Source organism: Dermacentor silvarum, chromosome 1, assembly GCF_013339745.2.
Source record: "Dermacentor silvarum isolate Dsil-2018 chromosome 1, BIME_Dsil_1.4, whole genome shotgun sequence".
NCBI lineage: Eukaryota > Metazoa > Arthropoda > Arachnida > Ixodida > Ixodidae > Dermacentor > Dermacentor silvarum.
In genome coordinates, this window is record NC_051154.1 from 343,569,715 (window position 1) to 343,641,803 (window position 72,089).

The 72,089-nt window shown below is 48.7% G+C and overlaps 1 protein-coding gene across 1 annotated transcript; it reads left to right on the forward strand.

Moving 5' to 3' along the window:
• The first annotated feature begins 17,626 nt into the window (after window positions 1-17,626).
• Window positions 17,627-48,829, forward strand: LOC119444368 (centrosomal protein of 135 kDa-like). The gene is made up of 2 exons (XM_049662498.1): window positions 17,627-19,099; window positions 48,599-48,829. The coding sequence occupies exons 1-2, from the start codon at window positions 17,627-17,629 to the stop codon at window positions 48,827-48,829; spliced, it is 1,704 nt and encodes a 567-aa protein (XP_049518455.1).
• The last annotated feature ends 23,260 nt before the right edge of the window (window positions 48,830-72,089 follow it).

The following is a 72,089-nucleotide window of genomic DNA, read 5'->3' on the forward strand; positions in this document are numbered from 1 at the left end:
GGACAAGTTGACACGCCAGTCTCAGGAAGGTCTGCTGGGTTTATTGGATGACGTGACAAGCAATCAGCGACCTCATGGAGTCGGCCGTCTTATACACCACTGTGCAAGAGTACTCCGATCCCACCGATCGAGACATCCAGCTGGATCTTTTAAGGACGAAAGCCAGCATAGGGCGTGGTGATAACCGTGAAAGGCCGTCCATACAGGTAGGGGCGAAATTTATCCACTGCCCAAACGAGGGCGAGGCATTCACGTTCGGTGATTGAGTAATTGAGTTCGGCTGGTGACATAAGACAGCTAGCGTAGGCAATGACACGGTCGCATCCGTGCTGTTGTGCCAAAACAGCCCCGATACCATGGCCGCTGGCATCGGTACGAACTTCCGTTGGAGCGGACAGGTCAAAGTGGCCAAAAATCGATGTCGACGTAAGTCACGTCGTCAGTCCTGTCATCATTGTATGCTACGAGACACTGCAGTAGCGATATATAAGGCGCCCATACAAATAGATACCGACGCATCCACATCCAAACGGCCGGATAGGGCAAGGTAAAGGTTGCAGACCGGCTTACAAGAGGCAGGGTGAAGATTTCCGGCGCTGGAAATCGGGACAAGAGCAAACAAACTTGTGAACGTAGCTGTACATCCTGCACCAGTAATACCGCTGTTGAAGGAGCTGGTAAGTCTTGAAAACTCCGAAGTGCGCACACTGTGGATCAGCATGGAAAGCTACGCATACTTCGGAACGCAGACTCCGGGGTACCACTAACAACCACTGGCGCCCGTTGGGGTTGTATTTGCGTTGGTGAAGCAGGTTGTCGCGAACGGCAACATGATGTGCTTGGCGAGGCAACATGCAATTGCTTGGTTGCTCCGATAAACCAGAAAGCAAGTCTATAAGGGAGGCAATCCAATGGTCCTTGTGCTGCTCAGAAGTGATGGTGTTAAGGTCGAGCAAAGAAACAATAATCTCGCATAGTGAGGAGCAGGCATTGTCAGGCAAGAGACAGCGCCAGAGGGCATCGGCGTCAGAATGCTGGCGTTCATTGCGGTAGCATTTTCATCACATAGCATTTTCATCATGGGAGCTCTACCAAACCAGTCACCAGTCATCATGATACAAAAGTGTTATATTTATACCGAGAAATACGCGTTTTAGAAGCACAATTTTTTCAGCGGGAACATTTCTGTAGTTGCAGAGGCAATCGGCTGTCGCGCTTCGGTCATCTGGGCAGGGCCTCTCCTGCCTTCCTAAGTTGTACCCCCCCCCCCCCCCCCGACTATAGAACTCGACACCAAATGCAGTCACCACATATGACTGTAGAACAACACATGACAGAATGATGAGCAGTGGAATTCATCCTGCTAGTGTACGAAGTAGTGTAGCTGCGTTCAGTATTTCATGCTGGTATACTGAACACAAAACTGAGTTGTTTTCATGGCATAATCATCATTACCACTGTAATAAGTGATGTCAAAGGCTAAATAAAAACCTGCTGCCTCAGGTACTGTCATTGGTCTAAAATATGCATTCTCACATGCAGGGGATTATTGGTACTCCATAAATTGGTTTACATGCAGGTATATGAAATGTTGTAACTGCACCAAGTGATAAAAATTTAAATAAGATTAGCTGAACACTGCACAGAACACCTTACATGGGGTCTAGCTGGTATTACATGTCTTGATAGGAGAAGTTGTGCTGTTTTATTTACACACACATGCATGTAAACGCAAGGTACGTACACAATTTGTGTTTACATGTTACTGTGTGCGTGAAATGAACAGCACACCTTATAACCCCTGAAGGAGCGATATCATCTCTTCTGCTGTTCAACATGGTGATGTATCGCCTCGTGCGCAATCTGGATCAGATGCTCCGATCTAGGTTACACGCTCTATGCGGACGATATATATATATATATATATATATATATATATATATATATATCGCTGTGGGCGAGCAGAGGTTCCCTAGGGGATAAAGAATATACGCTCCAAACCGTGGTATAGCGGTGGAGAAGTTTCCCAAAGGGTGGGCTAAAGTGCGCGCCCACAAAATCTGAAGTCATCCGGATACATGCGAAAGGTTACAAATCCATAGGGTCGATAAACATTGTGGTTGAGGGCCAAACTGTCCAAGAGGTACCCACGACGCGAGTCCTGGGTTTGTGGCTTCAGAGCGATGGGAGAGTAGCACGGACGCTCAAAACCCTCAAATCTGCAACCCACAACATAGCCCACATGATACGTCGAGTGACGTATAGAAAGGCGGGAATGCGAGAAATTGATACCCTAAGGCTCGTACAGGCCCTAGTGATTAGTCGAATCACATATGGCTTGCCATACGAAATCCTGAAAAGGGAAGACGAAAGGCAAGCCAACACAATAATTCAAACAGCTTTCAAGGCGGCTCTGGGCCTGCCTAAATGTACCTCCACGGAGTGCATGCTAGCCCTTGGCAGTAAACAATACTTTCGACGAACTGAGGCAGACCACTCTGATGTGACAGAGGGAGCGCCTCAGCTTCACAAAAACAGGTAGGGCAATATTGGCTCGACTCAATAGCCCAGCATACCCCATTTATCTCACCAAACAGGCCGTACCTCTCCCTCCTTCAATGAGATCCAAATTACAGTAGCTCCCATTCCCATGAACATGCATCTGGAGTACAACAAGGAAAGGTGCAAAGCATGCACACAACATATTCAATCGATGTGCTCCAACAACACTACATACAATACGTACTACACGAACGCAGCTGCATATGCAGAGGCGACAGGGCAGCACTACCAAAGCAGGTACGCCTTGGCAGTCGTGAACGTGATCTGCCAGCAGCTATTAACCGTGTCGAACACAGCAGGCTCCCCCGCCTCGGCCGAAATGTTAGCAGTGGCGATCGCCCTCGCTCACACGGAGCATTTGGAAAGGGACTCTGTCGTAGTCAGGGACTGCTGGGAGACATGTCGCATGTTGCTCAAGGGGCACATGACAGCGGCTAGCCTCGTGATAATCCCTAAATCGCTCAACTACCGCCATCGCCTACTCTGGTGCCTGGGACACACGGGGGTACAGGCTAACACGTTAGCTCAAGGGTCTACTAACCGAGGGATGTCGTCCTCTTCTAACCCCAACCCCTCACACTATCCCTCACAAATTCCCATGAATTTAAATGCCAAAGATATCATTGCTCATCAGCGCAGAGTCTGCAGAATATACCCGCCTCCTCACCCACAACTTAGCATGGAAGAGGCCACCAATTGGCACAAAATACAGACCGGAGTATTCTCCCATCTAAATATGCTAAACGCATGTATCCCACTCGCTATCGGGCCAAGTGCCCTTGGTGCGGTGGCATACCTACCCTAATACATGTAACCTGAGAGTACGCTAAGCACCCTCATAGGCCAACTAACACTATCACAATGGAGCAGTGGGAGGCACAGCTCGTCCGTTCCGACTTGGCAGGACAAAAGTCCTTAATTAGCCAGGTCAGGCAGGCAGCAGAGGCCAGTGGGGCCCTGGACTCAGGGGCTCCAACTACCACTTCTTAAAATGTTTTCCTGTCAAGTAAAGTTTCTATATATATATATATATATATATATACACACAATCAAGACATCAATACATGTCATTTTTTTCCACCGGACTATTTCCTACTAACTGTGGAATTATTTCTTTTTCTAACATGCAGCAACTTTCTTTCTTCTTTCTTTATTGATTGCATGCTTAAGTTAAGCTCATGTTGCTAATCTAAGCTGGGCTTGGGTATCATTTCCAGAATATGATTAAATAAGGAAGTGTCCATGTGTATGAGCCTGAAATTGATGGTTTTAAATATCTTATCTGGCTGGGATTCATGTAAAAAGAAATATGCAGGCCACTGACTAAAACAGTGTGGCTAATATAATATGGGGAGAAGACATGCAGGCAAAGTCACATTCTTGCCAGTAGTTTGTCCTCATTAACTGGCTTCGATCACGTAACTAATGCCGACATAATTGTGAAAATTTTTGTTCAGAATATTCTCATGACAGCCAATAGGCACCTTATATTTTGTTATAACAGCTGAATTCTCACGTGCAATGCACTGTGGCCATGAACAACCTAAAGAATGACAATAAGCGAGGCACCTCTTTCCATTATCTGGCAGCGCAGCTGAAAACAGTTCAGTTAATGAGTGGAATCATGGCCTGTACAAAATAAAGATCAGTGAGATGGCCACTTATAGCATCCAACATCCTACACCCACGAATAATAGGTAGCAGTGTGCTTACAGCTACATAAAATTGCACCAGAAAAAACACCAATAGACATACATTGCAGGCGCAAGTCAGTTTAAGGCACATTAGTTGGCAGTGACTGTTGGCAGAATCATCAAGAGGATAGAACCTACAGCACTTCCCAGGCAGATTATGCTGGAACTAGTAATGAATTTTGTTCGCATTACACTGAAGGCCCATGCCAAAAGGGACGACACGAACTACAGAAAGAACTAGAGTGGATCTACAAAGTAACAGCGAACTTTACTTTAGATTTTACTGCCTGCATTAGTACCGGGACTACGGCTGAGAAAGAACTGTCGGCAAAATTTCTTTCATGCGATTCTGCTGGCTGCTAGCAGAATATATTATATATCACCACACCTTTGCTCAGACCTACTTGTTTATTTTTAGATGTATGTTGCTTTTTGTCAGGAAACGTAAATTTGTACATAATCAGAAGGAAGCATGCGCTTCTTAACTATAATATATTCATCTACCATGCCACTGGTTTCTTCACAAAGGGACTCTGTGCTTGGGTACCAGCAAAAGCCAGACAGTTTAGGATCTAGTGTATGCAACACACTTGTATCCCCCAAATATAAAGCTACTTACTTCGTGCAATGTATAAATTCCTGCTATTGACACTACTGTCCACATAATAAAAAAATCAAGGCTGCCCGAAATTTGCATTCATGGCATTAGTGCCCAGGCGTGTCCACATTTCAGGACAGTGCAGTATGTCTTGACGTATGTAACTATTATGATGTTCCCTAAATTACCCTCACCGATAGAAGCATCTTCAAAAGTGCAGTAAGAACTTTTGAAACAAACGACACATGTACGAAGCTGAAAGAGCGGTGTGATAGGGCTTCTCTATCAGGGTACTACACAAGAAAATGCGATCGGAAACACATATGCACAGTCTACTTCTGAGTATGAAACGCGCACTTAAAACGGGCACTTTTACGCCTAGTACAGCTGCGACACATGAATATCCCGATTGGTATCTTGCGAACACTCCGTAACAGCAACAACACAGCTCGAACGTGGCGGTCACCACGGCGCATCGCAGGTGGCAATACGGCTCACGCAGTATAGCACACGAGAAATGACAGCGATACCGAAGCAACAAATCTTATCGCTACTGATCTTGTCATCACTTCTAAAGGTTGTAAAGGACTGGCGTTCACCACTTCGCGGCAACAAACTGCATACACAGAACACATACAAGTCGCGTACGCTGGGTACGCCGATCGGACACTTTTAACTTCGCCACCGCCCTGAACATGTGTCGTATACTCAGAATACACGGGTACGTGATGGCCTTCTCGTTTGCAATGCACACGCGAAGCACGGCACAAGAAATCACGAAGTCAACGGCTTGAAATATTTCTTCCGACGCTTGCGCAAACACAACACACTTCCTCCGCTCCGTCTGTTTCTGTCGGCGATCGCCCGCACTGATGAGGCCTAGGAGGGTACACCGGCTTGCTGCCTTCGATGACTATCTCCGTGGGTGCTGGATAACTAGTAAAAATCACAAGAACGAGAAAAAATCGACTGTTTCTGCCGCGGCTGTTGCCTAGGCCTCGCGTCACCGCTTCGCTTCGAGCAAGCGCCATGTTTGCCGTGATGATGTCCTCCGCCGTCCGCCTCGTACCAGCCAATGAGAGACGAGCAGGCATGCGGATGGAAAAGTGCGTCCGCCCGTCCAGACGATCGGACAGGCTTCCGCCCCAGTCCGCATGCATGCGGAGCGGGCGTGCGGATTGAGCGCGTATGGGCCATTAGCGGCTATGGTGTTGGGCTGCTGAGCACGATCGAGGTCGCGGGATCGAATCTCGGCCATGGCGGCCGCATTTCGATGGGGGCGAAATGCGAAAACACCCCGTGCACTTAGATTTAGATGCACGTTAAAGAACCCCAGGTGGTTTAAATTTTCCGGAATCCCCCACTACTGCGTGCGTCCTAATCAGATCGTGGTTCTGGCCCGTAAAACCCCAAAATTTAATTTAGTTAATCCTGTAGACTGCAGGAAGCGACTACGAGAAAGTAATATACACGTTACAAAAAAGAGCTAGAAGGGCTATCTATGACCTACCTCTTAAATAAACACCGAGTCGTTTCCACGTGCGCGCATTTAAGCATATTTAACATTTACGAACTGAGGTTTTTTCTTGCATATCGAAAAACGATGCGTGGTAGCCACCCAACACCACCACCGTGCACAACACTATTACAACATGCGTCGCTAGAAAAAAGAACAATTATTTACGCGACTCGGTACCCGGAACAAACTATGCAACAAGAAAATATCCTATACGCTCTTCCAAGACAAAAGTCTTTAATTAGCCAGGTCAGGCAGGCGGCAGAGGCCAGTGGGGTCCTGGACGGAGACGCTCCGATCACCCCTCCTTAATATCTTGGCCATTCCAATAAAGTTTCTATTATACGCTCTTCCAATGTTACTCAACAAAATGCTGAGCACAAACGCTCGACCGGCAGTTCAGAACTTCATTGACGCTTTCTCGATATCATGAAGAAAGTATATATCCGTGTTCACATCTATTGCTTTATTTTATTCGTTTACCGCTCGTCCACTTCCTGCACTCATGCCCATTTGACTTTGGATGAACTTTGATTTTAATGTAGGCTGCCACATTGCAATAGCAATAATAAGAAGATAGAGACCTGTGTTGTACTTTTCTGATTCTGTTCAACGGCAAGGCGCAGCAGTTTCACTAATGTTTTTTTACGACTGCACGAGTATGTACGACACATGGAAGCGCTGCAGTGCGATACATGGTGGGTGCCTCGATGCCAGCGCCGCCGTTCAGGGTGGTGCCATCCTTTGACCGCCCCCGCGCCGCCGCTTTCTCGCTGCGACGCCATCTTGACTCACAGCGAGCGGTTGCGAGTGCTTGGTGCCGGTGCTTAGTTCGATACACAGTGCGCGCGGATGCTTCGCTGACGCTTCTACTTGCTGGACAGCGTTCAGCCGCATGAATGACAAGCTTGTCAAGTGCATCGAGTCGACATGACGGGCTGTTGTGTTCCCAAGTGCACCGGATCGATGCGTAAAGGGCTTCGTTGTTTACACTTCCCCCGGGACCCAGAGCGAAGGAAGAGATGGGAAGCCCAAGTAAAGAGGTATCACTGAAAGGCAACGGATAGCTCCTACATTTGCGAGGTAAGTGTCTAGAAAGTTTAGACTATCGCATCGTGTTTTTCATTTAAACAAGAAAGTATTCTCTGATCCTCGCTCACTTATCTACGCTCGCTCACGAACTAAGCACTGCACCGATGCTGAGTAGCCTATGGTTTGCGAGCGCGCGTCGCATAGGCTTTTGCCGTTTTGATCGGCGCAGTCTATGCGAGTAGTACCCTTATTTGAAGAACTGATGAAAATGCTTCGCCGCGAAATAGCCTTACATTAGCTACAAATCGTCATGTAAACCTCCTATTTTACTTTTTCACGGGAAGCACACCTCGTGTGTCTCTTGTTTCTTTTTTTCCCTCAGTTTCTTTTTTCGCTACTGGTTATTTGGGACTAAAGAACGCAGTGTTTCTTCTGGGGAGAGCGGCTGTTGTGTACGTGGCAAGCGAAGCATTGTGATTTTCTCTATTCTCAGCAGATATCTTGCGGATCTCAGGTTGTTACGTTATATAGCTGATTTTTAGACGAATATATTTGTAGCGTGGTGCTCGTAAGCCGATGGTCATTCGTGCTCATTCCCGATCGTAGTGGGTACTGTGACGGTCTTTAAATGCCTGTGCACGGTATGCCCAGGTGTAGTAGAGTTATGGGGCATCATGGGACCAAAATGTTTCCGTGCTTTCTGGCATGGTGTCTGTTGTAGCCTGTGCATTTCTTCGAAACGTGTGAAGCGAGGTAATACAGCATTAATTCCGCGAAAATTTATTTTTAAGCACTGTAATGGGTTCTCTGTATTTACAAGGCAACTTTTCATATCAATAATCACTTTTGTTGTTTTACTTGTACTTAGAAACACTTTGAAGAGGACCAGTACGAGGGAAATCGACAGGATGGGCGCCGTCTGTTAAAGTCAACAGCCCTACATCATCATGGACTATATTTTCGAAGTGAAAAACATTGCTCAGGGTCCCGCCGGCACGCCTTTCATCTCTGCAGCAATTAAGGTTGCCAAGTACCGCTGAGCCAGCAATGATGCTGCGAGGGTCAACCAAGCAGCTGAAGGGGTAGGGGATAGGTTGGTAGACGTTGGGGGGGGGAAAGGTGGGGAGGAGGGCAGGACCACAGTATGTGAGAGCCATTGGGATGATCGCCGCACCTGTGAGATCACGGAGGTGGCTCTTCTGCGAATGCGCGAAGGAGATGTACACGTGTGGGAGAAAGAAGAGAACCCGTCGGGGCTTGTCGGTTGAGCACGCCGTGTGCGCGAGATAGACAGAGTTGTAAAGGCGGAAACGCGCGGCGGGCGAGTCGATAGGGCTGGACAGAAATGGCAGGAGGTCGGGAATCATGTGAGCTTGGCCCGGGGAAGTCGCGAGCCTGGCGAAGAGTGTCATAGGCGAGCTGGTTAGCCCGTTCGTTCGCCAACAGTCCCGCGTGGCCAGGTATACCCACATGATTTCAACTTGTGTACTAAGACTACTTTGTAGAATGTGTGCCAAGGGGGGTAGGAAGTTCCGCGCGTAATAACGAGTGACAGGTGGCCATGGAGTCTGTGAAAATGATAGGCAGGCGCGGGGTGTTGGAGGGAAGATAGCGGCAAGCAGCTACTATCGCATGTAGTTCAGCAAGTGCGGGATCTTTAACCGAAAGGACTTCTCTATGGAGAATAACATAGCTGCCCGAAAGAACCACTATGGCATAGCGCAGTGAGGGAACGCTAGCCTCCGTGTAGTAGAAATGACTGTTTGGAGGAGTGAGGATAAAATGCTGAAAATAGCTGATTCTGCCCCGCAGCGTTGTGCGTGTATACAAGGATTCATGTCGGGAGGTAATGGCGCGATGCGTAGAAGTGCCGCGCAGGATGACGAAAGTGCCGTAGAGTTGGTGGACATGGAGACACAGAAGCCGACATAGGCCAGGATGTGGCGTCCCTGAGTGGTGGTGCTCAGGCGAAGTTCCTAGTTGCGCCGGTAAGTCAGAATAATCTCTTCTGTTGTGTTGTGGACGCCCAGCTGATCTAGGCGGTCGTTGCTGGCACTGATTGGGAGGCCCAAAGCAATTTTTGTTGCTTTGCGTTCGAGTGCGTCAAGGCGATTAAGGTCCTGTTGGTGAAGATTTAAATAAGGGAGCTGGTAGCCATATAGAGAGATAGGAGTGCGTCACGAAGACGCAGAAGTTCAGATTCGAGTAGGCCCCTAACCCGGTTAGTGACGCGACGCATTAGGTGTAGAATTTGGTACCCTTGCTGGAGAATGTGCCGGATCGCGGAAGCATTACCAGGTATTTGGGACATCGCCAAACAGCACCTCTAGCGGCCACCTCTGAAAACGTGCGCGTTTTCTATGGGAGAGCGTCGTTTTTCCCAAATAACTAATCACAGAAGCCATCTTTAAAAATATTGCCGTAGAAATAGGCTCTAGGCGCTTAGCCCGACATCTCATGCAAGCGGTACCATTACTTACGGCAGAAAACTCGTTCCAAATGGCCAGCGAAGTTCCAAGTATGGGAGTCTATGGAAAAGGCCAAATTTTGGAGGCTTTTTTGGCCAGTAAAAATCAATTTGTGATGAACCTATTGCATCGATTAACGTATTCCCGGGGGCTTATCAACTTCAATGACTCAGCTTTCAGCTAATTGCAGCAGCAGCTCTTCAAATTGCAAAAAGTCGTTCCAAATTCGCAGTTTTCATAATAAGGTAGCAGAATGTGTTGTGGTACATATAGAGGGTGTTTCAGCGAACACTTTCAAAAATTCTTAAAGGTTGCCTGTGGCAGATAGCACAATTTTAGTTCATGAGCTGGTCTACTCGAAGAGGCAGACGTTACTTGCACAAGAAATTGAAATGCATAATCGAATAATTAACAGAAATTCACGAATTAAGTTGTTAACTAATTACCTGATGGCCCATATTGCAATTTACAAATTGTAGCCGTGGAGTTCGCAAGGCGGATCCACTTGGGACGAATTCTCGGGATGACACCAGTTTCGAGATATTAATTCCCGAACTTAGCGTAGAAATGCATTGGCATTCCAGTTAATTTTGTGCTTCAATGCAAAAAGCGACGCTTTGTTAAGAACCTAACTGGAACGCCAATGCATTTCTGCGCAAAGTTCAGGAAATAATATTTGGAAACTGGTGTCATCCCGAGAATTCGCTCCAAGTGGATCCGCCTTGCGAACTCCACGGCTACAATTTGTAAATTGCAATATGGGCCATCAGGTAATTAGTTAGTAACTTAATTAGTGAATATGTCGCTACTAAAACATTCTTATGACAGTGAAGGCAACAGAGCCAATATGTACATAAAAAAAGTACGACAATGTAGGCACAGCTGCTTGTGAATTGACTCCTAATAGTTCTACTCGCGTCTGCGTTAAATGTGTGTGCGTGTTTTCTTGTGTGTTTGTGTATATTTGTTATTTTGCCCTTTTTTGTATTTTAGATCTTAGTTTTCGCGCTCGCGTTTGTGTTCGTGTGTGTGAACATGTGAGTTCTTCGGTGCGTGTATGTATTTATTCCTATTTCTATCCTTTTATTTTTGCATTTGTTCTTGTAAGCATGCTGCAGCCACGTCTTTTTTTACAATTCCATTAACTCGTCTCATTCAAAGCACCAAGTCCTGTGAATAGCAGGGCTGGCCTCTTCGATGTCATTAAAGCCATTCTGTCTTGTCTACCTTGCCTCCTCAGTCTGTCACCTTGCTTTGTTTTCTCCTACTATTCTGACCTTGCTTCTTGTGCTGTTGCCGCAACGTGATTAACCAACTTGCACCAAAGAAAGTGCTATCAGCTGTGACAACAGAAACATTAACAGCTACAAAATGTTTAAAGCATCACGTGGCTTGCACAGTTACTTCGTCTCTTACCCCTGTTAATGTGTTTATGCATCAGTGCATACGGTAGATTGCCAGAAGTGCACATGAAAAGGTGCCATATTGTGAAACAGCACCTTGCTATGTTGTTGCATTCAGTCTTAATAAACAGATGGTTTTGCTGCCCGGAACATGTGGTGGTACACATATATAACATTGTGCAGTGGGGTATCATTTCCTGTCTTGACGCTTTCATCATTACAAATGCACTTTTCTAGTCAATGGAATGGAGTCCAGCAAAGCAGTGCTGTGAGAGCTTTTGCAACTTTCACCATTTATTACTTCACCAATGTCACTGTCTGAATCTGTCCGTCACTTTGCCTATGGCTTGTAATGAACAAAGTGACTCACTAAAACACGTTCAACTTTGCTGAGCATTTTTCCGGTACGTAAATATGACAAAAATGCTAGCAAGGTTAATCACGTTAATAATTGTGCTTGCATTCGCATTACTTGCTCGAGTCAGATTAATAAATTGAAAATTGGCTATGACAACACTTCAATTTTCAGTGCAGACTGCTAACGGAGCCATAAAGCGTGCTCCGACTACTGCTATTTCACTATGGGGCGCGTCAAACTCGACGGTGGTTGCCTGAATGACCATTTTGGGCCTTACTAGGCTAATGATGTTTTATATTCGTTCTCCTAATTGCATTACTTGTGTGAGCCAGATAACAAAATAAATAATGCAACCACATGAATGTGCTTTGACATTCAAGCTGCTGACAGTGGCTGTCAGTTTCGTGTTGTCTGCTGCTATTTCACCACCACTCGCTATGACATGACTGTGATTTCCAGTGCAGACTACTAACAGAATCATAAAGCGTGCTCTCACTAGTGCTATTTCACTATGGGGCGCGTCGAACTCGACGGTGGCTGCCAGAATGAGCATTTTGAACCCGCCAGCGATAATCAGGGTTAAGAATAGTGTTTCAATTCAGATACGCCAGCATTTAAATGTGTTTCTATGCCACTTCTTAAATCGAGCACAATGTGTGCAGGACGTTGCTTATCAGAATTCAGCTTCTATTATAAGGAATGTGCCCTAAATGGAACTGCTTATTTATTTGAGGTCAGCAGTTCCATTTATGGCATATTCCTTATAAATAATTATAAATTATAATTATTATAATTATAAATATAATTATAATTAATTATAAATGGAAGTGCTTATTTATTTGAGAGGTCGGTGATCGTAGCGATCTGCCTCAGCTCCGATCTCTCAGTGTATCCCTGTGATTTGCTCGTGATTTCTGCAATCAGAGACAAGAACACTGGGGACGTTTTCACTTAGGATGGGGGATAAAACCCCCTCCCAGCAATTGGGCCCTGGACGACCACATCATTGTGCCTCCGATGCGAGTGACCGCTTCGGCCCCAGCCGCATGGCGCACTGCAGACCGGAGGCCCTTGTGTTTTCATTGTGGTGAAGCCGATCACCTCTACAGGGCATGTCCTTACCGCCGAGCTGGGCTCCGTGCATTTTCACTGAATGGGCCGTGCCCACGAAATGGCGAACGCCCCCTAGAGATTGAAGCCTACCTCGCGGACGCCAGGACCTCGTTTGCCCCACGATTCCATGACACCCGGTCACCGTCAACCGCCCGAAACAGGTCTTCCAGCCTCCTCTTCACGCCGAGCGCAACAAGGCGTCGCTCACCCAGCCCTGCTTCCCGGGAAAACTGAGTCCAGCGATCTGCGGAGGTGAGGTCGCTGACGTAGCGAACGCTGAAGATCCTCCACTACGTCGACCGCGATATGACGCAATTGAGACACAGAGAAATCAGTGCAGTTCGGTGTCAGTATCTTGCGACGTACCAGTTACCATAAATGACCACGAAGTCACGGCGTTAATCGACACGGGTGCGGACACGTCTGTTATCAGCCAGAATCTCGCACGTATGCTGAACAAAATTTCGACGCAATGGGCCGGAACTCAGATTCGTACTGCAGGAGGGCACCTCTTAACCCCAATCGGCCGGTGCACGGCACGAGTCAACATTGGGGGCTTCACGTACATCGGCGACTTCGTCATTCTTCCTGAATGTTCAAAGGACCTTATACTCGGCATGGATTTCCTTCAGGCGAACGGCGCTATCATCGACCTGCAAGAGTCTACAGTCAGTTTCGCTACTACACAAGCCATAGCGCACAGTAATGACAACGACCGTGACATCGCGCTTCGCGTTGCCGGCGATCACGCCACGTTGCCACCCAAGAGCAGTGTGCTTACCCTTGTCCGATGCGACATGGAGGACGTCGCTGAAGGAATTGCTGAGGCAAACATCCCCCTGCTTCTTGAGCGCCACATTTGCATAGCCAGAGGGCTTCTTTAGGTGCAAAACAAATGTTCAGTCGTTTTGCTAACAAACTTTAGCAACGAGTATCGGCATGTACCGCGAGGAACGACAATCGCATTTCTTCGAGAAATCATTGATGTTACTGACATTGGCACATTGGAAATCGCAGTCGTCTCAGCAATCTGAGTTACCCAGCCTAAAATAACGGATTCACGTTAACGCTACTCTGCCAGACCATCAGAAAGACCGTCTACTGAGTCTCGTGAATGAGTATGCCGACTGTTTTTCAACGTCGTCCAAAGTACGGCGTACGTCCATCCCAAAGCCCAGCATTATTACGGATGAATCCGCACGTCCTGTTCGCCAGCATCCTTACAGAGTGTCTCCAGTGGAAAGGGAAGCGATCAAGCACCAAGTGAAAGAGATGCTCCAAGACGACGTGATCCAGCCGTCCACAAGCCCGTGGGCCTCCCCTGTAGTGTTAATCAGAAAGAAAGACAACACGTTAGGCTTCTGTGTAGATTACAGAAAGTTGAACCGTGTCACCAAGCGCGATGTTTATCCACTGCCACGCATCGACGACGCATTGGATCGTCTACAACATGCCAAGTTCTTTTCTTCGTTGGATCTTAAATCCGGATATTGGCAAATCGAAGTTGATGAATAGGATCGTGAAAAAACAGCGTTTGTGACACCTGACGGCCTTTATGAGTTCAAAGTTCTCCCCTTCGGTCTCTGTTCCGCACCTGCCACTTTTCAGCGGATGATGGATACCGTGCTTGCTGAACTCAAATGGCAAACCTGCCTCGTATACTTGGACGACGTCGTCGTGTTTTCGAGCACGTTTGACGAACATCTCGCACGACTCGAGAGCGTCCTCGCGGCGATCCGTACTGCCGACCTCACCATCAAGCCTGAAAAATGCTACTTTGGGTTCCAAGAGCTCAAATTTCTTGGCCATGTCGTTGGTCCTAAAGGCGTCCGACCAGACCCCGCCAAGTTAGCTGCCGTCGCCGAGTTTTCACCACCCACAGACAAGAAGGCTGTCCAACGCTTCCTTGGTTTGTGCGCCTATTGTAGACGCTTCGTCGAGGGATTCTCGAGAATTGCTGAGCCTCTGACACGTCTTACACGCGACGATGTGCCTTTGATTTGGGCGGTCGAGCAGCAGCAGTCGTTCAATGAATTGCCCCAGCGTTTGGAAGCTGCCCCAATACTTGCTCATTTTGATGAAGACGCAGACACAGAAATCCATCCTGACGCCAACAATGCGGGTCTCGGCGCAGTTCTTGTGCAGTGGCAAGATGGTGGTGAACGCACCATTGCTTATGCAAGCCGCAGTCTCATCAAGGCTGAGAAAAACTACTCAACCACTGAAAAAGAATGCTTAGCGGTTGTGTGGGCAATTAGTAAATTCCGACCCTACTTGTACGGTAGACCCTTTAAGGCTCTCAGCGAACACCACGCCCTGTGCTGGCTTGCCAACCTCAAGGATCCTTCAGGCAGACTAGCCCGTTAGAGCCTGCGCTTACAAGAGTACGACGTTACCGTTGTCTACCGATCTGGAAGGAAGCACAGTGACGCTGACTGTCACGCGCACCGCTCCCTACGACATCATCGGACCCTGACTATGACTTGCCATTTGTCGGCGTTGTCGACGCCGTAAAGATGGCTGAGCACCAGTGCGCTGACCCTCAGCTGCTGCCGCTGATCGAGCACCTTCAAGGAGTTGAAGGTGTTTTACCTCGCTCGCTCTTGCGCGGCTTATCATCGTACTGTTTGCGCAACAACGTCCTTTACAGGAAAAACTGCGGAAGCGGTCCAAATACGTACCTCCTTGTCGTGCCGTCGGCGCTGCGCCAAGACATTTTGCATGCCTGCCATGATGAGCCATGCGCGGGACACCTGGGATTCGCTAAGACATTAGCAAGGATACGACAGAAGTATTACTGGCCCCGGCTTTTTTCTTCTGTTCAACGCTACGTGAAGACCTGCCGTGATTTTCAGCGCCGCAAGAAACCGCCCTTTAACCCGGCTGGCTTTCTCCACCCTGTGGACCCTCCTCAAGCACCGTTGTTGAATTTCCCGCGTTCTTCCGACAAGAAAGAAGAGGACGATGATCTGACCAGGGAGCGCGTGAGCGCGTTCGAAGGAACTAGCCTGCGTTCTTGGACGTTCTGGGCTGAGGCGGACGCTAATAAACGCTTCTCTGCGTCAGGAGTTTTTGTCGGCTGTTCCGTGTGCCACGTACTCTAACATTTGGTGCCGAAACCCGGGAGGCAACAGCCGGGAGCTACCGTCACGGGACTTCGCTGGTGGCTACCGACTGGAACCACTGCCACGAACCACGGAGGTATACGGATCAGCGGACCGCCATGGATAAGCTCAAGTTGAAGCGAGCCACAAGGAGGGCCCAAAACACCAGGATCATTCAAGAGGCAAGTGCAGTGCTAGAAAACAATGCCGCGACATTGCGACAGATCGACTGTATTTACGAGCGGCTCAAGACCAATAACGATGAATTGAAGAAGATCAATGATGAATTAGAAAGCCACATAAGTGAAGAGGCATTCGAGGCGGATTACGCAACCGTAATTGAGTATGAGGACAACGCGACCCGCATCTTAGCCGAGCTCCAGAGCAAACGCCGCCAGCAGTCCGAAACCACTTCATTGTCATCGCCAGTCGGTGTTCGCGACATGCCGGTGGCCACAGGGCATTCTGAAAGGCCAGGAGTCAAGTTGCCGAAGCTGGTAATTAATGCTTTCGACGGTGATCTGAGCAAATGGAACGCGTTCTGGGAGCAATTCGACCAGATCATCAACCAGAATGGAACTCTTACAGCTACCGACAAATTCAACTACCTGAGGTTATTTTTGAAAGGAGACGCGGCGACAGCTATCGCGGGGCTGCCTACCACCGAAGCGTGTTACGTTGACGCCTTGGACATGCTAAAAAGACGTTTCGGTGACAAGAAGCGATTGGAGCAGGAGTATTTCTCAAGACTTCGAAGGCTCACTCCTGTGCGTTCTTCTAATGAAGTAACGAAACTTCGCAAGTTGTACGACCAGGTGCTCATTAACACGCGGGGACTGGAGGCGCTTGGCGTGAGCAAGTCGTCTTTCTCGTCGATGCTATGCGACATTCTGCTCAGGGCACTGCCACGTGACATTGTCGTAGCGTATCACAGATCTTGCGCTACACAAGCTGCAAGTTCCGCCAGTGACAACGTTCAGCAAGCCACGGAGCTAGAGCGTCTGCTGCAGTTCGTCTCCATTGAACTGGAAAGCCTTGAAAAGAGTGACTTTGGGGAGAAAAAAGTATACGACGAGGCGACTCATCCTAGAGACAATAAGAACCGCCAGTTTGACAGTGCGATCCCAACGTCATCAGTGCTTCATAACCAAGCTTCAAAACCACCTCCGGATACGGGCTGCATTTTCTGCAAGTCAACGCAGCATTTGACGGAGTCTTGCCGTACAGACCTATCGCTGTCAGAGAAGAAGAAACTTCTCGCGGCCGACATGCGGTGCTTTCGATGCACCATTAAAGGCCACCGTGCAAGGGATTGCAGACGGAGAATTGTGTGCTCCGGCTGCAGAGGTCGCCATGCGTCTAGTATTTGCGACCCACACAAACTAAACCGAAAGGCCCATGAAGACGTGAAAGGCAGCAGTACGACTGTATGCGCAGCTACAACTAAGAGCAACGAAAGAAGTGACGCTTTGACGTGCGTGCTCCTACAGACTTTCCGAGCATGGGCAGTGACAGATTATTCATGCCGTTACATCAGAGGCGTGTTCGACGGAGGAAGTGAACGTACGTTCGTAACAGAAGCTCTTTCAAGGCGGTTAAAGTTGAGGTGTCTTGGCTTTGATACCATAGCAATAAACGCTTTCGCCAGTGTGAACAGTTGCACACCGAAAAGATTTCGCATCGTCGAGCTTCACCTCCGAAGTCAGCATTCCGACGTTGAAGTTGCATTGAGAGCCCTCGAGATACCCCACATTTGCCGAGACATATCAGCCAACACGATGACTCCTTCGTTCATCACATCATTCAAAGGAACCGGCCACGATATTGCCGATGAACTGATCCACCCGTCCATTGAAAGAGAAAACGGAGTAAGTGTACTAATTGGCTCAAACCAGATGTGGGCGGTGATGACAGGTGAACTCTCCAGACCGGGAAACGAGGAAACACTCATCGCTATGAACTCCAAGTTCGGATGGATCTTTCAAGGGAGCACCGAGCACTTGTCAAAGCCAATCAACTCACGAGTCATGAATCTGCAAGCAAGCCAGCCTTCTGCAGAAGATGATCAGTTGTTAAGTCGGCTGGAGTTGCTCCAGAGGGAAGTCGACAAGCTGACAGCCACAGTGGAGAACCTGTCCAAGCAGCGTGATCACTTGCTTGTGGAGAGGGACAGCCAGGCTCGCCAGCTTGCCCTGCTCACTGAAAAACTCAAGGAAAAGGATAAAGATACACAGACTGCCCACTTCACATGCCGAGCTACAGAATCACAGATTGACAAGCTGCAAGACAACCTAAACAACAAGGAGAGTGATGTTTTAAGGCTCACATGTCGAGTGAGAGAGTTGGAAACAGAAGCTGCATCAGGAGCCGAGTCCCATTCCCACCTCCTGCAAGAAAACCAGAGGCTTCATGAGAACTTTACACTTGTGGCGAAAGAGCACAAGAACATGGCATCTGACTTGGAGAATGCTGTACAACAGAAGAAAGAATTTGAACTTCAAATCCAGGAGTATGTGATCAAAGTGGCCAAAATAGAAGAGCTCCTGCGTACAAGGGATCGAGAGAGGGAGGATATTTTGGACCAGTACCGGTCCCTTATCTCGGCCAACGCTGATCTGCTGATTCAGGCCGAGCAGAGCCAGAAAGAACAAGACAGCAGTGATGCCACACTCAATAGCCTGCGTCAGCAGCTTGCACGACACATGAGTGTGACGACAGAGGAGAAGCAGAAGCTGGCTTCACTGGGAGCAACTATGGCAGCCTTGCAAGAGTCCCTGCAGCACAGCGCTGCCGAGGGAAGTCGACTGAAGGAGGAACTTCAGAAGACCTCAGACATGCGTGCAAGGCTCGTCGAGCATGTGGAATCGCTTCAGGACCAGCTCGCCAAAGAACAAACTGTTAACAATCAGATTTCTGGGTACTTGAGGCGCCTAAAGGACGATCTTTCTCTGGCACGTACCGAAACAGCTACGGCTCGCTCTGATGCAACCAGTATGGAGCGCGTGCTTGCCACATCTCGGGAGCAGCGCTGCCAGACAGACATTGCCCTCGAAAGGCTCTCTACTGAGATGGAAAACATGAAGCAGGAGGTCCAAGCAGGAGCCACGAGCAGGGCAGCCCAAAATGAAGAGGACCGGTTTCTCAGAAGCAAGCTGTCAGAGTTTGAGCATGCAGTGGAGCAGCTAAAGCAACGAAAAATCAGGGAGCAATATGCAAGGATGATTGAAGTCTACGCAGGAGAAGATGGACACGTTCGCTCTTGCAAGATAAAGCGACAAGACGGCCTCGTGACTACAAGGGCCATCCAAAGACTGTTTCCGCTTGAACTACAGGCATGACCGCACTTCGCGGCCGGGAATGTGTTGAATTTCCCGCGTTCTTCCGACAAGAAAGAAGAGGACGATGATCTGACCAGGGAGCGCGTGAGCGCGTTCGAAGGAACTAGCCTGCGTTCTTGGACGTTCTGGGCTGAGGCGGACGCTAATAAACGCTTCTCTGCGTCAGGAGTTTTTGTCGGCTGTTCCGTGTGCCACGTACTCTAACACCGTTCCAACAAATAGGAATGGATCTACTTGGGCCATTCCCAGTGACCTCTTCGCGCAACAGATGGATCGTCGTCGCTACCGACTACTTAACCCGGTACGCCGAAACCAAAGCCATTCCGCAAGCAAACTCGTATGAAGTGGCCAAGTTCTTCGTTCACCACATCGTCCTACGACATGGTGCACCTTCTGCTCTCATCACGGATCGCGGTACAGCATTTACAGCCGAACTTATGCAGGACGTTCTCCAGCTAACACATAGCTCTCACCGCAAGAGCACTGCCTATCACCCTCAAACCAATGGATTAACGGAACGTCTGAACAGAACGCTGGCTGAAATGCTCTCCATGCATGTCGACGTAGAGCACAAGATGTGGGACGAGATTTTACCCTATGTCACCTTTGCGTATAACACGGCTGTACAGGAGACTACGCAGTTTACGCCGTTAGAACTTGTATACGGGCGCCACGTCACGTCAACACTTGACGCCATGCTACCTGCGGCTGATAATAGTCCGACCAGTGAACACGTGAAAGAGTTCGTACAAAGAGCCGAAGAAGCCCGCCAGCTTGCTCGGCATCATATCCGGGAGCCAACAGCATACCGACACCCTTCGATACAACCAGGGTCGACGCGACGTCCATTACAATACCGGCGACTGCGTGTGGGTCTGGGCGCCCATCAGTCGCCGTGGACTCTCGGAAAAGTTGCTCCGCCGGTATTTCGGTCCCTACAAGGTTGCGCGCCGCCTCAGCGACGTAACCTATGAAGTCGTCCCCTGCAGTTCCGACCCCGGTTCGCTCCGTCGTCGTCCTCGCGCTGAAGTTCTTCATGTAGTACGCATGAAACCATACCATGCGCGTACGTGAACGCCCAGATGCACCTGAGGAGCTCCATTTCTTGTCATGGCTGAAAGAACTTTTTGACGCGCCCGAGACTTTCGCACGGGGTGCAATTGACCCAATGATGTGGGGCTCACGCACAGCGGGGCGGCGCGCGCAAAGGTCGGCGCCATGAAAGACGACGAAGAGCGTACGCTGCACGTTCTTCTTCTGGCCCGCCATTAAAGAGAAGCGTCTATTTTTCAAGACTCCGTCTTCGATCCACGTTACAATATACAACGACATTAGATATATACAATTAACAAAAAGCTCGAGGCGTATAAGAAAAGTGTATGTGTTAGCGATCCTTCCGTGGTACTTGCTGATTGTGAGGTGCAATTTCTGGACGCAAGAATGTGACGACAGCGTTTTGGATGGCCACTGAGCATGATGAGGTGTTTTTTGTTCATTGCATATATGTCGTCTTTCACCCAATAAAATTCAATTGTGAGTATGCGCGCGTCCTGTCCAGTTATATTTATGTTGTCCCTGTTTTTATAGCGCAGTATCCCCCTTTTACAAGATGAACATCCACCAACTAACCCACTAATCCGCTCTACTGTATCGCATAAGGTGAAGATTTCAACTATTCCACGACAGGCGGAGCTATCATCAGTCGGCGTTCCTGGAAGTGGTCTCCTGATAAACTAAGCTCATATCAACGCTCCATAGCTTCGGCAATTGCAGGAACCGGTACCCTGGCACCATAACATGACCGACGCCCTAGGAATAGGTGCGCCAGCCCATTCCATTGCATGCTCATGAAATTTCCAAAAAAGCGCGGAAAAAAATAAGACATTTGTTTTGGGATACATGAGGCTAATAGTGCTTTAGTTGGCTACACTCAAAGCCTATCCGTCGCGTATGTATGTAAAAAACACCCTTTTTCGCACTCTGCAAGGCGCGCAATAGGGGTTCCATGTATTGTTAGCGAGCTTGCTGAGGGGCTTCTGAACGTCGGGAAATAGGCATCAGGTCAAGCGGCACATGCGATCGAAACAAAACTGGTGTCAACCTTGCCCTTGGACAGGGGGTAGCTTACGAAAGCACTGCTACTTCTACGAACAGTAGGGCCTCGACCCCCGGCTGTTCCACGCGACCTAACAGTGCCGGTGTGAGGGGCCGGTGACAAGCTTTCTCGAGAAATTACTCCACAAACGGTCTTCTTTTTTCTTTTTACTTAGTCGCTCTGTTGTAAATATTTCGTTGTTACTCTATACTAACCTTTACCCCTACTCCTTTACCGCCACCTCTCCTCCACTGGTGACCGCTGTTCAGGCGTCAGCAGACTACGCTACGCAGTTACTGCGGTCCGTAGCAATTTCCTTCCCTTTCCTTTATTTATCTTTATAGGCACAAAGCAACAGTGACCATTTCAAGCTTAGAGCCTTCGTTTAGCGGGTCCGTACTTTGAAAAATGCTAAAAAATACACTTGGAAGAGAAAGAAACAAGACTTGTTGACGATCAACGACACTAAAGGTTCTGCAGTGAGCACTGGTCTACAGGCCATCTGCCGGGACGGCTTCCGAAGCAGCGGCCCGAACTCACCTGACAGCCATGCCAAAAGCGGCAGTGACGAACCACTAATTACCACCATCATCCGCATTGACGATTTTACAAAGTTTGACCGAGCTATTGTTGAAAGTATCAGTGGGGAGAAAGCCACGTCGGGAAATAGGCATCAGGTCAAGCGGCACATGCGATCGAAACAAAACTGGTGTCAACCGTGCCCTTGGACAGGGGGTAGCTTACGAAAGCACTGCTACTTCTACGAACAGTAGGGCCTCGACCCCCGGCTGTTCCACGCGACCTAACAGTGCCGGTGTGAGGGGCCGGTGATAAGCTTTCTCGAGAAATTACTCCACAAACGGTCTTCTTTTTTCTTTTTACTTAGTCGCTCTGTTGTAAATATTTCGTTGTTACTCTATACTAACCTTTACCCCTACTCCTTTACCCACCTCTCCTCCACTGGTGACCGCTGTTCAGGCGTCAGCAGACTACGCTACACAGTTACTGCGGTCCGTAGCAATTTCCTTCCCTTTCCTTTATTTATCTTTATAGGCACAAAGCAACAGTGACCATTTCAAGCTTAGAGCCTTCGTTTAGCGGGTCCGTACTTTGAAAAATGCTAAAAAATACACTTGGAAGAGAAAGAAAGAAGACTTGTTGACGATCAACGACACTCAAGGTTCTGCAGTGAGCACTGGTCTACAGGCCATCTGCCGGGACGGCTTTCGAAGCAGCGGCCCGAACTCACCTGACAGCCATGCCAAAAGCGGCAGTGACGAACCACTAATTACCACCATCATCCGCATTGACGATTTTACAAAGTTTGACCGAGCTATTGTTGAAAGTATCAGTGGGGAGAAAGCCACCACGCTCAGCAACAAAACAACAATGGTGCGAGGCACAACTCGTGAAAAGAAGAGGGGAGGGGGACTGTTCCTCAATTCGGCGGATCGCCTGTCGCCGCGTTGCAAGAGGGACATCCCGGGGCTTGCTGCGGCGGCGAAGAGCAGACTTTTTTTTTCGCTTCTTCCAAACATGACTGAGTGGCGTCGCCTGGTGGGAGAATCTGAAGTACACTCAAGATAGCGACAGCGATACCTCCACCTTAACTAGATGGCGCCACCATACTGGCGGAGGCTCGGATGCTCGGGAGCGCGTTGATGGCGCGCCTCGTCTGAATCGCATATCGTAGTCTGCGCCCGCGGACGCTGCGTTTGCAGGCACCTTACCTAGACGGCGCCACCGTACTGGCGGAGGCTCAAGTCGTCTGTCCCTGCGCACTTGCCTTATAGGGTATTTTCCGCGGCCCGATAGCAAGCGCTTGCGTGGCTCAGTGGTAGAGTATCTGGCTCCCACGCAGCGGGCGCGGGTTCGATCCCGGCGGGAAGCGGGTACTTTTTTCGCATTTTCGGCGATAGCGGTTACGGTCACCAACGGCGGAGGCGGACACCATCACGAACTGAAATGGCTATTGGAATGAGCCCATACAGCTTACGCTGTAAAAAGTCGAACGTTCGCTGTGCGGATTGTTCTCCCTGTTTCGGCCACCACTTGAATGGCCGCAACTTCGTATTCTTTCCACCGTACTTGAAGTTGCTTCTGTCTGAATACGTGTGGTGCAACCTTGTCCCAAATGTACCCATGGTCACAAAAGCAATAACATTTTCAGGAGATATCTATTTGTAGTCCCAGTTCTCCTAATGGCTCATTCTCATTTAATTGTGGACAGACTTTCGCTTGAATGTGGCAGTGTTGCCATACTTTAATTCCCAAGGATTTTCGTGAGCATATATATTCACGGGTTATGGGAACGAAATTCCATCAGATCATTTGCCGTAAAATAATTCAAGGAGGAGGAGGAGGAGGAAATAACTTTAATGAGTCCTGAGGAACCCCTCCCTACCCACTCTTTGTTTAGTGGTCGGCAGGGGTCGCGGGCCGCACCCACGTTGGGACGGGAAGCCCGTGAGCCTCCGCCCTTTCGTGAGCCCTCTGGACAGCCCGGAGCTGGGTCTGGTGGTCGTCGCTTCGCAGGGCGTCCTCCCAGTCTTCTTCTTTACGGAACATGGTGCCGCTTAACGCGGAGCATTGCCATAGCATGTGCGCTAGCGAGCAGTAAGATTCGCCACAATCCGGACATTGCGGCTCTACCTCTGGTGAATAAAAGCTTAGTCTGCCTCTCGAGGGGAACGACCCTGTCTGAAGCATTCTGAATATCGATGACTGTGGTCTATTGAGTTTAGCGTGGGGGAGCGGGAAGGCCCTCCTCGACAGCTGATAGTGCGTTGTTATTTCGTTGAAGGTGAGCAGCGGGTCTCGATGCTCCCCTCCCTCCCCGCCACTTCGCTCGCCACGATCGCAGCGGTGCGTGAGTCCTCGCGCGCGGTCGTGCGCCAGCTCGTTGGCGTTGGGAAAGTCGGGGTGCACGTCGGCCCCCATGTGGGCCGGAAACCATTTGACGATGTGATGACCCGCGGCTCCCTCGTTACCGAGGACGGCCGCCGCTTCCCGCGATATGGAGCCCGAGGCGAATGCTCTGGCCGCCGATCGCGAATCTGTGTACACGTAAGGACGTTCGGGGTCCCTCATTGCCATGGCTATTGCCACCTGTTCGGCCATTTCGGACGTTACCCCCTTGACCGATGCCGCGTTAATGATCGTACCATCCCAGCGTATCGAGACGGCCGCGTACCGGTCGCTGCGCCCATACTGGGCCGCGTCTACAAAAGCCGCCAGTCCCTGGCAGTTGGCGATCGATTTCAGCAGTGCTCGGGCCCTCGCCTTTCGGCGCCCCTCGTTGAATTGCGGGTGGACGTTTCTCGGAAGCGGTTCAACCTTGAAAGTTCCCCTGACCGACGCGCTGAGCGCGACCTTGCGTGCGTTGCACTCTGCCTCTGCATTTATACCTGCTTCTTCTAGGATGCGTCTGCCGGCCCTGGTGGTCGACAGCCGCACGACCTGTGCCTTGGTCTGTGCTTCGATGATTTCTGCTAGCGAGTTGTGGACCCCTAACCGATCGAGCCGCTCTGTGCTTGTAGTAATCGGAAGACCTAGCACCCTTTTGATGCTCTTGCGCATCAGTGTCTCTATCTTGGCCGCGTCTCTCTTGGTCCATTTTAACGCCGAGGCTACGTAATTTACGTGACTCACGAGGAAGGCGTGGTAAAGTCTGATGAGACAGCTCTCGCTGAGCCCTCCCCTGCGGTTGGTCACCCTGAGGATCAGCCGGAGCATGTTCTCCGTTTTGGACGTGAGTTTCATGACGGTTTGCGTGTTACCGCCTTTAGCCTCAATTAGCAGCCCCAGCATTCTTATAGTGTCCACTCTGGGGATCGGCTGGCCGTCGGTCGTATGTAATTTGATTGGGATTTGATCGATCGGCGTCAAATTCCTCATGCCCTGTTTCAAGGGCCTGTACAACAACAGTTCCGATTTGCTGGGTGACAGGCGGAGTCCCGCCTGTCAAAATAATTCAAGCTTTCAGCGTTTTCCTAGTGGTTCTTACTTTGTTCCAAATGCCTATTATAGGCACGTTTTCATCTATAGTCGGGTATAACTTTAGAAGACAGGAGAGGCCCCGCCCATTTGACCGAAGCGCAGCAGCCAATTCCTCCACGACTAAAGACATAGTCCCGCTCAAAAAATTGTGACTGCTTCTAAAACGCGTATTTGTCGGTATAAATAAGATTTGTGTATCTTGACGAGTGGTTTGGTAAAACTATCATGATGGAAATGCTACAGCACATGCCGGATCACGAGAGAAAAATAACTCCGTGCCTTCTACAACGCTGTGCGTCGTCTGCTACGGAGCAAGATCGACGGCACCGGGCGTGTAATTATAAAGCAGTCGCTGGCTTAATAACATAAGATTCATATATACTTTTTGTGTGTTTGCACAAGCTTATTTTTAATATGTTAGGCTTACTTTTTAATTACTATTATTTTTTTCTTTTTTTTCGCGGTTGCGAACTGCGATCTTGGGAGTTCGCGCACGATCGCGCGCGGCATTCCGTGCCGGTTTTCCGCCATGGAGCCCAGCGAGGTGACATCGGAACGAGCCTTGTGTCGCCTCGATGACCACACCACCAAGGAGCCTCGGCAAGAATAAGAGCGGCCACATCCTGAACAGCGATTAACGCAACATGATCTTCCACTGCTACACGTTTTGGCGTAACAGGCAGCCTGAACGCAGCGTGGAGGACACGAGCAAGTTTGTCGCCGACATGCTCGGTGTCAGCGAAAGGACTGTGTTCAGGGTGAGGGAGGAAGTTAAAACTTCGCATTTTTCGGGTGGCCAACTGACGACGCCCTCGCGAAAGCGCCCACGGAATGCGGTGAAGAGAAGACGCAGCGCGAAGTTTGACAGCTTCCCGTTGTGCGCGCTGAGGTCATGTGTGCACGATTTATTTCGCCGCAACGAGATACCGGCGGTCGAGAAGGAAACTATCGAGATCTCGGAGCGTATGGAACTCCCATCACTAAGGCGGTGTACTGTGCGTCGCCTGCTTGCCGAGATCGGCTTCAAGCACGAAAAGAGAAGCCTCAACTCCCTGCTTATCGACCGGGATTACATCACCGATTGGCGGAATCGCTACCTCCGTGACGTGGAGCGCTACCGGGTGGAAGGCCGAAAGATCTTCTACCTGGACGAGACATGGGTGACGGCGGGACACACTCGGTCGATCGTGTGGACAGACACCGTGGTGCAGAAGCGCGGACGCCTGTTCGCTCCAGCAAATGGCCTGACGACGGGTCTAAAACAACCTTCTGGGAAAGGTCAGCGCCTGATCGTGACGCACATCCGCAGCGAGGATGGTTTCGTCGACGGCTGCTTGGATGTATTCCGAGGCCAAAAGACAGGCGACTACCACGAGGAAATGGACGGCAATCGCTTTGAGGGCTGGTTCAATGACGTTCTGCAGAATTTGCCAGCTGGTAGCGTCATTGTTTTAGACAATGCACCTTACCATAGCCGGCGAGAAGAGAAATTGCCGACGACGGCCTGGAAGAAGGAAAAGATAAAGGAGCGGCTCACAAGCAAGAACATCACCTACGGCGAAAGGATGATAAAGACGCAGCTGCTTGACCTGGTGGCATCTTTAAAGTTATGCTTTCTGAGCTACATCGTAGACAACACAGCTGTAAGGTCCGGTTGCATTGTGCTCAGGCTCCCGCCGTACCACTGCGAATTTAATCCCATTGAGCTTGTGTGGGCGAAGGTCAAAAAAATGGCATCGCTATGGACAACAAAGACTTCAAGCTGTCCACGGTCGACGTCATCTTGAGGGAGAAAATCAAGCAGGTAACGGCGGAAGACTGGAGGAAGAGTATTCAGCATGTGATGGACTTGGAGGCAAAGTTCAGACATGATACGCCTGGGAGAACATTCAACCCATCATCATCCAGCTGGGTGAAGATGACACTGAAGAAAGCGACTCCGACTGCGAGCTGTCTGGCATTGAGCCACTCGACTAAGCATAAAGGCTTCTTATTAACGAAAGAACAGCCCTTGTTAGGGCTACCAAAATTTTGCCGGTGGGTTCGCAACAGACAACCATCCATTATGTGACCTCTCAGAGAGAGTGAGAGGTTTATTTGAAGAAAGGCAGAGAGGTCGGCTTGAGCGTTAGTTTGCTCTGGCCCGCTAATCTACACAGGGGAAGGGGGGAGGGGATAAAAAGAGCGATGAATGATGATGATAAGATTGGGTGGTGCGTATATAAATGTCCATCACGTTGAGGTCATACTAGAGCCGTGCATGAAGTCCAGTGGCTTGAAGGAAGGCTATAGTCGCTTCGATGACCACAGCTGCGCTGTTGGCGTCAGGCCAAGGACCTAAGACAATCTCGTCAGACATTAGTCTTTTAGTCACTCGCTGAATAGTTGAAATGAGGCTCTGCCGTTCTCGCGCGTACGCTGGGCATGAGCAAAATATGTGCTCAAGTGTTTCTGGCACTGGGCAGTGATCGCAGTTGGGACCAGTGTCACTGCAGCCGATGATATGTGTATAACGCCTCGTGAGTGCAACACCAAGACGAATCCGGTGTAACATACTTGTTATGCTCCTCTTCAGTTTATGAGGCATGCGGAACTTCATTTCTGGGTCCCATTTGTGCAGTCGCTTGTGTCGTCGATCAGGATTGGTCCAGTACACAAGTGTAGAGTTCCGCATAACGCACCGAAGCAGGGCATTCGTGTCTGTTCGGGAGAACGCGATGCTTACTTCTGGCGCATTATTTACAGCTATTTTAGCTTTCGCGTCTGCTTGTTCATTTCCTATCACGCCAGAGTGTGCAGGTATCCACTGAAAGATGACGTGGTGGCCGCATTTGGTCGCAATGTCGAGAAGCTCTGCGATTTCTAGAGCTAAAATATAATAAGGGACTTGTCTCATAACGCACTCAATGGCTTGAAGAGCGGGTTTGGCGTCGCAAAATAAAGTCCATATGCGAGGAGGCTCTCTTGCAAGGAATCGTTTTGCCTCGCGGATCGCAACAAGTTCTGCGGCAGTTGAAGTGGACTTGTGGTCTAATTTAAACCATCGAGCGATGGACATTTGCGGGATGACAAAGGCTGCGGCGGAGGCACATGGGGTAACAGAGCCATCGGTACACACGTGAGAAGTACCACTGTATGCTGTAAAAATGTGCGATAGGGTAAGTTGCTTAAGGCCAATTGATGAAACACAGGACTTCCTCGTAATCCCAGGGATTTGAAGTTTAACAATCGGTGTAGGCAGCACCCACGGAGGTGCACTATAGGAATGCATGGGGATGAGAATCTAAACGGCAGAATGTTCTCATGACGCAATATAGTTCTTGAAAAACTGCAGTTTGGGTGTGTGGCAGGGAGTGGTGATAAGGGATGTTGCCTATGTCGGGTCAACAAGCGTAGGTGCACTCGAAGAGGCTCGCAGAGCATATATACGTTGATGGGACAAGCCCGAGCTTCCGCAATGGTTACTTTATTTGAGGTGCAGAGTGGTAGGCCCAAGCACATGCGCAATCCTTGAGCTTGTATGCTCTCTAACGTCCGCACACAGCTGGGTCTCATGTTCGAGAGCACCGGCATGCAGTATCTTATATAACCTACGAATAGGGCTTGGTACAATTGAAGAAGAGACGATTCCGACGGGCCCCATCTTGCTCCTACCACCCGAAGCACAAGGACAAAACTCTTCAGTTTTGACTTCAGTGCAGGGACTTGCCTTGACCAGGATAGTTCACGGTCGATGGTTACACCAAGGAACTTGTGGTGTGTTACGTAAGGTATCGATGTTCCTTTAACGGCTATCGGATATTTAGTCATTTGTTTGCGCGTGAAGGCAAGCACTGCACATTTTTCAGTTGAAAGTTTGAGGCCTTGACGTCGTAAGTACGTGGCTGTAATTGTCACTGCACGTTGCAAACGTGCACGCAGTTGCGGACGCGTAGCTCCAGATGCCCATATGCATATGTCGTCGGCATATGCGCTAATCTTTACTGTGTTGGGAAGCTCAGACGCGAGTCCAATCAATGTCACATTGAAGAGAGTCGGAGTGAGAACTCCTCCTTGGGGAACACCGCACTGAATATTACAGTGACCGGTGTCTCTATCGCTTGTCGACATATATACGGTACGGCCATTGAGATAACTAATGATCCAATTATATAGTCGACCACCAATGCCTAAATCGTCAAGCGCATCAAGGATCGCATAATGCAGAACATTGTGATAGGCGCCCTTAATGTGAAGGAATACTGCCCCGACTAGTCTGCGTCGACTTCTTTCTTGTTCAACATCGGAGATCAAGTTGACCACACTGTCAATGGCAGATCGGCCTCTTCTAAACCCATGCGTAAATTGGGTAAGGCAGTTATTGCTTTCTAAGAACCACTCCAATCTAGACAGTACCATCCTTTCCATTACTTTGCCGACGCAGCTGGCTAAGACGATCGGCCTGTTGGATGAAAGTTCATTAGGGCACTTCCCTGGTTTGAGCAGTGCAATAATGCGGTTGCATTTCCAATTGGCAGGAACATTTCCTGATTCCCACGAGATGTTATAATAAGACAACAGGATTTGTCGTGCTTCTGTGCCAAGATGACGGAGTGCAGCGTACGTGATTCCGCCTGGACCTGGAGCCGATGAGCGTCGGGAGACTGAAATTGCAGCGTCAAGTACTTGCATCGGAAAAGTCACCTCGAGACGCTCATCAGGTGACGGGGGCGCTATGGTGGTAATGAGCTTCAATTTCGGTAGCCACCACAAGTTTACAGTACTCATTGGCCACCTCCAATTCGCTCCGGCCTTGATGTAGAGCCACGGCACGGAATGGGTGGCTTTGTTGTGGACCCGTCTGCAGACTTCGTACTACCCGCCAGATCATAGATAAAGGCTGTCTTGGGTCCAGAGAGCCGCAGAACGTCCGCCACCGCTGCCTGTCAAGCTTGTCGAGATGTCTAAGAACGTGTCGTTGCGCTCGGCGACTGGCTGAAAGGTCTGACGGAGACTTCGTTCTTCTGTATCGTCGTTCTGCGCGGCGGCGGATTGCACGAAGGGCCTTGTATTGTGATCGATCGCTGATCTGCGCATCGGTAGGTTAACTTGTTTCGTTGTGTCACGCAGAGAAGTAGAAATGATGTCCTCAACCTCGGATGGTGAAGGCGGGCACTGACATCTGGTTTTGATAGATGCCTTAAATAAAGTCCAGTCTGTTTGGTGTGTGCATCGTGAGGCTGAGCGGCGGAACCAGCTAAATTGGACGTATGTTGGGAGGTGGTCACTTCCATGAGTTTCTACATCCGTGGACCAACATGCAGTTGACAGATGGCTTCTGGACACAAAAGTAAGGTGAAGGCAGCTGCTGCAAGAAGTTCCACGAATGAATGTAGGTGACCCGTCGTTGAGCACACTTAGTCCCTGATAACACATGAAGTCGGCCAAATCTCTGCCACGACAGTTCACTGCAGCGCTACCCCATATGGGATGATGTGCGTTAAAGTCACCAATCACAACGTGCGGACCTCGTGCGGTATGCAGCACAAACGTCAGGTAGGAGCAGTCAATCTTCGCTCTTGGATGGATGTATCCACCAATTACAGAGAACGTTCGCCTTTTGTGTGTTATAGTCAGGCATACGTAATCATTCGTAGTATGCGGCGTGATGTCTTGTCTGAAGTACGTCAGATCGCGGCGTATACAAACTAGTACTTTGCTTGCCCGTTGGTCGCTGCGAGACCATTCCTGGATATACCCAGAGTTACGGAACGTGGAATCCATGTTTGGCTCGCATATAACAATAACTGGAAATTGGTACTTAAACAAACGCTGTCTGAAATCCGGCAGACGACCACGTAGACCTCTGGCGTTCCATTGCATAACAAGCGACTGACGTATGCGTTCCTCAAACATCAATGCCATATTCGCTTATTGAAGAAACACTAGAAGTGGCTCCAACACCTCAAGTGGCTGTACAGCAGCCTTAGCAGCCGGGCTGTTTAGGTTGCCAAGGATCTTGCGCATCGAACCCATGAAATTTTTTAACATAGCCTTGACGTCAACATCATCCGTCTCGGTTCTCTTCATTGCAAGCAGCAGCACTGTGCGACGGGGGCGTACACTTGGGTCTCGCCGGTAACGATGGCCATTCTGCCTTCGATGTATTCGGGGCTAATGACTGGTGACCTTGCGCTTTCGCGTTCTGTAAGGGCATTGAAGTACGCGTGTCTTCATTTCTGGCATGCCGGTGCTCTCGAACATGAGACCCAGCTGTGTGCGGACGTTAGAGAGCATATACAAGCTCAAGGATTGCGCACGTGCTTGGGCCTACCACTCTGCACCTCAATTAATGTAACCATTTCGGAAGCTCGGGCTTGTCCCATCAACGTATATATGTTCTGCGAACCTCTTCGAGTACACCTACGCTTGTTGACCCGACATTAGCAACATCCCCTATCAGCACTCCCTGCCACACACCCAAACTGCAGTTTTTCAAGAACTATATTGCGTCATGAGAACATTCTGCCGTTTAGATTCTCTTCCCCCTGCATTCCTAGTGCACCTCCGTGGGTCCTGCCTAAACCGCTTGTTAAACTTCAAATCCCTGGGATTACGAGGAAGTCCTGTGTTTCATCAATTGGCCTTAAGCAACTTACCCTATCGCACATTTTTACAGCATACAGTGGTACTTCTCAGTCCAGGGGCGGATCCAGGTTTTTTCTGAGGGGGGGGTCAGCTTCTGTCGATAATGATGATGATGATAGTAGCCTTTATCATTTACCGAAACTCACCGTTTCTGCTCACGACAAACCCGCGTTTTATACGGCTAGAGCAACACCTGTAGCCCGCCGTGGTGGCTCAGTCAGCTGAGGCGTTGTGCTGCTTAGCACGAGATCGCGCGATCGAATCCCGGCCGCGGCGGCCGCATTTCGATGGAGGCGAAATGCAAAAACGCCCGTGTGCTTGCGCTGTAGTGCACGTTAAAGAACCTCAGGTGGTCAAAATTAATCCGGAGTCCTCCACTACTGCGTGCCTCATAATCAGAACTGGTTTTGGCACGTAAAACCCCAGAAAGAGGAATAAGCCCTATAGCGAAGCCAGGCATCGGTTTCTCCGAGCTTATAGGAAAAGGACGTTACCCAATACAGCCATGTGCTTGGCGGCTGTGCCTGATAATACAGGTTGTTCAAAACTAAGCTTTATGGGTTTCTTAAAATTAGGCACTGGGAGGCACGCGAAGACCACCTGTGCAAATATGTGGCCAGGGTGGCACAAAGTCAGATGATAATTATCGCTGTGAGCAGCCCAATTAACTAAAATTGAACAATTATTTTTTGTGGACTGCAGTAAGTGGGCATGTTTGTATTAAAAACTTAGAGGCAGTCGTGTTTCTACACAGTATCAGTCGGAAGAATTATTCTAGCGTGTTCGTGCTCCGAGATATCCGACTCCACATTTCAATTGTACTGCGCAGAGTTATCGACTCGACGCGAGAGCGGTTTATGCTTTGCGTTGCTGTGGAAGGGAGGCATTTTGAATATTTTTGGGGCATTCACATCTTGATGGGTGAAGTGTTGTCATGAGATTTGTGCACGACAACACCAAATTTAAAGCGCCAGCATGAAATATTCGTTAGCATAGCTAAAAAGGTTTCTGCTGTTGATGGTGCAGTTGTTGCTTTTGATTTCAGTAAAAGTTACAATACTTGGAAATCAGCAGTCACTTTATTTTCGTAGCCCAGGCAAGGACCATGCCCGGTCGCCTAGTCACCATTACGCACGCGCACTGCCCTCCGGCTTCTCCGCTCGCGCCATTATCTCGGCATGGCAGCTGCCGCCATCTTTACAGGCTGCGCGGTCGCGTGTTACGACAGCGGTTCCGGGTTCTTCGATTTTTTTTTATTTCGCCAGCCGTGAGGGGAAGGGGGGCAGTAATTATCTTTGCCAATGCCTTCGCCGCGTTGTCAGACTAAACGCCGGACCCAACAGCCGCGTCACATCAGGGAGGAGCTTTGCGCCGATCCTCACTCTCTTGCATGCGTAATCATACGAACGACCATTAAAATTTGGAGTTGGATATCTCGGAGCATAGACATGCTAGAAGAATTTTACCAAGTGAAACTGTGTAAAAACACGACTGCCTCTAACTTTTGAATACAATCATACACACTTACTGCAGTCAATAAAAAGTTAATTATTCAATTTTAGTTAATTCGGCTGCTGACAGCGATAATTATCTCAATTTGTGTCCCCCTGGCCACACAACTTATTTGCGCAGGTGGTCTTCACGTGCCTCCCAGTGCCTAATTTTAAGAAAACCATAAAGCTTAATTTTGAACACCCGGTATATCTAGCCTGTATGTTTCTTAAAATAAAATTTGGGATGATCTGTCGCAGGTTCGTTATAAATGCGTAAGCACGGGTCCGTCTTTGGAGTTCTGTTGGGACACCTTGATTTCCTTAAGAAGATTATTTATGTTCGGCTGAGACACCTTCGTTTGCTTTGGAGGACTAGCTTCCCTATTCTCAAACAGCCCTCGACTCGAACCTCTTTCTCCACTCCATCTTGTTGAGCACAGCGCCGCCTCTCGAGTGATAAAGACGTGACAATTCTCAAGAATTCCCGTGAATGATCATGAAGCTCAATGAACACTTCTGTGGGGGGATGGCGGTGCAATCTTCTTGAGTCGAGGTGTTGTGTTGACTAGAGGAACGTTCTTGAATACGGGCGTAACGCTGCGCTCTAACGCGGCAACCACTATGCTGGTTGTTTACGATATGCGAATCACCGCGTATGAAGACTCACGACGCCACCTACAAGAAGAACGATGTGGCGTAGTAGCCGAGAGCGTGAGCCAGCGTCTTCATGTTTTGTTTTCCACGCGACGTCATCCTTTTACACAAGGCGCGCATCTGCTCCCGTTTCTCTAACCACGCGACACCATCCTAGGCCCGCGCGCTGGCGTTGGCCACTGACGTCACGCTCCCTCACTTCGCCGCCGCTGCTCGAGGCTTCGCCCCGCTCCGCGAGAACGCCCACTCAGATAAACGGATCCGGCGGCTTTGAGCTTCCTATGCTTAATGTACGACAATAAAACTGCGAAGTTACAATGAAAAACTTGTAGCCTACGAACGGTACTGTGCTCGTACTGGATATTGTCAACGTATAACTGTGATCACAATGAGTGCTACAGTTAAAAATAAATTTGCCTATGCGTAGTTCTTAGTTTAGCTCTTAGTTGTTATTATTTATATATGAACACTTCAGCGAGAGATCTCTTTCATTAAGCAGGTTTGTCGCGGAACCGATGACAGCAAATAAGGCAACCGATGACACCCCAATGCGGAACTAAGTTGATCAGGCGCGAAGGCACTCGCGCGGACATCGGCGGGCTTGGCAAAAGGGACGTCCCCTCGTTCATTCGACGCCACCGACGGTACGAGTAAGGCACGGCCGGCGCCAGGAGGTCCAAGGTGTGCATGAGAAAAATTAACTACGGTAACTTCGCGACACCACACCCCTACGGAGTGCAACTAAGCTTGTGAGCGAGCTACCTTTACCTCTAGATGGCTGATACCACTGGTACTCACGAAAAATAATTTTGAAGAATGCTGGTGGCCATATTTTTTTGTGACAAGGCCATCCCCCTATCAGTGAGGGGGCGATACAGAAATCTGAGGGGGGGGGGGGGTCAGGACATCCGGACATCCCCCCTGGATCCGCGCCTATTTCTCACGTGTATACCGATGGCTCTGTTACCCCATGTGCCTCCGCCGCAGCCTTTGTCATCCCGCAAATGTCCATCGCTCGATGGTTTAAATTAAACCACAAGTCCACTTCAACTGCCGCTGAACTTGTTGCGATCCGCGAGGCAGTACGATTCCTTGCAAGAGAGCCTCCTCGCATATGGACTTTATTTTGCGACGCCAAACCCGCTCTTCAAGCCATTGAATGCGTTATGAGACAAGTCCTTATTATATTTTAGCTCTAGAAATCGCAGAGCTTCTCGACATTGCGACCAAATGCGGCCACCACGTCACCTTTCAGTGGATACCTGCACACTCTGGCGTGATAGGAAATGAACAAGCAGACGCTAAAGCTAAAATAGCTGTAAATAATGCGCCAGAAGTAAGCATCGTGTTCTCACGAACAGACACGAATGCCCTGCTTCGGTGCGTTATGCGGAACTCTACACTTGTGTACTGGACCAATCCTGATCGACGACACAAGCGACTGCACAAATGGGACCCAGAAATGAAGTTCCGCATTCCTCATAAACTGAAGAGGAGCATAACAAGTATGTTACACCGGATTCGTCTTGGTGTTGCACTCACGAGGCGTTATACACATATCATCGGCTGCAGTGACACTGGTCCCAACTGCGATCACTGCCCAGTGCCAGAAACACTTGAGCACATATTTTGCTCATGCCCAGCGTACGTACGAGAACGGCAGAGCCTCATTTCAACTATTCAGCGAGTGACTAAAAGACCAATGTCTGACGAGATTGCCTTAAGTCCTTGGCCTGACACCAATAGCGCAGTTGTGGTCATCGAAGCGACTATAGCATTCCTTCAAGCCACTGGACTTCATGCACGGCTCTAGTATGACCTCAACGTGATGGGCATTTATATACGCACCACCCAATCTTATCATCATCATTCATCGCTCTTTTTATCCCCTCCCCCCTTCCCCTGTGTAGATTAACGGGCCAGAGCAAACTAACGCTCAAGCCGACCTCTCTGCCTTTCTTCAAATAAACCTCTCACTCTCTCTGAGAGGTCACATAATGGATGGTTGTCTGTTGCGAACCCACCGGCAAAATTTTGGTAGCCCTAACAAGGGCTGTTCTTTCGTTAATAAGAAGCCTTTATGCTTCGTCGAGTGGCTCAATGCCAGACAGCTCGCAGTCGGAGTCGCTTTCTTCAGTGTCATCTTCACCCAGCTGGATGATGATGGGTTGAATGTGCTCCCAGGCGTGTCAAGTCTGAACTTTGCCTCCAAGTCCATCACATGCTGAATGCTCTTCCTCCAGTCTTCCGCCGTTACCTGCTTGATTTTATCCCTCAGTGGACAGCTTGAAGTCTTTGTTGTCCATAGCGATGCCATTTTTTGACCTTCGCCCACACAAGCTCAATGGGATTAAATTCGCAGTGGTACGGCGGGAGCCTGAGCACAATGCAACCGGACCTTACAGCTGTGTTGTCTACGATGTAGCTCAGAAAGCATAACTTTAAAGATGCCACCAGCTCAAGCAGCTGCTTCTTTATCATCCTTTCACCGTAGGTGATGTTCTTGCTTGTGAGCCACTCCTTTATCTTTTCCTTCTTCCAGGCCGTCGTCGGCAATTTCTCTTCTCGCCGGCTATGGTAAGGTGCATTGTCTAAAACAATGACGCTACCAGCTGGCAACTTCGGCAGAACGTCATTAAACCAGCCCTCAAAGCGATTGCCGTCCATTTCCTCGTGGTAGTCGCCTGTCTTTTGGCCTCGGAATACATCCAAGCAGCCGTCGACGAAACCATCCTCGCTGCGGATGTGCGTCACGATCCGGCGCTGAGCTTTCCCAGAAGGTTGTTTTAGACCCGTCGTCAGGCCATTTGCTGGAGCGAACAGGCGTCCGCGCTTCTGCACCACGGTGTCTGTCCACACGATCGACCGAGTGTGTCCCGCCGTCACCCATGTCTCGTCCAGGTAGAAGATCTTTCGGCCTTCCACCCGGTAGCACTCCACGTCACGGAGGTAGCGATTCCACCAATCGGTGATGTAATCCCGGTCGATAAGCAGGGAGTTGAGGCTTCTCTTTTCGTGCTTGAAGCCGATCTCGGCAAGCAGGCGACGCACAGTACATCGCCTTAGTGATGGGAGTTCCATACGCTCCGAGATCTCGGTAGTTTCCTTCTCGACCACCGGTATCTCGTTGCGGCGAAAGAAATCGTGCACACATGACCTCAGCGCGCACAACGTGTAGCTGTCAAACTTCGCGCTGCGTCTTCTCTTCACCGCATTGCGTGGGCGCTTTCGCGAGGGCGTCGTCAGTTGGCCACCCGAAAAATGCGAAGTTTTAACTTCCTCCCTCACCCTGAACACAGTCCTTTCGCTGACACCGAGCATGTCGGCGACAAACTTGCTCGTGTCCTCCAGGCTATGAAGGGAGGATTCCCATGACTCTAGCCAGGAAGAACATGCCCAAAAACAAGCCATCTGTCAAGCCCAGGCCGCCGCCGGAAGCCAACTGATTCCGGCCGACGTCTAGGGGGGAGGTAGACGGTGAAAGGGGGAGCTCAGTCTCACCCCGATCACCCATACTCTCTGACGGGTGCAAATAAAGTGCTTTCGCTCTCTCTCGTGTCCTCCACGCAGCGTTCAGGCTGCCTGTTACGCCAAAACGTGTAGCAGTGGAAGATCATGTTGCGTGAATCGCTGTTCAGGATGTGGCCGCTCTTATTCTTGCCGAGGCACCCTGGTGGTGTGGTCATCGAGGCGACACAAGGCTCGTTCCGATGTCACCTCGCTGGGCTCCATGGCGGAAAACTGGCACGGAATGCCGCGCGCGCGATCGTGCGCGAACTCCCAAGATTGCAGTTCGCAACCGCGAAAAAAAAAGAAAAAAATAATAGTAATAAAAAAGTAAGCCTAACACATTAAAAAAATAAGCTTGTGCAAACACACAAAAAGTACATATGAATCTTGTGCTATTAAGCCAGCGACTGCTTTATAATTACACGCCCGGTGCCGTCGATCTTGCTCCGTAGCAGACGACGCACAGCGGTGTAGGAGGCACGGAGTTATTTTTCTCTCGCGATCCGGCATGTGCTGTAGCATTTCCATCATGATAGTTTTACCAAACCACTCGTCAAGATACACAAATCTTATTTATACCGACAAATACGCGTTTTAGAAGCAGTCACAATTTTTTGAGCGGGACTATTTCTTTAGTCGTGGAGGAATTGGCTGCTGCGCTTCGGTCAAATGGGCGGGGCCTCTCCTGTCTTCTAAAGTTATACCCGACTATAGATGAAAACGTGCCTATAATAGGCATTTGGAACAAAGTAAGAACCACTAGGAAAGCGCTGAAAGCTTGCATTACTTTACGGCAAATAATCTAATGGAATTTCGTTCCCATAACCCGTGAATATATATGCTCACGAAAATCCTTGGGAATCAAAGTATGGCAACACTGCCACATTCAAGCGAAAGTCTGTCCACAATTAAACGTGAATGATCCATTAGGAGAACTGGGACTGGGAAATAATACGAGGTTGCGGCCATTCAAGTGGTGGCCGAAACAGGGAGAACAATCCGCACAGCGAACGTTCGACTTTTTACAGCGTAAGCTGTATGGGCTCATTCCAATAACCGTTTCAGTTCGCGATGGTGTCCGCCTCCGCCGTTGGTGACCGTAACCGCTATCGCCGAAAATGCGAAAAAAGTACCCGCTTCCCGCCAGGATCGAACCCGCGCCCGCTGCGTGGGAGCCAGATACTCTACCACTGAGCCACGCAAGCGCTTGCTATCGGGCCGCGGAAAATACCCTATAAGGCAAGTGCGCAGGGACAGACGACTTGAGCCTCCGCCAGTACGGTGGCGCCATCTAGGTAAGGTGCCTGCAAACGCAGCGTCCGCGGGCGCAGACTACGATATGCGATTCAGACGAGGCGCGCCATCAACGCGCTCCCGAGCATCCGAGCCTCCGCCAGTATGGTGGCGCCATCTAGTTAAGGTGGAGGTATCGCTGTCGCTATCTTGAGTGTAGTTCAGATTATCCCACCAGGCGACGCCACTCAGTCATGTTTGGAAGAAGCGAAAAAAAAAAGTCTGCTCTTCGCCCCCGCAGCAAGCCCCGGGATGGCCCTCTTGCAACGCGGCGACAGGCGATCCGCCGAATTGAGGAACAGTCCCCCTCCCCTCTTCTTTTCACGAGTTGTGCCTCGCACCATTGTTGTTTTGTTGCTGAGCATGGTGGCTTTCTCCCCACTGATACTTTCAACAATAGCTCGGTCAAACTTTGTAAAATCGTCAATGCGGATGATGGTGGTAATTAGTGGTTCGTCACTGCCGCTTTTGGCATGGCTGTCAGGTGAGTTCGGGCCGCTGCTTCGAAAGCCGTCCCGGCAGATGGCCTGTAGACCAGTGCTCACTGCAGAACCTTGAGTGTCGTTGATCGTCAAGAAGTCTTGTTTCTTTCTCTTCCAAGTGTATTTTTTAGCATTTTTCAAAGTACGGACCCGCTAAACGAAGGCTCTAAGCTTGAAATGGTCACTGTTGCTTTGTGCCTATAAAGATAAATAAAGGAAAGGGAAGGAAATTGCTACGGACCGCCGTAACTGTGTAGCGTAGTCTGCTGACGCCTGAACAGCGCTCACCAGTGGAGGAGAGGTGGCGGTAAAGGAGTAGGGGTAAAGGTTAGTATAGAGTAACAACAAAATATTTACAACAGAGCGACTAAGTAAAAAGAAAAAAGAAGACCGTTTGTGGAGTAATTTCTCGAGAAAGCTTGTCACCGGCCCCTCACACCGGCACTGTTAGGTCGCGTGGAACAGCCGGGGGTCGAGGCCCTACTGTTCGTAGAAGTAGCAGTGCTTTCGTAAGCTACCCCCTGTCCAAGGGCACGGTTGACACCAGTTTTGTTTCGATCGCATGTGCCGCTTGACCTGATGCCTATTTCCCGACGTGGCTTTCTCCCCACTGATACTTTCAACAATAGCTCGGTCAAACTTTGTAAAATCGTCAATGCGGATGATGGTGGTAATTAGTGGTTCGTCACTGCCGCTTTTGGCATGGCTGTCAGGTGAGTGCGGGCCGCTGCTTCGAAAGCCGTCCCGGCAGATGACCTGTAGACCAGTGCTCACTGCAGAACCTTGAGTGTCGTTGACTACGGGCCTGGTAGTCGACCTCCCTGACCTCCCTGGCTACGGGCCTGGTAGTCGTAGAACTCTGTCACGGAACAGCAGCTATAAATTTGTAAGTTGCAGGTGCACAGTGGAGATAAGTTTTCCGGAAAGGAAATACTAGTAGGGGTGTGCGAATATTAATTACTCTGAAGAATCAAATAATGTCCTGTTCAATTCGGTTTTCGAATCGCATAGTCATTATTCGAGTCGATTTTTCTTTGGCTGTATTCGATTCAGTGACAAAACTTATTATTCCCGGGCCCCTATCAAATAGACAGCATAGTACACGTGGCTAGGCTGCTTTATTGGGGTAGAAATTGCGAGCATAATCGCGCTGTCACGGGTTCGATGGCGCACCCGCTAGAGAGCCCGCGCGAATAGTTTTGGAGATCACGTCATTCGAGTCCCAGAGCTGCGGCACAGTGGAATGGTAAATGAAGCGGTTGCACAGAACGTTTGCTTTAGGAAATTCACACGCGCTCATCGCGCCAGCGTTATGATTACGATGGCCATCGCAAGCACTCGCGCACAGCCTTGCGCGCAGCCCTGAAAAGTTGTGCATGTTTCGCCGACAGCCGTTTTCGTGACACAGGCGTCCAATACCAAGTCCTCACATTAGCCTAGGGCATAAGATCACATGATCAACACAAGCAGGGACTGCACAAACAAATTATTTGCGAGAAGTACTTCTTATAGTTATCAATCTATATAGTGTAAATTGTGCACGTGTTGTCTGCCTTTTTCGCGCTGTCCATGCTTTCTTTTATATCCCTCTCTCAAATTTTGTCTGCTGAATTCCGAGACTTTCGAGCGCATGTGAGACTGTATTCTGTTGTGCACACTGTTGTGCATACAATGGCGGAAAAGAAATGCCAGAAATCTCTGCTCGGTCGGATGCCATGCACTACAACAAGCAAACTGCAGTCACTACAGTGATTTTCAAGTGTACGATGATCACTAAAAAACGTAAGTGGTGGTGGGACCACTATGCGAGTGTGATGATTACGCGGATAAATACGATATATCTTTCAACGAAAAAAGCACCTACTGGAAATCACGTGTTTAAAAACCTCACTGCGCGTCTGAACACGTGACATTTGCTTAGTAGCACGCGGCTTGAAATGCAGCAGGTCACGCACCCATCAGCACTTTTCGCTGCAGGCTCGCTCATTGTTTGCTTCTAATGCTATCGTTCCACCGGCGTCGCGTACAATAGTCAAACACAGTACCCAGCCACACACGTCGCACCTCAGGGGATGGGGAAAGCAAGTTTCCCGATATCGTCGTACAAGCCTGCAAAATAGAGGGGGCGAGGGCAATTTGCAATTCTCCTTGGCACAATGGCACAATAGCCTAACCTGCTGGCTATCTGGCATGCACTCATGATGTACCGTGCACCGCGCTTTCTCTCTTTGTTTTTCTCCCCGCAGCCACAAGTTAGTAAACTCATGGAGGACTACATTGAAGGCGGGGTTGCAGACACATGTGCACTAGAGTGAGCCAAACACTCAAACCTGAAGAATAAATTCCCTCCGCGTTTTGCCCGCTTTGTAATGTTTAGTGGTGCCACATTTGACAAACGTTGAAACTGACGTGAAACAGCTTGATATCTTTTTGCACAGATGGCGCCACCACCGAAAATCGCCTGTCAGATTTATTATTTATTTAAAATCTTCTGTTTCAAGCACTGCTTAGTAAAACTCGTGAGTGCTAGTAATTACATGACACTCTATGGTTATAGTAATGTGCAACAATTGTGAATTAGCGTGTACATGAAAAATAATGTCAATTTGCACGGACCTGGTAAGCAGATAAATTAGCTAAATTCACTACTCCGCTGTAGATTCCCTAATTACCATAAGCCAATTTTCTCTTCATAGAATTTGAGATAAGGGCTTACTGCTTGATTATTGAATATTTCAGAGTTTCAGCTCGAGAATAGTTTTGTCCCGCCGCCGGTAATGCGTGACCAAGATAGTCATAAATTGCCCAATGTAAGTAATAATACCTCACGAACTGTTCATTAGAACACAAAACAACTTTGCATAGATGATAAGTACACTGTAGCCTAGAAAACTACTAAATATTGTTGTCAGGAGTTTAAAAGAAAAATATATATGCATTCATAAACTTTTGTAGTATTGCCCATTTTTATTGTCGCCTATATAAATTTCTAATCGCTTTACACGCATTTTCTCTTCATAGAAACCTTGTATAACATTTCATTTAAAGACACAGCAAATTTCATTTTGTTATGTTGAACATTTTAGTCGGAAAGGCAGTACAGCGGAGGATAAGCAAAAACGCCGTTTTTTGCTCCCACTGTTTTGACTACCGTTAGGTAACGCTTCAGGCTAGGCGATAATACTAGGTGTCATTGGAAAGCGCAGAAAGCAAGGTTTCTAACGTAATAAAGTTCACATTTGTCCAATGAGCCCAGGAAGCACAGTGCGTCCGCAAACAATGACTAAAATACCGAGCGCGTGCCGCTGGAGTGGGACCGCCACCTTAAGGTGCCTGCAAACGCGCCGTGCTCAGCCGACTGCTGTGCAGAGAGCATTACAAGCCGCAGCTCGCCGTCGACGCCGGGCGCACAGTTCAGATCGTTCTCGTCAAAACGAGGCGAACAGACTGGCGCGAAGACCCTGTTGTGCTCGGTGCCCAAATTGGAGCTACTCTTGAGCTGCACCACCAGCTTACACTGTGACTGTGCTGTGTGTGCCGCGCAAGCCTGTGACGTTTCTTCTTCTTTTTTTCTTTGTTTGAGCCCTTGCATTTGCGGCAAGCTCTATCAGTAATATGTAGTGTCCAAATTACGCTACCTTCCTATGTTTTGCAGAATAAATGATAATGGCAACCATGCAGTGTTTATCGCCCTCCAATTTGCTTTCGGTGCTTTCAAAACATAAACGCATAGCCTTCGAGACTGGTTTCCGCTACTCCACGAGAACTGTCGCAGGAGTTGCGATTTGGACACCACCTGTTTCTCCAGAACTAGTTGTTCAATGTCGACGTGCTGTAAATTATGCCAGTTGTAATTTCTCAGATGGCTACCAAGCCTATTCCGCTCTAAATTCATTTCAGTAGATCGAACTCTGCTATTTCGATGCATTTAGTCTGGGGTGCAGTGCCTTCCGCTTTCGGGCGAATGAACGTTACCAGAATCGGTCTACTAGCTATGGAACCAACGACGAAATTACTGCGTCCCAAAAGGAAAGGCTCAGTGATAGCCTCGTATTGCGCTGTACGTGGCAACCGCGGGATAGCAATCGTGGAATCCATGCACCGTCTAATAAACACGCAGCTATTTTTAGCAATTTTATTAAGTTGGACACCACCTAACGGATAACCACCTAACCTTGCATTACCGCGAGCAAGCCACATAGACAATGAAGAGCACCTACTACATTTATTTGTCAATACAGCATGACCCGAATTCACAAAAACTTCTAACGCTAGAATTTTTCGTAAGAAAAAATGTTGGACAATCAGGATGCCAGACATACCATTAGCGGTGGTGGCCAGCCAATGGCAAAGCGAACTCATGAAAGAAAGCCATTGTGAATCTGGCCCCATATGCCGTGCAGGGGGGAGGGCAAAGTCGGCCATTTGCCTCCACCCCCCCCCCCTTTTTTTTTAAAGTTGAAAGCCGGGAATACGGCGCCTGGAGTCCCGACCAAGGTCCCTCGAATCTACAGAGAGCCGCTTGATGCCCCAAGAATGGGGGTTTGGCCTCTTCACCAGCTTCACTAGGAGTCGCGGTGACATTGGTCCTTCAGGGCGCCCATCGCCGTTATAGCACCCAGGGTCTACTCAGTTCCAGCTGGTAAATTTCCTCACCTCTGCACGCCTCGAGTACTGTTTCAAAACTTGATATAGGCATTCATTCGGGTGACTTGGCCTGTCGTACTAGCAACCTCAATAGTGGAATTACGGTTCCCAGTACTTTCAAGACTGCTTTCGTTTATTTGGTTTTGAAAGCTGTTCTCGCGATGAAACTGGAGGCAGCACGAAGCATTCGCTTCTCGATTCCAGCGCTCTTTATCACGCTAGTGTTGTGACAGCGAGTGCTCGAAGTCAGCTAGTGAGATGTGTTCATATTAACCTGTCCGTGCGAATCACCACGCGTGTCATAGGCGTATCTACTGGTGGGCTGGGAAGGCATGGACCCCTCCCCTCTTAGTGAGAAGTGAAAGGGCAACGCAGGCCAGTTGCGCCCGCTCCCCATTACACACACACACACACACACACAGACACACACACACACACACACACACTATAGTGTGTGTCGCTATAGCTATAGTGAATTTTTCGTCTGTTTACGGCAAAGATTTCTATTTAGCAGTCAGCGACTTTTCTTTTAGTGACTTGAATGAATGTTTGGTGATATTTAGAAGACTTGCAAGTTGGAAAGGTTGCCTGAAAAATTACCTTCTAGAACGCAGTTTAATAGTCTAAAGCTGCATTTGAGTGACCGAAACTCGCTGTACGACACCTGGGGTCCGTGACCATGATTATCCAACGGTTGCCTTCACATTGTGATTGTGCTTCATAGCCCAGTAGTCATCACAGCCGTCACAGTGCTCGCAAAATTGAAGTTTCTTTATTATTTATAAATCATATTTGTGTGCGTTTAAACGCTGCACGTTCAGCGGTGTCTCTAAATGCAGTTGATTGGTAGGCGTGCGCGAGCATGTCATTTGGATGTACCAAATCCAAATGGCATAAATTTTGTGTTCAGATTAAGAACACAGCGGACGAATACGACATATCGACTGCGTAAAAAGGGCGTAAATATCGGAACGGCTTAGCTCGTTCACGCGCGTCTAAACAAATCGCTTCCGTTTCTCGCGGCTTTCGGGCCAATGAGCACTTCACGGCGGCTTTCAGGTAGATCGAGGGCGAAAATGTTGTATTTGATCTGTACAAAGCTCGAGTATGTGTAATCGCCCTGTCAACAACATTCGGCCAAGCGCATTCCACATGATCTAGTTTGGCTGCCACGAACACCGAGAAGCACAACAAATTTTGGGATAATACGTAGACTGAGTGAATAGTTATGTTCGGAAAAGTACGTTGCTTGTATTCTTTTGAATCGGGTTGTATTTGTAACCATCGAATTTGAAGGTAATAAAAAAACTTAAGCTGTCATAATCCCTTATGTAAACATTAGAGGTGGGCGACCGAATATCGACTTTTTCGAATACGAATGGAATATCAAATAGACAAACGCAGACACTCATGTTTACAGCAGGAATATTTTTTTCGATATAATTAGGAACACGGTTGTGCTCATTACACAGTGAACCATCAGGACAACTAGGATCGTTTTAAACACAAGATTACTACAGCCGTAATGAAAGGAACTACACGAATACCAACTAGACACCTTTAGCACCTGGTGGCAAACAATCTTTCCAAGAATGACAGGCAATACGCAAAATAAACAGTTCAAACATTATCAGAAGTTATGCAAAATAAACACAACAAATTAGTAGCCAGGCACAACAAAGCGCCTGTTACAAGGAAAACATCCCTGATTGTAACGTAAAAGATACCGTTTTTGTAAGAACGCTCGCACATATTTGCTAGGCAGAACCATATGAAACAGACAGACAATGAAGAAGATAGCATAGGTGGAATCATTTGTAGTTTTTAATTGAAATGTAAAAATGAGAAGCTACAGGGAAATGGAGGAAAAAATAACTTGCGGACCATGAGAGACGAAACCACAACCTCCGCAATACGCCCGCGTTTCGCTACCAATTGTGCTACGGCGACGGCAGCTCCCACGTCCGTGCATTCTTGGGTATTTATGTACGTGTACCAGGTCTAACCCAGGGAGTGTTAGTCAGCGCCACACTTCCACCGCAAAACCGGAAACAAAGCTACGTTACCAATCTCGTTTCTGCATTGCTTGAAAAGCTTTGTCGCTGTTTTACCTCTGACAATTATGATAATTTGCGATACTTTGTTCGTTCAGTGGGCGGAGAACAGTAACCCGATTTTAGCAGTCGGTTGTTGCAAAACATTTGGTTAGTCTTGATATTCGAAAATACAGAATGATTAATTTTCGAGTACTGATAAAATATTACACACCAACTATTCGTTTTCTAACCTTCGAATATTCGCGCATCTGATAGTAAATACATTTGTGTAGCTGAAGCCTTCTATACCCTGCTGGAAAATTCACTGTGCTCCTTCAGCTGCACGGACATTATCCCAAATGAAACGTCTGGGTAATTGGTTCAGTTCACGTTTGCTTATATTAGAGTTGTGAAGTATATATATATATATATATATATATATATATATATATATATAGAGCGAGAGAAAGGTGGATTGCCCCCCCCCCTCCCACTCCAAAAATAGTTGGTACGCCACTGCAATACACGTCGTCTAAACAGGCGTTGAGTTTGTACTTGGCCGACAACTATTATTAACAGGTGTCGTTGTGTTCTTTTCTATTTTTCATAGGAAGAAATACGACGCAACTTTGACGCACGGTCGCAGTAAATACGACACACAGAACAGCAACGACAACGGCGTTTATAATCATACGCAACACATTGGCAAGGAAAATTTAATGCAGTGTTGATATCCAACTGCGGTACCCACCAAAGGAAAAATGAAATATACAAAAAAAAGGGATGAAGGGAGAAGAAGTATATCCACGAGAGCACTGCCGACACTCGGCCACAAATACGTTCTTTTCTTGCTAGCTGTTATGCTATGTAAACTGTGTAGACATTCCAGATGAGAAACACGAAATGTGAATGCAAATAAACAAACGCGATCGTGGAATATTTTGAAGAATATCCACGAAGCAATACTTGAAAAGATGTTGCATGACCGTTGGAGGACTGTTATTTCGTTTCAAATTAGCATGCGACGGAAGACCGGTGCCCTTTCGTACGACTTCATCGGTTAGACGAACAACGCGGCTCGAAAAAAACCTGCTCACGAGCGGTGACTGTTGGCGACTTCTTACTTCGCCTATTGGTGTCGTAGATGCTCCACGTTAGCATGATAAACCGTTGACGCTATCGATTCGAAAGCCCCTGCATCGATGTATATAGCCCCAAATGCTTCAAACCACACAACGGCCGCGACTCATCTCATGATCGGCTGTAGTTATTCACGAGGCCGTTAAAGGAGCCCTGAACCCCTTTTTATCGAAGTGGAGAAATGCATTTGAAGTTAAAACGCGCTATTTCAGAAATACTTCGCCGCAAAAAGTACTTCAGCGCATTCAGCAGAAGCGGGGTTATTCGCAATAAAACACGACCTTCGCGGGGCTTCCGTTCCTTCTTCAATGCCTTGCACTGCGAAGGCCACGGACGAGTGGGGCGGGGGCACAACGCTCCTCCTACTGAACGTCACCATGGCGCGCAGTTCAAATTTGATTGTGGATATTAACGTAGACGCCAATACTTCCGATTTTGACGCCCACACAAAAAGCGGGGCTAAATATGTATTCCAAGCTATCCAAACAATCTGCTCATGAATTGAATCAGGATTAGTGTATTTTGCTGTTCGTTCTTTGTTTGGCAAACAATTTAAACCAGCGGCTTGTCACGTCTCTGACTCAGTAAACTTCCTCGGTGCGGTCACTATGTGATTATTTTCTGCTAGTAACTTGCTAACTCTTGTGGACCGTAACGAAATATTCAGCTTCGACCATTCGCTCGCTATCGGTGTAGTCTGGGATTTATTGTGCGTATATAATGTGCATATATTCAAGTGTGCGTCCATTCACTTATTCTTGACATGTTGGTGATAGAGTGGACGTAAGTTTCCGTGCCAGTTGCGGTAGATGTGTGCAGACACTCAGTGCGAAACTTACTATGACAGGAAACGACACTACTCTCTTGGTCATTGTTTAACGAGTGGTACTCACTCTTGCTGACGTTCCGGGACTGAAGTCCTTTCTTTGAATGTTAGCGATACAACGCTGGCGGATGAGCAAATTTCTGTATCCTCTAAGAAATCCCTAACTCGAAGTTGCAGCAGCGGTCCGCGAACTTTGTTGCAATTCATTACATTCCTTTATATGTCAGTCACTATTTTTGCAGCCTACTATTGCACATGTCTTCCCCATCCACATGATTTAATCCAGCATGATTGTAGCACAGTGCGTTAGCGAAAACTCATTAGCATTTCTGACAGCTGATTGCGCGGAAGCAAGGCATAAGCGGTAATGGTAGTGGTTACTGGACTAGACTAGCTAGTCTAGTAACGTTGGGCAAAACCAACATCCGTTCGTCCGATGTACGCATAAATGGGGGCCGATCCTGGTGATAGTGCAGAAAGGGTCCGAGCGCATACCTTTGTGGACTCCGGGACCTGTAACGCGTCCTTGAAGTAACCTTACCACACGTAAAAGAGAAAGAGAGGCGCGTCATTGGCTGCACCCTCAATGACGTTGTTCTCTCCGTCGCAGCCGAGCGCGCGTGCAGCAGTTGCTCTCCGACTTAACATGGGTCGGCCACGCATCGTACGAAGTCCCGAACAGCAGGCAGCTTACGAAGAACAGCGCCGACAACAGCATCGTGAGAGAGCTGGTGTTCGCCGTGCCGATGTTGCAGTCCGGGCACAAAACCAGGCCCGGGTGGCCGAGCGCAAGCAGCAACTGCGTACCGAGGATCCGGCAGCCTACCAAGCCGTCGTTTAATGAACCGTCGGGATTAACCCAGTGATAAACACCGGTGCCACACGTTTCAGCATCGCTGGTTAACCCTTTGTACGGAGTGCTTAGGCGGGGACATTTTTTTTCTTTCCTGATAGCCAAGATTGCACGCATGCTTCTCGCGTTCCAAAGCCGGCCAGCTGTTTGACACTCTCAACTATATATAGTGCACCCCGTGCTACATTTAGATGCAAAGCATCTTATGGTCGGGGCTATGTCACTCCCTCCCTCCGCCGTGCGGCATCCACACCCCTACGGCGCATGCGCACCCTCCTCCCCCTCCTCTCCTCGCCTTGTCTCATCTTCTCTCCTCTCGGTTTTCATGCGCATCCTCGTCCCCGTCCTCTCCTCTCCTTGTCTCATCTCCTCTCCTCTCGGCATTCCTCCTCTCCTCTCCGGATTGCGAAACGAATGGCAACACCTGCGGCTCCGCGCGCGATAATGTGAAGCAGCTTAGGTTAGAGCATCGGTCGGCAGTGTGGGATTACACTAACTCACACTCACTTACCATAATTTTTTCCAGGCCCCACACTCACTCACGTTCACACTCACCTCCACTCACACTCACAGCACTCACTTGCACTCGCGCTCACTTCCACTCACACTCACTGGCGCTCACTCGCACTCGCACTCACCTCCACTCACACTCACAGGCACTCACTCGCACTCACCTGCACTCACACTCACTGGTACTCACTCGCACTCGCACTCACCTGCACTCACACTCATTGGCACTCACTCGCACTCGCACTCATCTGCACTCACACTCACTGGCACTCACTCGCATTCTCACTCACCTGCACTCACAATCACTGGTACTCACTCGCACTCACCTGCACTCACACTCACTGGCAATCACTCGCACTCGCACTCACCTGCACTCACACTCACTGGCACTCACTCGCACTCACCTGCACTCACACTCACTGGCACTCACTCGCACTCGCACTCACCTGCACTCACACTCACAGCACTCACTTGCACTCGCATTCACTTCCACTCACACTCAATGGCGCTCACTCGCACTCGCACTCATCTCCACTCACACTCACAGGCACTCACTCGCACTCGCACTCACCTGCACTCACACTGACTGGTACTCACTCGCACTCGCACTCACCTGCACTCTCACTCACTGGCACTCGCTCACACTCGCACTCATCTGCACTCACACTCACTGGCACTCACTCGCACTCTTACGCACCTGCACTCACAATCACTGGTACTCACTCGCACTCGCACTCACCTGCACTCACACTCACTGGCACTCACTCGCACTCACCTGCACTCACACTCTCTGGCACTCACTCGCACTCGCACTCAGCTGCACTCACAATCACTGGCACTCACTCGCACTCACCTGCACTCACACTCACTGGCACTCACTCGTACTCACCTGCACTCACACTCACTGGTACTCGCTCGCACTCGCATTCACTTACACTCACATTCACTGGCACTCACTGGCACTCACTCGCACTCACACTCACTGGCACTCACTCGCACTCACCTGCACTCACACTCAATGGCACTCGCTCGCACTCGCACTCACACTCGCATTCACTGACACTCACTCGCACTCACCTCCACTCACGCTCACACTCACTTGCACTCACACGCCCTCAGCCCTTTCAATTGAGTGCGAGTGTGAGTGACTGCACTCATAAGTCACTATGCCGATCTATACCGCTCACAATTCGTGTATATTCATAACGAAGCTTCCAATTTAGCACCTGTTGCATCGGGAGTGCGCCAAGGCAGTGTTTTGGATTCAGGTTTATTTTTAATATACATAAAAGATTTGCCTTCCCGATTACATGGTAACATCCGTCTATTCGCTGACTATTATATTTCGTACCGCGAAATTAATCACAGTGATAATCACTATATACAAAATTCTGCCTTTTCTTGGTGTCAGGAGTGGCAGATGACTCTAAATGCCGAAAAATCTGTAACGCTAACAGTAAGAAAGAAACAGATATCTGAGTTTACTTACATTATTAATAACACACCTGTCACTTGTGCATTTCAGCGTAAATATTTAAGTGTCCCTTTAACATACGCTCTCCGATGGGAACGCCATGTTAACAAAATAAACTCAAGTGGAAATCAATGTACATACTGAACACTAAACCGACTCTTCTTTCTGAGAAGACAGCTTCGTCTTGCGCCCCCAGATAAGATTTGCTGGCCTAAAAAATGCTTGTTCGAACAGTGCTGGAGCACGCCAATATTCCGTACACAAAATAACTCATTGCAAGAATGGAAGGGGTGCAGAGGAAGGCAATAATGTTATGTTTCAATAAATACAAGTTAACGGATTTATTGACTGAATTATTAAAGAAAGCTGGTTTATTAACACTGCAAAGTAGAGCAACACTTGCACGACTAAAGTTTTCGTTTCAATTTATGCATGGTGACATACACATTGACGTCATCCCCAACCTCTCTCTGTCCATCTCTCTGTCATTAACATTAGACGTGTGCATGCTTGCCGCCCATGCTCACTAAGCTCCCCTTCGGTCGGATTGAGCCAAGATATCGGGAAATAGAGGAAGAGATTGACTGTCCGTATACTTAGTCAACCATTTAAAGCCGAAACAAACCCAAAAGGGAGAACAAAGCGGTATCTATCATTGCATCTTCGATTTTTCTCCGTGTATGCGAGCGTGCGTGTCTGTTACTCTGTGCTAACTTGGCTAGTCCATCTTCCGCTCTGCCTGTTTATATAAGGAGCCTGTACATGTACGTTTAAGAGGGAAGCAGGAAGAAAATGAGGAGCCATTCCACCCTCTGAAGGCGGATGACCAGCGAAGCTGTAGCAAATCACACGGTATTAAACGTCTTCACTCTGTGGAAGTCATGGCAAAATTTTCGGTCATGATTTGGATACGTCTGCCATCAGCGCTACAGCCCATACAAATTCCCTGGTGTACTTAAGAAAATGTCGCAGTTTCGCCCGAAAGGCGAAGCTTCGATTGCGATAGCAAATTAGTAGAGCTATACGAAGCAATGATAGTAGTTTAATGGGCCGTTTAAACTTGTAAACATTCGCCTACTAACTAAATAGACAAGTACGGTGTCACGCGCGAACAGGTAAACATGAACGCATCTCGCTCGATGACCGCGGAAACTCGCTGTCAGAACGCTGGAGTAAGGAGGCGCCGCCACAGCTGCAAGCGAATTCACCTTCGTGCCGCCTCTCGCTTCAAAGCGAACTAAACGTCGAAAACACGGCGCATACGAAGTTACCGGCTCTAGTTATTATAGTTCACGGCGCAAATCGCTTTGAAGGAGAGGCGCGCGCGCGCCCTTTTTCCACGTCGCAGATCGCTGTCGAGATACGACACCCACACGGCCGCCGCCAGAGCAAGACGCCCCCCCCCCCCCCCCCCCTAATGTCTGACGCGCGACTGAAGCAGCGCCCTTCCGTCCTGCGTTTGCCCTCGAGAGCGCGAGATTGAGCAGCAAGTATCGGCTGACCCTCCCAAGCTTGCACTCGCACACGCAGCGTACCGCCGGCACGCTGCGACGATTTTACCGTGTTTGGACTTTATACGGAACCTCACAACGACGTCCACGATCACGGCAGAAGTTCGCTTGGAGTGTCCATATAATTGCTATCGCAATATAATATATCCGCTCATCTCATTATACATTGTCTCACTCATGCCTGATCCTTGGATTATTACGACCTTAGTGAGTGGTTTCTATCTTGGCGTGCACAATCTGCTAGTGCGATAAGTCATCACCGCGAGTGAGCTTGTCCACACAACGTGCCTAAATTTTTCCGCAAGCAAGGTGACCCGATATCACCTCTGCTTATCGTTCAAGCACTCACCACGTTCACACTCACCTCCACTCACAACCACTCACTCATGTTCACACTCATCTGCACTCACAGTCACGTTCACACTCACCTCTACACACCCAGAAGCACTCACCCCGTTCACACTCACAGCACTCAGTCACGTTCACACTCAGCTCCACTCACACTCACAGGCACTCACCACGTTCAGACTCACTTCCACTCACACTCATTGGCTCTCACCTCCACTCACACTCACTGGCACTCACTCTCACTCCCACTCCCACTCACACTCACTGGCACTCACGCGCACTCGCACTCACTTCCACTCACAGCCACTGGCACTTACTCGCACTCACTTCCACTCGCACTCACTGGCACTCACTCGCATTCGCACTCACCTCGACTCACACTCACTGACACTGACTTGCACTCGCACTCACCTGCACTCACACTCCCTGGCACTCACTCGCACTCGCACTCACCTCCACTCACACTCACAGGCACTCACTCGCACTCGCACTCACCTGCACTCACATTCACTGGCACTCACTCGCACTCACCTCCACTCACCTCCACTCACACTCACAGGCACTCACTCGCACTCGCACTCACCTGCACTCACACTCACTGGCACTCACTCTCACTCGCACTCACCTGCACTCACATTCACTGGCACTCACTCGCACTCACCTCCACTCACACTCACAGGCACTCACTCGCACTCGCACTCACCTGCACTCACACTCACTGGCACTCACTCGCACTCGCACTCACCTGCACTCACACTCAGTGGCACTCACTCGCACTCACCTCCACTCACACTCACAGGCACTCACTCAGACTCGCACTCACCTGCACTCACATTCACTGGCACTCACTCGCACTCACCTGCACTCACACTCACTGGCACTCACTCGCATTCGCCCTCACCTGCACTCACACTCAGTGGCACTCACTCGCACTCGCACTCACCTGCACTCACATTCACTGGCACTCACTCGCACTCACCTCCACTCACACTCACAGGCACTCACTCGCACTCGCACTCACCTCCACTCAGACTCACTGGCACTCACTCGCACTCGCACTCACCTGCACTCACATTCACTGGCACTCACTCGCACTCACCTCCACTCACACTCACAGGCACTCACTCGCACTCACCTGCACTCACACTCACTGGCACTCACTCGCACTCGCACTCACCTGCACTCACACTCACTGGCACTCACTCGTATTCGCACTCACCTGCACTCACACTCAGTGACACTCACTCGCACTCGCACTCACCTGCACTCACACTCAGTGGCACTCACTCGCACTCGCACTCACCTGCACTCACACTCAGTGGCACTCACTCGCACTCGCACTCACGCCTTTGAAATGAGTGCGAGTGAGTGTGAGTGAGTGCACTCATGAGTGAGTGCGCCGACCTATGGAGCCTGTTAGAGGCGCGACGGTAGGCGCTGCACACTCCGTTGGGGGGGGGGGGGGGGGCACTGTAGCTCGCGGTATTGATCCTTTTCGCGGAGCAGTTTGTTTTAGAGAAATGAGATGGAGCTCACGGCGGCGCGCCAAAACTCTCATCAGTGACCGCGCATGAATACGAAACCATTACCGCTTCTGCCTTGCTTCTCTGCGATCAGCTGTCGGACATGCAACTTAGTTTTCGCTAACACACTATGCTCCAATCATGCTAGATTGAATCATGTGGATTGAAGACGTGTGCAGTAGTTGGCTGCAGAAATAGTGACTGGCGTGTTAAGGAATAGGATGAATCTGTGTGACCAAGATTGCGGACCGCTGCTGCAACTGTCCGACCGTGGTACCGGCACTTCGTGATGTACGGCTTTCCTCGAGGATACAGAAATTTGCTCATCCGGCAGCCTAGTATCGCTAACCTTCAAAGAAAGGGCTTCATCCCCAGAAAGTCGGCAAGAGTGAGTACCACTCATTAAACAATGAGAAAGGGAGTAGCGCCGCTTCCTGTCATAGTAAGTTTCAGCACGTTATCTATACACACCTGTCCCAAATGTCAGGAAAACTTACGCCCACTCTATCGCCGACGTATCAAGAATAAGTGAATGGGCACACACTTGAATATATGCGCACTGTATACGCACAATAAATGACGGACTATACCTATGGCGCACGAATGGTCGAAGCTGAATGTTTCGTGACGGTACACAAGAATAAGCGAGTTACTAGCTGTAATATATATTTGCTACAAGGTATTGAACTGTGCAGAACAGCTAAGTTTCAAGCCTTGTGCGCAGCAAGAACAAATCTATCGGAACTGAGCGCACCCGCGAGCAATTAGGCAGAAAAGAATCAGATAGTGGCCGCACCGAGGAACTTCACTGTGTCAGAAACTGACAAGCCGCTGCTTCAAAATATTTGCCAAATAAAGTACACAGAGCAAAACACACTAATCCTGATTCAATTCATGAGCGGAATGTTTGGATAGCTTGAAATACATATTTGTACCCGCTTTTAGAACAAGCACAATATACGCTGCTTGCGCCGTTTGAACATAGGTTAATCAGCTCTGAAAGCGCTTTTGCATGTCCTCTGAAGCTGCGATCAAAGCTTCGTGTCGTTCACCCTGTCACCGTTTACGATATCTCTCAAAACATAGGTTTTCTAAGCCGCGCCGGCGTCATACAGTTCCATTGTAAACAAGGAGGCAACGGAGGCAGTTGAGGCAAGCAATGGACGCGTCACCACGTGATTAAACATGGCAGCGCCCACGGGATCGCCGCGAAAAGGGTCAATAATGACGCGCGCGTGCGCTCCGCTCCTCTCATTCTCCTCCCGCAACGCACGGTAAATATGACGGTAGCTACGTACCTCAACCTAACGGAAACGACGAACTGAAAACTAATGGGAACTTGAGTCAACCCCATGGCTGCTTCGCATACTACTCAGGGTTCCCCTACGGGAAGATGGTGTCTTCTTTTTTTTTTGTCTTCTTTCCTTGTAACAGTTCGCGCTTTGAGGCGCCGTCTGACTGCACTATCGCCATGTCCAGCCCACTTTGAACTGTAATTTTCTCATCGCAGCTTACCATAAGTAGAAACGGCGCGACGTTGTACCATGATCGCCCAAGTAAAAAAAGCTTTAACATTTCTTCACCGAAGTAGAATGTCATCGTGGCTATAGAGTAAACCACATGGAACAGCCATATGTATCCACTATTGTATACCACGTAGTCGCAGATGACGTCACAATCTGAATTCCTCTCGTTAGCGTTCCTGTACCCCCAACAATCGCCCTGTCGTATGCTGGCGACCCACAAACACAACTACTCAATTGTGTAGGAACACCTTGGTCCACCTGGAATAGTTTTGCGGAATCCCAACCAATCCTCGACTACCAGGTACCTGCAAAATGATTCGTATAACAAATGTTTTCACTATGCATCGGATCTGCACAATTTTTTAAAAATAATATACTTGGGCCATAGTTACGTCCGGCCAAACAATAATGTGTTTTGACAGCCGTACGGTATATCATTGCATTGAGAAAGCTAACTAGTTTAATTTTAATTGCACATTCTTACGAACTCTGAAATATTGAATGTTTAATGTCATCACTTCTTGAAAAGTGACACTCGTGCGCTGAGCCTATAATAGGATTTTTATTACGTAATAAAGAGGTACTTTTTACTTGATGCATCGACAAAGGCTCCAACCGCCGCCGTCCACTCCGCCTTTCATCCCATACAGCGACATCCTGTGGCATTGCGCGGTCACGTCTCGTCGCAGAAAGAGGCTGGATCGCGTCTCAACATTTCAAAACGGTAGTAAAGGAGGGCGGTGTTAAACTGGGCACATCGATGCCGGGTGGTGGGCGCGGCTAGTCTAAAGATTGTTTTAGAAAAGAAAAAATACGCAAAAAAACCCTGTGAGTTGAATTCCAATGCAAGGGCATGGAGGCAAAGCCCTGCACTCGGGCAAATTCGTATACGGTGACCGTAGATAAGGGAACAGTTTTCAGTGGCCTCATGGAACGTAAGAACCGCTGTACCCACGGCACTTTCTTTGTTCTCCTCATGCAATGACGGTGGCTGATGTCTGCAGCAGCCGGGCACGTTGTAGGGCACCGTTGTAGGCAACAACTAAAGCTCAGCATAGGCCACAGTTTTTCGAAAAGCAGCAGCGAAGCAATGGTGGCAGCCCAAAGGGAAGCATTGGCTTAGGAGGTGCTGCTTGGGCAACCCCCTCCCCTCACTTTAGCGATTGCCGGAGGAACATGCTGTATTTGTAGGGAAGCCAGGTGTGCTTCTGGTGCTGTTGCCCTGTGCCCTCTTGCATCCCGTAAGGGAAGCCAACTGTGGCTTCATCAATTCATAGCCGACAACGCCATGCAGCGTCACCATGCCAAATACTGCCGCCTTCCGTACAGAACTTTCGCTGTGATCATACCCCTTCAGAGAGGCAGCTATTATCTGAGGCAGCTGCTCCACAATTATCCTTTGAGTCACTTCTACTAGTCGGCACATGACCTTGATGACAGCGATGACAACGTCTTGGTCATCGGATTCCCCAATGAGCGAGTGCAGGAGCCGCATTGTTTGCTCGGGGTGTAGCGCAGGCACAGCTTCCATAGAACACAGCTCGGCAGCACAGTTCACTTCTTTTTCAGGCTGCTTCAATGTTCCGAAGATCTTGATCAAGGTGAGCTCAGCATAATTGCGGAAGTGTGGCGGCTGCCTCTTCAACAATTCAGCCAACGCTCTTAAAGCAACCACTTTTACAGGCACCACTTCTTCTTCCAGATCCTTGGTCGTGGCCGGGACAGCGGTTGTCGGCATACAAACCACCGTTCCCTGATCGGCGCCCGAAGCGCCGACTCGAGCAGCACTGATGATAGCGCGGTGTTTGCTCCGTGGCGTCGGCGACAATGAAGGCAGCTCCTGCTGGAACTTCGGGCCGCCTCGACGTTGGGCCTCGACTGTGGAAGTAAGCGGCTGCTGCTCCATGTCCCAGGAACTGTCAATGTTCAGCTTGCTGATAACCTGCTTGGCAATGCGCTCCTGCTCCTTGCGCTGGTGGGCCTCTCGCGGGTTGTGCGCGTAGTCCGGGTACTTCCTTCGGTGGACGGCGACAGCTTCGACTATCTTGGGCTGGAGGGGCTCCTTGTCGGCGCCGCGGAGAGGACGCCACAGTTTTGCCAGGCGGCTGCTAACGCGCCGGTTGTGTTCGTTCACGTTCTTGGCGGCCACCGAACGCCTCTTTTCCTGTGCGAACTGCGTGAAGGCGTTTGAAGGTGGGTGAACACGTGTTCGCCGCTGGTAGCAGTATTGCTCCTCACTGCTCAACGATGCACCCGCCACGCTGGGATGCGTGGCCACATCGGGAACCGCCATCGCTGCTTCTGCTGCTGGTGCACAGCCTGTACCAAGAAACCTTGAATGCTTCGTAGACACGTAATGACGGTGCTTGGCTGAAGCGCAGCCAGGGGCCACAGATGATGGCTGGCCTTTGCAGGGAATGCTGTCTGCGGAACCGAGAGCTGTCCAGAAAGGAGTCGTCGTCTTTCTTGTTTCGCACAGGAGCGTGCATAATAGTGATGATAATGGTGATGGTAACGACGATGAAGATCCCCATTTATGGCGCGTACTCACTAAGGGAATATGCCAAGAACTGGGCGGCAGGAAGTAGCTGTAGGTAAACTTATTAAAATGTTATTCTGTGAGCAGAAACGTGAGCAGTCAGACATCTTACATTTACGTCATGAGTGGGCAGTCAGATTATTTTAAACAAAATTATTCTTTACGTAATAATGAAGAAGAAAATAAAAACACAATAATAAATAATGTGCGAAATCAATATATGTGAAATGAATAATGAACACACAGGTAGAGTGAAGCTAAAAAAACCCGGCAGATCCCACGCCCTGTGGGAATCGATGTTATGCGAAGCAGTGTGCGGGGAGCCTACCTAGTTAAGGAAACGACCATGAGAGCACCAAGACGTAGGTGGCTCTTTCATGACCTACATGACACGCATGTCATGATATTCATGTCATGAGTTCTCAGGAGTCCCTTTAGCTACACCTAAGGGACTTTAAGGCGAATGCCTTAGTCATGCTCATGACTATGACTTCGACCATCAAACTTTAGCCTTTTCCTTCTCTTAGTACGACATCCGAAGCTATTCCATTGGTTTTTGAGTGTATATCTTTTCGGTGAGTGATTCTCATTTTTGCTGAGTCATGGTCATGACTGACTTCTAGCACAATCGTTTAGTGTTTTCTTCACTTAGTGCCCACGTCCGAATCCATTTCAGTGATTTTTGAGAGTTAATCTTTTTTCGCTGAGTCATTGTCATCCATTGTCGTTCGTGGACGCCGCTGCCTATCGAAACAACTGAGCCTTCGCCTCGGTCGCGGTCTCATCCTCACAGCGGATCCTCAACTCCGCCACGATCCTCACTCGAGAGCCCGAAATAGCGGAGCAAGTAGCCATAGCCCTAGCTATGCTCGACAGCAAACGGAATGTCATCTACAGCGACTCCAGACCGGCCATCAAAGCCTTCGAACGCGGTGTCGTCTCGGACCAAGCGTTACACATCCTCCGCAGCGCGGATCAGAGTACCCTCAAGCACCACACCGTCATCTGGTTCCCCGCCCATCTCGGACGGGTGCCGGGTGCCCCGCCAAACCTCAACGAGATCGCCCACGACGCAGCGCGTGCGCTTACTGACCGCGCCGTCCCAGGGCAACCCCACCTCGCCGAGATAGAGACCAACCGGTATGCACCCATTACGTATAATGAAATCACAAAACACTTCTACCTTGGACGCCGCATCTTTCCGCCCCCACACCCCAAACTCAACAGACCGCAGGCGCTAACACTACGCTTATCACGAACAGACACATGCCCAAACCCCGCCAACCTCCACGTTCTCTATCCTGACGCGTACCCCAGCGACACGTGCCCCTCGTGCGGATACACGGCGACACTCACACACATGCTCTGGGAGTGTAGAAACGCTCATCCCGACTCTACCTCGGACAAGTTGGAGAAGTCCCTCAGAAGCTCGCTTCTCGCCGACCAGCAATGAGCCGTCCAGCAGGCCCACGAAGTGGCCGCCAGGTATTCCCTGTCGGTCCCTACGTGGGAGACGCCCACTACGCCCTAAGCGCGTTCTGCAGGACCCAAATAAAGTTTGTCCAGTCCAGTCCAGTCCAGTCATTGTCATTTTTGCTGGGTCAAGCTCATGACTATGACTTCGACCAGCATACTGTAGTGTTTCTTTCACTTAGTACCCACGTCCGAACCCATTTCAGCGGTTTTTGAGTGTTAATATTTTTCGCTGAGCCATTGTCATGACATACGTGACAGGCATGACAGGCATGACATACGTGATGGTCAATTGACACAGATGATGACCATAGATTGTTAATTGATGACCGTGGAAAGGGGCCCAGGAGGTCGATACCCACTTGTTCGGAGGATGTATGGGGAGGAATCAGCGGGCGGAGAAGGCCGGATGGAGCACTTGAACGTCGCTTGTGGCTTTGGCATTGATCGCAGCTAACCACGTATTGCTTTGTTGTGTGACGCATCTGTGGCCAATAAAAGCGCTCCTAGCTGGACCCGCTGCAGAGTGTAGGCGAATCCCATGATGACCAGATGTCGGGTGATCATGCGTGGCATATAGCACGTCAGTGTAGAGACTTTCTGGCACAACAAGAAGGAAGCGAGCTGCACTCGCTGATTAGTTGGTTTTATACAGGAGGCCCTCACGATAGAGAACCGACCACTGGCTTTAGGAGTGTGGGCCGCGACAAAAAAAAAAAAAAGAGTTCTCATGCTTGCTTCGTTACGCTGTTCCTGTTGGAAAGCGGTGAGATCGGGAAATTCAGGAGTAATAGTAGCCAGATAGATACTCATTGAAGCTGTCTTCATCGGAGTTTGTCGTTGTCAATGGTAGGCGAGAAAGGCAATCGGCGTCAGCAGGATGGCAGCCACCTGTGTAAGTTACCACAAAGTCACATTCTCGAAGTCGTAAAGCCCATCATGCTACGCAACCAGACGGATCTCGAAGAATTACAAGCCAGCATAAAGAATGGTGGTCGGGGACGATCTTTAATGGGCGACCGTAAATATAACCGCAGAATTTCTGAACCACAAAAACAGCCGCGAGGCATTCTTGCTCTGTGACAGTGTAATTTGCTTAGAGAATGCAACAACGTGTTCTGCATTATTGTAAGTTGTACGAACATGGCCTCGATGCCTATCCGCCGAACACAAGCCTAACAGCATAACAGGACAATAACTTTATCAACAACTTGCCCGCAACTACCACGCAACTAGCGCCGGCTATTTATACCGGGTATTTCTTCTTCTTTCTGTGGTTTTACGTGCCATAACCAGTTCTGATTATGAGGCACGCCTTAGGGGAGGGTTCCGGATTAATTTTGACCACCTGGGGCTCTTTAACGTGCACTACAACGCAAGCACACGGGAGTTTTTGCATTTCGCCTCCATCGAAATGCGGCTGCTGGGGCCGGGATTCGATCCCGTGACCTCATACCGGGTATTGCTACGGAGACTAAGTAATATTACTAAAAAAAGAAAACGCCGTTTTGAAATAATAGGATGGTTCCCTCGGAGACATGCCATTAGTGGTGGCGACCACGGGTGACGGCTGATATGGGGCAATTAGTTGAAGGGCTTCTAATCACGACGACATGTCTGGTGCGCAATAAAACACACATGGAATTGCAGTAAATGTAGCAAGATAGAAGCCTATGCCCTTTAATGCGTTTACCATTGTAAGTGAAAACTGACATGCATACATGCGAAATCGTTGAAGCCAGCCGATACCTGAGTCGACTTAAGTCAGATTTTGTGTGCACCCCTTTTGTGTTTATGAGCGATCAATTGGGTGAATTTCTTCGAAGGTGATGCATGCATGTCGCATATCGTCGCCGAGTTGTACAAGTCACTGTTTCCACAAATAATATGCTGTCGGAAGTTGACGCTCTATCTTGACTATTCTTTCTTCGTTTCCATGTTCTTTCCCTATCCAAACTTTTCCTTAGTACCTGGCGGGTGTTATGCATCGCACGCTATCGAGCTTGTCGAAAGCCGTGTAGGCGTTATTTATAAAGTTGATTTCATCTTCGGTGGCTTTTATATATCGAAAGTAGGCTGTGTCAGTCGGATATTAATCTAGCACAAATGACTTTTGACCGATGGGGAATAGTTAGCATGTAAATAAACTGCAGTTATTGTATGTGTGCTTCAAAATTTGTGGGCAGCGGAGTTGTATTCAGACAAAGCCTCCTCAGAGAGAGAAAGAGAGAGAAAGAAAGGGCAAGAAAGAGAAGGAGTTTAGCCAGCGTAAATACCGGCTTGCTACCCTGTACTGGGGAAAGGGGTAAAGGGAATAAAAGGTGATAGAAGAAACAAATAAAAAAATTGAAGTAAGAAAATTGGCGCAATAACGCGACCCTACGCGCTACAACGTTCACATAGCGTCCTCAGAGCCAAATACCACTCAGGGACATATTTGCTTGTCACATCGATTCTTATTATTCGTAACATACTGACTGCTACGTTACGAATAAAAAATGACTACTAATTTTTCGTGTAAATAACCAGGTGTGATGGTGAAGGCAGTATCTTTATGTAAGCAGGGAAAATATCTGTCTTCGCGTGATTCTTTTTGCAAACAGCATTTAAAATGCGAAGCATTTCTTGGAGAACATTTCCCACTTTGAGAGTATCTATCTATCTATCTATCTATCTATCTATCTATCTATCTATCTATCTATCTATCTATCTATCTATCTATCTATCTATCTATCTATCTATCTATCTATCTATATACGTCTGGATGTTCTCATGGTCGTTTCGTTACCTTGGTATGTACCAAAATTGGCATAGTATGACCAGAGTGTATGACGAACATAAATAAAAGGTCATGTCTCGAAAGTCATGACATGTGTGCCATGCAGGTCATGAAACAGCCGCCTACGTCTTGGTGCTCTCATGATCGTTTCGTCAACTTGGTAGGTACCAAAATTGGCATAGTATAGCAAGAGTGCATGACGAACATAAATGAAAGGTCATGACAGGAATAACATCACACAACATTATTCCCACAGGGCGTGGGATCTGCCGGTTTTTTTCTGAACCTAAATACATAGATGAAGATGTAACATCGCGTGGTATGTTGCATGTCATGTTGATACTGCATCCTGGATTTTTATGTCAACTCGCGGTATGCGAGAAGGACTTGACGAGCGCTTTTCGTCGTCTGCGACGAAAAAACCATCTAAACCAAATTGACGTGAATTTTCCCAAAACGTAACGCTGAAAGCACTTCGATACAGATCCATATTATCACGTCGTGGTGGCTGTGGAGATGAAGGTCGAGCCAAAACCTTTTAGTGGAAGAACTTGTGCCAAAAAATTGACACTCAAAGCACAACATCTGCGGCGACCACAGCCGTGCGTCGTCGAAATCTGATCAACGGGTCGAGACCGTCGGCTTTACACCCGGCGTTTCTACCGAGACGTTAAGTAATATTAAATATACCCGTTTTGAAAAAATAGGAAGGTTCCTTCGGAGAGATGCCGTCAGTGGTGGCGACCACGGAGTGACGGCTGATATGAAGTAATGAGACGCCAATAAAGAAAGATCCATTAATGAACTTTTAAACTATTCATCTCAGCGGGCTCATCGTACTTGCGAAATTGAAGTGAGCTCTCCGTACAAGTCATATCAACTTTTGTGTCTGCGAAAATGCGATTACCAGCGGAACTTTGGCACGAAGAAATTCGGCTGTCAAGGGCAAGAATACCGAAACTGCGAGGCTGCCGCGAGTGCAGAGCCGCGCCTCTCGAGACGGCGTTCTGTGAATGTCACCCAGCAGTGGGCAACCAGTGCTCTGCGACAGCGAGGAGCCGCACCGCGCAGGACGATACTTCTGCCCGAAAAACACCGCAACCAACGGCTTTAAAAGGCGAAACATAAAGGAGAGATTCTTTGAGGCCATACGTGGAATAAGCTTGAATCAGTGGGCCTGATTTTCTTTTTGTTTTTATCCAGCCAACGATATTCAAACCAGAGAAAGAAGTTGCTCGAAGGTGGACATTGCAAGGTTGGAGTAGGAATAAATATTCCTTTATTACTATCATATAGTGTTTTGACAATATTGTCGCGGTTCAACGCGAACCAGAGACAACAATGGCGGAACAAGACGGCGGCAGAACAGCCTGTTGAAAAAAAACCACCAGAACAATAGAAGTCTTCTTCGTCTTCGAATCCGCCTGTCCCACTACACGGAGTACGTTAAAGCACATGTCGTCATCGTAGTCTAAATGTCTACATAGAGCACGCGTCAATACGTTGTATTTGAAGCTAAACATTTCGACAGAATTACCTGTGTGGTTGGGAAAATTGATTAAGACTTAGAGATTGACTCCAACCAAATAAGGAAATTTACTAGCCCGACGTTTCGGAACCAATTCGGCTCCTTCTTCAGGGGGTATTCTTCGGAGGTGGCGGTGTGCCGCGTTTAAAAGGTCCGTCGTAACAAAGGAGAGGAAGGGGGAGAGAGCGTAAGGTGCGGAGACACTTGGCAGGGCACCTGTTCTAGACGGACAAAATAGGTGGTGGGGAGGGGGGGGGGGGCTTCGGCGTCGCTGGTCGGCTGGGTTGACCGATGCTGGGCGCCCTTTAGTCGCGGAAATGCCTTGACGAGGGACAGGGGGGGGGGGACGAGTTGTTTTGGTGTTGCTGACCTAGAGCGGGGGGTCCTTTCTTCCCTTCATCGCGACTCCCCCTCGACTACAGAAACGAGTGTCCATCCCATACGTCAAAGGTACCAGCGAAGCTCTCAGCCGAATATTGAAAAAAGGCCTCAAAGTCGCGCATAAACCGATGAACACTTTGAATATCCTCATTCCTTAACCAAAAGACCGTCCACCAAAGTAAAAGCTCAAGGCGTCGTCTATAAAATCAGCTGTGCCGACTGTCCGGCGTCGTACAACGGGGAAACCAAAAATCTAAAAGAAAGAATCAGACAACATGAAAACGACGTCAGAACATTCAACCGAATACGCAGCGCCGTCGCCGAACATGCCGAAGACGCCGACCACAAGATTTCTTTCCAAGAAACCCAAATCCTTCAAACAGAGACAAACTGGCGAAAAAGGCTACTACTGGAGTCTTGGCACATTCAGAACACGGCGGGTAATATAAACCGCGTGAAGGGCATCCTTCCTCCTTTGTATGTTCATGGCCTTGCAGACGCGACGAAGGGAAGAAAGGACCCCCCGCTCTAGGTCAGCAACACCAAAACAACTCGCCCCCCCCCCCCCCCCCCCCCCCTGTCCCTCGTCAACGCATTCCCGCGACTAAAGGGCGCCCAGCATCGGTCATCCCAGCCGACCAGCTCCGCCGAAGCCCCCCACCCCCACCACCTATTTTGTCTGTCTTTTTGATCATGCAGAATGCAAAACACCCGTGTACTTAGATTTAGGTGCACGTTAAAGAACCCCAGGTGGTCCAAATTTCCGGAGTCCCCCACTACGGCGTGCCTCATAATCAGAACTGGTTTTGGCACGTAAAACCCCATAATTTAATTTAATTTTTTTTATTTGTCTGTCTAGAACAGGTGCCCTGCCAAGTGTCTCCGCACCTTACGCTCTCTCCCCCTTCCTCTCCTTTGTTACGACGGACCTTTTAAAAGCGGCACACCGCCACCTCCGAAGAATACCCCCTGAAGAAGGAGCCGAATTGGTTCCGAAACGTCGGGCTAGTAAATTTCCTTATTTGGTTGGAGTCAATCTCTAAGTCTTAATACGTTGTATTCGCATCGACACGACACCGACAACATGGCTCCGACAATGTGCGGTGCCGCGTGTGATGTTTTTTAAGCGAAACAAAACAATTACCGTGTTATTCTTTTAGCGTCGCTCTACTTCTCTGTTCATTATTCACTTCACTTATACGGATTTCGCAAATTATCTATTATTGTGTTTTTTATTCTCTTCTTCATTATTACGTAATTAATATTTTGTTTCAGTTAGTCTGACTGTTAACTCATGACGTAAATGTAAGCTGTCTGACTGTTCACGTTTCTGCTCCTGGAATAATATTTTAAGAAGTTTAACTGAAGCTCCCTCCTGCCGCCCAGTTCTTGGCATATTCCCTTAGTGAGCACGCGCCATAAATGGGGATCTTCGTCGTCGTTACCATCACCATCATGATCAAAACATCAGGATGTGCAACTCTATCTCTATGCTGATGACATTGCATTTTTCTCCTCATCACGGGATGTCAATACGTTGCACGAAATTTTGCAATCCTATTTGTCTGCACTCGATGTCTGGCTGGACGGACTGCCATTTTGCCTTAACGTCAAGAAATGCGCGTTACTTGAATTTCCATTATCAAATCCCGTTTTCATTTCTCTTCATTATCGAAATGAGCCGATACCGCAAGTTGCAGCTGTGAAGTACTTGGGGATAGCATATGATGTTACACTAAACTGGCAGCTGGAAATCGAAACAAATGCTAGGAAAGGAGAACGTGCTATGGGATTGTTGTGCCGTTTCAGTAATAAAAAGAAGGGTATGCATACTGCTACGTTGATGATGATTTACGAACTTTATGTCCGCCCTATTCTCGAATTCGGCTGTGTTCTTTTTTCAGAAAGTGCAGCATAAAAACTAAGACCTTTAATACTACTAGAAAGGCAAGCGTTACATCTTTGTCTTGGGTTGCCAAGTTTTGTGGCTAACGATGTGATTTATCTGGAGGCTGGAATTTTCCCGCTTGAGTCTAGGTTTAAGCAACTTACTGTCCTGACTTTTCTAAAGCTTTACGATGCTTCCCTATCCCGTTTGCAATTCGTTTTCATCAGTTCTCCCGATTCATTTTTCAGAACACATTGGCGGCGTTATCGACCACCTCAAGTTGTTTTTGTTCAGATGCTGTTATCAAAACTTCATGTTCGCCTTCCGCGCCTGATTTCTCAAAAAACTGATTCGTTAAAGAGGAAATTGATTTTTGATGATATTTTTCCAAAATACGCAAAACTTCTTCCGGCACGCGTACATGAAGGTCGCCTTCAAGATCTTCTTAATCAATTTTCGTCTCACTTGGTTATTTCTACGGACGCAACACAAAATGCAGTGAAGGCCGGAGTGGGCATCTTTTCAAATCAGCTTAACTGGTCTTTTGCTCTCCGTCTCGCTGATTACACCCCAATATTTCTTGCAGAATTTCTGGCAATTATTCTAGCCATTAGAAAATTGGGTCCTCAGACATCGAAAGTAGTCATTGTTACCGATGCGCGGTCGGTTTGTACACATTTACCTTCTACTAATTGATCACACCTCCTGAGTAATTTTCCGACTCTTGTTCCGGATAAATTGTCTGAAGTCCGCTTTGTCTGGGTCCCCGGTCACAGTGGAATTTCTTTAAATGAATCAGCTGACTCGCTCGCATCATGGTCACTAAATGGTCCTGTCTTCAATATTCTTCCTGATTTCGCTTTTATAACAGGAGCTAGATTTAAACGGTTTTTATTTCTAAATTGTAATAAATCATCCATACTTTCCGCCGAGGATTTTGGACATCTAAATTTTCTGTGGAACACGAGCAAATGCCTTTCACGACAATGCGAGGTGACTTTATCAAGCTTCCGTTGTAGAGTTCTCCGCCTAAATTTTTACCTTCATAGATCTGGTTTGTCCATAACTAACCTGTGCTCGTTTTGTAATGAGCCGGAAACTAAGGACCATTTCTTTCTTTCTTGCCACCGATTCTCCTCCGTCCGCAGAATGTTCCTCATATTTCACACAAGTAAGCTGGGGTTAGCGTTTATTACACAAAACATTTTGTCCTCTGTTGCGTGTCAATTAGGCACAAGCCACGGGTCAATAATCACTGCTATCCGCAAGTTTATTGAAGCGTCTGGAAGGCTTCACTGCTAGAGTACCGACCATGGGACACTTCACTTTATTTTCTTTTTTCCTAAATTTATGAATCAGCCCTCTCAAAATTTCTGTTGGTATTGAGTGAACTATTGCTTTGTGTTAAATGTTTGCCTTTACCCCCTTTGGAATTTCTTTAGATGAACATTTCAAACAACCTAATGTGGCCAATCCCGCCTGTGGGTACGAGCCATGTTTTGAGACAACAACAACAAGAACAACAATTATTATGCACGTTCTTGCGCGAGTCAAGGAAGACAACGACTCCTTTCTGGGCAGCTCTCGGTCCCAAAGAACCGCCATTACGTGCCTACGACGGTTTAAGGGCATGTTAGCCTGCGCAGCAGTAGCAGCAAAAGCTGCGAAGGTGGTTGCTGACTTGGCGTCGCATCCCGGCATGGTGGGTGCATCGTTGAGTAGCGAGGTGCAGTATTGCTACCTGCTGCGATCCCGTGTTCCCCCACCACCTAACGCCTTCATGCAGTTCGCACAAGAAAAGAGGCGTTCGGTGCCCGCCATGAACGCGAATGAAAACAACTGGCGCGTTAGCAGCCGCCTGGCAAAGCTGTGACGTCCTCTGCGCGCCGCCGACAAGGAGCCCTTCCAGCGCAAGGTAGCCGAAGCCGTCGCCGACCGACGAAAAAAGTACCCGGACTACGCGCACAACCCGCGAGAGGCCCACCGGCGCAAGGAGCAGGAGCGCATTCCCAAGCATGTTACCAGTAAGTTGAACAACGACAGTTCCTGGGACAAGGAGCAGCATCCGCTTATTTCCACGGTCACGGCCCAGGGTCGAGGCAGCCGGAAGTTCCAGCTGCATCTGCATCCGCCACCACTGCCACCGACGCCAAGGAGCAAACACCATGCTACCATCAGTGCTGCTCCAGTCAGCGCTTCGGGCGCCGGTCAGGGAACTGTGGTTTGTATACCGACGGCCACTGTCCCGGACACGACGAAGCATCTCGAAGAACAAGTGGTGGCTGCAAAAGTTGCTGCTTTAAGAGCATTGGCTGAATTGTTGAAGAGGCAACCGCCACACTTCCACAGCTATGCTGAGCTCACCTTGATCAAGAGATTCGGTATATTCAAGCAGCCCGAGAGAGAAGTGAGCCGTGCTGCCGAGCTGTGTTCTATCGATGCTGCTGCTGCGCTACCCCCTGAGCAAGCAATGCGGCTCCTGCACTAACTCATCGGGAAGTAGGATGACCAATACGTTGCCATCGCTGTCATCAAGGTCATGTCCCGACTCGTGGAAGCACATCCAAAAAAGGATAATTGTTCAGCTACTGCCTGTGATGACGCCCGCTTTCCTGAAAGCGTGAGATCACAGCGAGAGTTCTGTGCTGAAGGCGGCAGTATTTTGCATGGGGACGCTGCATGGCGTGGTCGGCTGTGAATTGATGAAGCCACAGTTTCCTTCTTTTACGGGATTGAAGAGACCACAGGGCAACTGCAGCAAAAGCACACCTGGCTCCCCTTCAAGTACAGCATCTTCCTCAAGCAACCCTTAAAGTGGGGGGCGGCCCAAGCACCACCTCTCAAGCCAATTCTTCTCTTTGGGCTGCAGCCTGCCGCCATTGGTTTGCTCCTGCTTTGCCGATAACTGTGGCCCCATGCTGAGCTTTAGTGTTGCAGCAACTCAAATACGAACTTGATTTTCATGTGCTGTGCGCTTTTTTTCTTTCTTGGAGTGTGTGACTACAGCACATTTTGCTGCAAAGTGCACGTCTTAAGGTTTCCATTGCCATTGCTTCAGGTTCACGAAAACACATGACGGCGCGTTACAACTTGCACCGCTGCAGCAGACATGCGCCACCGTTACTGCATGGGGCGAACAAAAAAAGCGACGTATGTACGGCGGCATTGCAATTCAAGGCGACACTGTAATATACTCACGTTTTTTAACGAGATTTTGACGAGTCTTGTCGACCACCCGGCATCGATGCGACCGGTGAAACGCCGCCCTCCTTGAGTGCCGTCTTGGAATATGGAGACGCGATCCAGTCTCTTTCTGCCACGAAATGTGACCGCGAAATGCAACAGGATGTCGTCCATAGCCGGACATGACTATGGACGAAGTATTTTCTTCAAAAAATTGTGGAGGTCCCACGCACAGTGAGAAGCTTTGTTATGCGAAGCATTTTGCTGGTACCGGGCTGTCCAGCATTGGTTGAGATTCTGCAAAACGATTCCAGGTGAAGCAACGTGTTCGTGCACAATTGAATAGTTGCGTTTGTGGGTCGGGAGCATACGACAGGGCGATTGTTGGGTGTACAGCATAGTATAACAAGAGAAATTCGGATTGCGACGTCATCAGCGACTACGTGGTATACAATAGTGGGTACATATGGCTGTTTCATGTGGTTTACCTTAAAGCGACAGCGAAATTCTACTTCGGTGAAGAAATGTTAAAACTTTATTTACTTGGGCGATCATCGTACAACGTCGCGCAGTTTCTACGTAACGTAAGATGCTACGAGCATAGAAATATTTTATTGCTAGGAGAGCCAGAGAGGTCGACCTGAGCTAGTGTGCTCTATTCTGCTACTGTGTACTGGGGAAGAGGGAAGGGCAGTGAAAGTACTGGGATGGATGATGATGATAAGAGGAGTGGTGACTGCTTATGTACAGGGTCGACCACATCTAAGGTGAACACCTGATTAGTATTCAAGCCGGTAAAACTACAGCGTTTATTCTACTTCAAGAGTGAAATGTTCGTTATACGATGTGTAATCATGTTGTCGATAAATACAATAATAATTTTCGAATTATGTACTGAACATCCCCTTCTATGATGTCTTGAATACTATTGAGGTGTTCACCTTAGATGTGGTCGACCCTGTACATTCGACGGTGGCCCTACTAGAGCCGCTCGTGTAGCTTCGTGGCCTGTAGAAACTTAAAGAACGCTTTAGTTGCCCGTATTTAAGTTGGAGTGTCAGACCAAGGGCCGGGGATAGCGTCCTCCGGCAGTGGTTGCCTGCCAACGCTGGATAGGAAACGTTCCAACGTCCTTCGCTCCATCATATATGCTGGGCAATCACACAATATGTGTTCCAGCGTTTGAGGCGTCTGGCAGTGTTCACAATCAGGGCTGTTCGACTGGCCGCAAGTTATTGGACAAAGTGGGCTAGATCCGGGGATAGTGCAGTCTAAGACGGCGCCTCAAAGCGCGAGCTGTCACTCTACCTACCGCCCAATTTCTCTAACTAGTGTCTGCTCGAAAATCATGGAACACATCCTTTACACCCATGCAATCAGCTTTCTAAGTTCCGTTAAATTTTTCAATCCATGGATTTCAAAAATGTTTCACGTGTGAAACTCAAGTGGCACTTCTTCTTCACGACATTAATACTAACATCGATCAAAACATACCCGTTCACGCCCTCTTCATCGATTTCGAAAAGGCATTTGAGAAAGTGCCACATAAGCGTTTGCTATTAAAACTAACACGAGATAACTTACATCCCCTTCTCCTAGACTGGACTAAACAGTTTTTACTGACCGACAACAATTCATGCATGGAAAATATACTTCATCAAATTTGTCTCGTGTTTTATCTGGCATGCCACAAGGCACCGTCTTGGGTCCACTACTTTTCCTCAGTTAGAATAACGACCTGTCCAGAAACATTTCTTCAAAGGTACGCCTCTTCGGAGATGATTGCGTCATTTATCACCCGATCCTTGACGACCGATAACCAAGCACTCCAAAGTGGCTTACTCAAATGAGATAAATGGCGCAATAATCGGGTTAATGCATGTGAATACTAACAAAATGTCTTTGGTTTGCTTTCATAGGTGGCATCAGTACCCAATATTTAAATACTTTCTTAACGGCAACAACATCTCTTCACAATCTTACGCAAAGTACCTAGGCATTACTCTCTCCAACAACCTAACTTGGACAACGACTGACGACACTAACCGTACCTTAGATTACCTCAAGCGAAATCTAACACATGCCTCTCCTTCTGTAGAGGCATGTGTTACTACTAGCTTACAAACTACTAGCTTACAAGACACTAATCCTGCCCAAATTAGAATATGCTTGTTCTGTTTGCGATCCTCCCGAGCGCGCTCTAACCAATTTCATTGAATCAATACGAAACCGCGCCATTAGATTAGTATCTCATTACTCTTACACTACCAGCGTAAGTAACCTAACAGAACAAGCATGTCTACCTAGTCTTCAAGTCCGCCGCGAAATCGCAAGGCTTTCACTGTATAACAAGTTTTTTTCATGTTTTGCCCCATTGTTCTCCCATCAATCCAGCTCATCGCATCTCTCTACGCATCAGCCATGTTAAAGCTGCATACCCCCCACGTGGCCGCACCATCACGCACCTTCAGTCATTCTTTCTCAAGACAGCCATCGACTGGAACAATCTTCCCTCAAACATCGTGCTTCACGTCAACCTTGTTCACTTCAAAGACACCGTTCAGTCACTCTGTGTAAACCCACCC

Excerpts from the sequence above, each read along its gene's own strand:
- LOC119444368 (XM_049662498.1), top strand. The coding sequence starts at position 17,627 with ATGACTCCTTCGTTCATCACATCATTCAAAGGAACCGGCCACGATATT. Across the intron at positions 19,100-48,598 it reads ACGCAGGAGAAGATGGACAC|CCGAGCGCGCGTGCAGCAGT; the intron begins GTTCGCTCTTGC and ends TCTCCGTCGCAG.